The 71,214-nt window shown below is 34.4% G+C and overlaps 6 protein-coding genes, 1 long non-coding RNA gene and 1 pseudogene across 17 annotated transcripts; 7 read left to right on the top strand and 1 right to left on the bottom strand.

Moving 5' to 3' along the window:
* The first annotated feature begins 20,249 nt into the window (after positions 1–20,249).
* On the top strand, positions 20,250–25,419 carry LOC111909339 (ubiquitin carboxyl-terminal hydrolase 8). Of its 2 annotated transcripts, none has more exons than XM_023905144.3 (13): positions 20,250–20,585; positions 20,713–20,928; positions 21,645–21,774; positions 21,849–21,908; positions 21,997–22,086; positions 22,164–22,508; positions 22,590–22,730; positions 22,801–22,971; positions 23,059–23,316; positions 23,393–23,547; positions 23,641–24,156; positions 24,605–24,884; positions 25,020–25,419. In XM_023905144.3, exons 1-13 carry the CDS (start codon positions 20,332–20,334, stop codon positions 25,122–25,124), a joined length of 2,721 nt encoding a protein of 906 aa, XP_023760912.1. In that variant the 5' UTR covers positions 20,250–20,331; the 3' UTR covers positions 25,125–25,419. The 2 variants fall into 2 exon arrangements, with proteins under 2 accessions (XP_023760912.1, XP_052620578.1); XM_052764618.1 differs by having other exon boundaries at positions 20,341–20,585; positions 20,682–20,928.
* A 920-nt stretch (positions 25,420–26,339) lies between these two features.
* Positions 26,340–27,498, top strand: LOC111909340 (dihydroneopterin aldolase 2). The gene is made up of 3 exons (XM_023905146.3): positions 26,340–26,499; positions 26,895–27,114; positions 27,190–27,498. Exons 2-3 carry the CDS (start codon positions 26,927–26,929, stop codon positions 27,392–27,394), a joined length of 393 nt encoding a protein of 130 aa, XP_023760914.1. The 5' UTR covers positions 26,340–26,499; positions 26,895–26,926; the 3' UTR covers positions 27,395–27,498.
* A 15,796-nt stretch (positions 27,499–43,294) lies between these two features.
* LOC111909324 (probable microtubule-binding protein TANGLED) lies at positions 43,295–45,428 on the top strand (annotated as a pseudogene).
* A 5,420-nt stretch (positions 45,429–50,848) lies between these two features.
* Positions 50,849–54,233, top strand: LOC111909341 (uncharacterized). 8 transcript variants are annotated; one of them, XM_023905148.3, is made up of 10 exons: positions 50,849–51,039; positions 51,653–51,857; positions 51,931–52,040; positions 52,136–52,244; positions 52,320–52,359; positions 52,519–52,608; positions 52,708–52,807; positions 52,891–53,030; positions 53,110–53,212; positions 53,299–54,233. In XM_023905148.3, the coding sequence occupies exons 2-10, from the start codon at positions 51,719–51,721 to the stop codon at positions 54,019–54,021; spliced, it is 1,554 nt and encodes a 517-aa protein (XP_023760916.1). In that variant the 5' UTR covers positions 50,849–51,039; positions 51,653–51,718; the 3' UTR covers positions 54,022–54,233. The 8 variants fall into 8 exon arrangements, with proteins under 8 accessions (XP_023760916.1, XP_023760915.1, XP_023760919.1 ...); XM_023905147.3 differs by having other exon boundaries at positions 51,648–51,857; XM_023905151.3 differs by lacking the exon at positions 50,849–51,039 and adding an exon at positions 51,058–51,201 and having other exon boundaries at positions 51,648–51,857.
* Positions 54,234–56,142: 1,909 nt separating this feature from the next.
* On the bottom strand, positions 56,143–58,817 carry LOC128126696 (uncharacterized). 2 transcript variants are annotated; one of them, XR_008224740.1, is made up of 2 exons: positions 58,680–58,817; positions 56,143–56,476 (listed from the first exon to the last, which is right to left on the bottom strand). It is a non-coding gene; the product is annotated as an uncharacterized LOC128126696 (long non-coding RNA). The 2 variants fall into 2 exon arrangements; XR_008224739.1 differs by lacking the exon at positions 58,680–58,817 and adding an exon at positions 56,620–56,758.
* Positions 56,167–58,000, top strand: LOC111909343 (iron-sulfur cluster co-chaperone protein HscB homolog). The gene is made up of 6 exons (XM_023905154.2): positions 56,167–56,516; positions 56,695–56,791; positions 56,861–56,950; positions 57,027–57,092; positions 57,179–57,247; positions 57,573–58,000. Exons 1-6 carry the CDS (start codon positions 56,167–56,169, stop codon positions 57,708–57,710), a joined length of 810 nt encoding a protein of 269 aa, XP_023760922.1. The 3' UTR covers positions 57,711–58,000.
* On the top strand, positions 58,088–59,281 carry LOC111909344 (fra a 1-associated protein). Its single transcript, XM_023905156.3, has 2 exons — positions 58,088–58,440; positions 58,700–59,281. Exons 1-2 carry the CDS (start codon positions 58,238–58,240, stop codon positions 59,115–59,117), a joined length of 621 nt encoding a protein of 206 aa, XP_023760924.1. The 5' UTR covers positions 58,088–58,237; the 3' UTR covers positions 59,118–59,281.
* Positions 59,282–63,063: 3,782 nt separating this feature from the next.
* On the top strand, positions 63,064–66,214 carry LOC111909345 (calcium-dependent protein kinase 26). Of its 2 annotated transcripts, XM_023905157.3 has the most exons (7): positions 63,066–64,417; positions 64,506–64,649; positions 64,737–64,889; positions 64,972–65,087; positions 65,184–65,351; positions 65,620–65,844; positions 65,924–66,214. In XM_023905157.3, exons 1-7 carry the CDS (start codon positions 63,556–63,558, stop codon positions 66,044–66,046), a joined length of 1,791 nt encoding a protein of 596 aa, XP_023760925.2. In that variant the 5' UTR covers positions 63,066–63,555; the 3' UTR covers positions 66,047–66,214. The 2 variants fall into 2 exon arrangements, with proteins under 2 accessions (XP_052620576.1, XP_023760925.2); XM_052764616.1 differs by having other exon boundaries at positions 63,064–64,417; positions 64,506–64,889.
* Positions 66,215–71,214: the final 5,000 nt, after the last annotated feature.

Genomic DNA, 71,214 nt, shown 5'->3' with positions numbered 1-71,214 from the left:
AATCTCCGATAGTACCCTGCTAACCCCAGAAAACTCCAAATCTCAGATGAAGATTTCGGAACCTCCCACACTATCACGGCCTCTACCTTGGCCGGATCCACCGAAATCCCGTCCTGGTAGACAAGGTGCCCAAGAAACTGCACCTCGTGCAACCAGAACTCACACTTGGAGAACTTAGCATATAAGCTCTCCCTCCTCAGGGTTTCCAACACCTCTCATAGATGCCCCTCGTGCTCCTCCTGCGTCTTGGAATAAACCAAGATGTCATCAATGAAAGCTATCACAGAGCAGTCCAGCATCGATCTGCACACGCAGTTCATGAGGTCCATGAACGCGGCAGGAGCATTGGTGAGCCCAAACGGCATCACCACGAACTCATAATGGCCATAGCGCATCCGAAACGCGGTCTTCTGTACATCCTCCTCTCTGACCCTCATCTGATGGTACCCCGAACGTAGATCAATCTTGGAGAACCAAAATGCTCCTTAAAGCTGGTTGAAGAGGTCATCAATCCTCGAGAGTGGGTAACAGTTCTTCAACGTCACCTTATTCAGCTCCCGGTAATCTATACACATCCGGTGCGACCCGTCCTTCTTTTTCACAAACATAATAGGGGCTCCCCAGGGAGAACTACTCTGTCTAATGAATCCCTTGTCTAACAGCTCCTACAGCTATGTAGACAACTCCTGCATCTCGGGAGGAGCCAACTGATATGGTACCTTGGCTATCGGATCCGCACCAGGGACTAAGTCGATCCTGAACTCCACCTGTCACTCCGTAGGTATCCCAGGCAACTCCTCGGGGAATACATCCGCAAACTCTCGAACCACGGGCACTTCGCCCACTGTCGCCTTACCCGCCTCCCGGGTGTCCATGACATAAGCGACGTATCCTGTGCAACCCTGCTGAAGGTAACACCTCACCCTCGCCGTCAAGCATAAGGCTGGCCCTCGCTGTGGTCTCTCACCCTGAATCACCAACTCTCCCCCACTCGGGGCTCTGACTCGCACTAGCTGTTGCGCTCAGTCTATCACTGCCCCATTGGGGCTCAGCCAATCCATACCAATAATGACCTTGTTTCCCTGCAACGGAATGGGAACAAGGTCAACCAGATACTGCTCCTCAAACAATCTCAATACACAATCCCGGAAGACCTCTGATGCTCGCACCGACCGGTCGTCCGCAATCTCAACCTCTAGAGGGCAATCCAACATGCCCGAGGACTCAGGAAACTTCTTGTTAAGCGCAAGAGAAACAAATGATCGGGTAGCCCCCGAATCAAACAACACCTGAACTAGGATACCGTTCATATGGAACAATCCTAAACAAGGCACATACATGTAACATATCAAAATTACAGCAACATAACATAAAATCATAGATAAGAAATTATACCCGTCACCACATCGGGTGTGGCGCGTGCCTCCTCTGTAGTCAGCTGAAAGGCCCGACTCCTCACCACTAGAGCCTCTGACTTGGCCTGCCGGCCATCTGTGATCCGTAGGGTCGCTGGGGTTGGTGCCTTCACCGGCGCTGATGCTGCTGTCAACTGAGGGCAATTGGCCCTCTTGTGGCCCCTATGGTTGCAGTGGAAACACAACAACTCAGATGTCTGAACAACCGAAGCAGGGGCAGTACAATCCCTACTAAAGTGTCCCGTCTTGCCACACTTGTAGCAACCCGACGATCCCAATCTACATGCTCCCTCGTGCGACCTGCTGCATTTCCTGCAGCGGCCCGGTCCTCCTTGGCCTTTCGGCCTACCATCTGATCCCTTATGCTTCTTCCCCGAAGCCCCAGCCACTTGCCCCTCCTCACACTTCCTTTTACGGACATGCTCCAAATCAATCTCCCTCTCCCTTTCCCTGACAATCATGGACTCCAAAGTAGGGCAAGCTGAAAAGCTAACATGCTCCCGGATGTCAGCCTGTAGCATGTCATGGTAGCAGGTCCTCCTCATATTCTCATCACCTGCATACTGGGGCATTAACAACTCCCTCTCCCGAAACTTGGTGGTGATCTCCACCACAGTCTCCGTCGTCTGCCTCATATATAAAAACTCCCTGGCCAGCTGCTGAAGCTCGACAGCCGACGCAAACTCTGCCCTGAACCTGGTCACAAAGTTCGACCAGGTCATAGCCTCAACAACCGAGGCTCCCAACGAGTCACCGACGAACTCCCACCAATCTCTATCTCAACCTCGTAATCACCCTGTTGCATATCTTACCTTCGACCCCTCAGGGCAGAAGCTAGTCAACTGCGCAGACTCAATGTCTGCAATCCATCGTCTGGCAGCAATGGGGTCCTTCGCCCCATGGAAATCTGGTGCACCACTGCCCTTGAAGTCCTTAAAGGACAGTGTGCGGGATCCTGACTGGCCTGACGCCATATCACTCCTGAACGCCCTGAGGCGATCCTCCATCAGCTCGACTATCCCTTCCTTGATCGACCCGAAGATGATAGGGGTTGACTCAAGGATGCCTATATTGATCTCTGACGCGATGAACTCACGTAGGCCCTCATCAACTGGCTCGGACCCTGAACCCGAACCCGAACCCGAACCCAATCCCTCTACTGAATTGCCAACTGCTGGCCTTGGATGTAGTACCACCATTCTGCAATACACCATAATAATCATCAGCGATACTAACACACTAGAGGGATCACATCTACCACGAGTTCCTTGGTTTTTCCTTAGCCTTCCTTGACTCGAGTACAGATCTTCTGCTTTCAGTAGTACGGGCCCATACTACCTTCCACATCTATCCGTACTTTCCTCAAGGATTGCTTTGACTCCACCAAGTCCCTTCATCACTACTGCTCACTGCTATCCTCATCCTAGGCTTGCCTAGGGAACTCCCGACCCTACCCTAATCAGTCCTCAGCTGCCAAAGGTCTCTGTGTGATGGTGCTTCGCCATCACCTGAATACAATCACATGCAACGAGGCTCAGATAATCCTTCGAGTAAGGGACTCACCCTACCATGGTTAGGACTCAAACAAGAGCTACGAAATAGAGTCAAACCCCTCACTCTGAGATTATCCGACCCTGATCGTATGTGACCTAATGTATCCACCTGATAGCTAACCCCCATCACCCGAAGTCCCTCAAAGCACAAAGCAAGCAATATTCAGACGAAGAGGGAACGATATCAACAATCACGTCCTCAAAGCAGGAACTATACTAGCATACAATGCTAAGCGCACACTATCAGGTATAACCTATACAGGTTACTCTACTGCTGTCTACTCAATACTAGCATGCAATTTTCATAAGCAAGAACACATATAGCAGGCACATAAGGCATCATTCCTAGATCCTTATTCCTATACTAGCATGTTGTTCTATTGAAACTGATAAACATAACACATATGGGTACTTTGGGGAATACTTACTTGAGCTCGGCCGGTCGCGCACATCACACACATCGTACTTTTCCCAAAACTCTTTAGTTTACCTTTTTGGAAAAATAATTTTCTTAGAAAATTCTTTTATTCCCTCGATTTGAGTCCAGACACTTCCGAGGGTGTGTCCGAATCCCTTAAACCAGGGTTCTGATACCAACTTGTAACATCCCAAAAATACAGGTCAAAAATTTCATTTTTAAGTAGGTCAATTCATAAAAACTTTGATATAAAAGTTTCATAATAATGCTTCATGTCTGAAAACCAGCCACATCATAATAATATGTCAGAGTACATCCCAGAAAATCCATAATGCGGAAAAACAAGAGTGTGTGTGTGTGATATGCCGCTACCGCACCAGCTCCTTCCCTCTAGCTGAAGAAGTACCTGAAACCAAAACTGTAAACTGTAAGCACGAAGCTTAGTGAGTTCCCCCATAGTACCACATACCATACAATCATATATGAACAGCTAGGAGATATGGGCCTCGCCCACACTCATGGAGATACGGGCCTCGCCCACACTCCGCTAGCTGGGAGATACGGGCATCGCCCACACTCTGCTATCTGGGAGATATGGGCCTCGCCCACACTCCACTATCTGAGAGATACGGGCCTCGCCCACACTCCGCTATCTGAGAGATACGGGCCTCGCCCACACTCAACTACTATAACATACAAGTATCACACAGACAACGAGTATAAACAATTCTATCATACTAGCATATATCATAATCAAACTCGGCTATTAGATACAGGCACTGCCCACACTCCGATACTAACATATCGTCTATACGGGCCGACCTTGGTGCCTTAGACCCGTTCCTACTTGAAAGGAAACTCACCTCGAAAAGTAGCTGCTGAAAGTCTGCTTGCTAGACGTCTGACTGCTGCACCGGTAATCCTCCGACTATAAATCCATAAACATAGATTAGTCACTCATAAATACCCTTAGGTCAAATGACTGACCTACCCCTGGTCCAAGGTCAAATCCTTGGTCAAAGTCAACTTCCAGTTGACTGGACTCGCCGAGTCACGGCACAAACTCGCCGAGTCCCTCTCCTACTATCCCAGTACTAACTCATCAAGTCCCTCTTCCCACTCACTGAGTCACCCTTAACTCACTTCTTGGGACGGTTAGACTGACTCGCGATCTGACTCGCCGAGTCCCACGAGCAGATCTCCTACTCGCTTCCAAATCCTCACCAGAGCATCCATCTTGAGGGTTTGGGTTTCTGGGACTATTGCTACACGTTAAATTGCTAACTCCGCGTGCAACTACGAAGGGTTGGACCTTCTACACTTAAACCCTTCTTAGCTCAGTAACAGTTCATATGACTCGCCGAGTTTGAAGAACAACTCGTCGAGTTCCAGGCAATCTTCATAGGACTCGCCGAGTCGTTCATCCAACTCGTCGAGTCTAAGACCATCTTCATAGAACTTGTCGAGTCCACTTTGGAACTCGCCGAGTCCTTTTAACTCTCCTCCATACATACCAAATCTGAGACATGCAACAATTCCAAACCATGGATCTAAGCTCCTAGGGCATGCTTATCATGTAAAGTTGCAAACTTTACGTGCATGCATGGCCCTATGAGCTCCAAAAGGCAATTCCAAGCTCTTTATGAGGTCATACACTCAATAGGGACCTCAATCACTTCAACCACAAATACTTTACACTTCGAAGATGTCCATAAGGTCCAGATCTGAAGTCCTTTCAGAACATAGAGCATAAACACATGGAGTTTGAGGTTTTAGGGCTTGAAAACCACCAATTAGGGACAAAAAGGGGATCTAATGAACTAGTGATCAAGGTAGGAACTTTTATACCTGAATAGAAGCTTCTCACAGTGTGGATTTCAGATCTACTTCCCCTCCTTGCACTCTTCAACCTCCTCCTTCTTCTTCTAAGCTCCAAACTTCCTTCACAAAGCCAAAAATCACTCACAAGAACAATATGGGGGCTAGGGTTTCGCTCTACAGCTCTCTGGAAGTGTTAGGGACAAGGGAGGCCGAGTTAGAGTGTTTAAACAGGGTGCAAACCCTCGAATTAGGGTTTTTGCCCAAACGGGGTCTACTCGCCGAGTCCGGGACCCGACTCGCCGAGTTCACTGATTAAGTCCCGTGTCTGTTCTCGCTTCTACTCGGCGAGTTGGACCTTCAACTCGCCGAGTCCAAGCCCAAAATGCAAGGTATACAACAAGAGGATACGTACCAAGAACCAGGTGCTATACCTATGTTACGCATTTGGTTAGCACCAGGTTAAAAATGGAGGCGAGAGTCCCCTTGCATTTTTATTTCTAGTAAGGTCTTGGAGATTAGAGGTGTGGGCTGAAAACAAGATAGTATTGTCTAGGTTTCTAGAGGTTGATAATCCTTTTGTTCTTAGTTACTACTATCATGGGAGGTGAGATGATGGTTAGGTTCCTTCGGGTCATTGGGATGATGGTGTGATAACTATAGGCCCATTAAAGTGTTGGTCATGAACCAGACAGACCAGGTTGGGATGATAACAAGGATGGTGTGTTGCCATGAACTGAAGGAATGATAATTGGAAATCTACACGTTTTGAAATGATGGTTACATGTCTATAGACTCATAATGGTTGGTTATGAGCTTAAATTGGTATATGTATAAATGCATGTTTAGACTAGTTAGTATGATTGTACGATGACTAATTGATGAGAGTACGATGGTGTATGTTTGGTGCAAGGTACTATACCTCTGATGCAGAGAGGAATGATGTAAGAGTGTGAGTTGGATGCATCGATAGGATATTGCTAGCCAGTGAGTATGATATGCTTTGTTCATGTAGTTGAAAGTGTTGGTTCATCAGGAAGACAACTAGAGTGCTAGAGCTGTACAGTTGTGTGTCGGAACCATTACCCCTGATGAGATGTTGAGGAGGCATCGCTCAATATGTTTTTTCATTTCGAAGTAGAATAGTTCATTGCAAAAAGGTTACTCGGTTTCGTGTATGAAGAAGTAAGAATGATCGTTTCCTTTGGAGAGTCGGTATTGGAAAGTTCGAGCCATAAATTTTAGATTTATGGGAGTTTTTCAAGGATTTTGGTTTGTTGCTAGACATGGTTTAGGATGTCAATGGCGAGATACCTTACTATCCCGATGAAGTGAGTGTAGATGTTGATGCTCTTAGTTAGAAGTCGGATAATGAGCCACCTTGGGGGTGTTGTCTTTGAATGAAAACGTTTACTCCTTTTTTGGAGGTATTGGAAATGGTACATGAAGTGGCGTTAGTTTCTAGATGAGAAATCCAAATGCGAGAGGGTTTCGAGAGAGATTCCAGTTGTGGATAAGGATAGTCAGGGTTATTTGGCATATTATGGCCAGGTCTGGGTGCCTATAATGGAGGTAACAAGAAGTCACTGCATTAGAAAGGTCGTAGCTAGGCATGGGGTGATATGTTTTTGTTGTCTCTGGCAGGGACATCCGTTTCGTGTCTCGGCTTTAGGAAAGGTTTAGGAGGAAATGGGTACTTAGTGAAATTTAGCATGATTTCCAATCGCGTATTGGCATGTCGTCATTTGTTCTGTTGTGTGGCAAGAATAATTGGACACCTATGTGTTGGGAAGGGATTGGTCATCGAGTGTCGGGGAGCACAGACATCGTACTTATGACAAACGGGTTGAGTCAGATGTCTTGGAAGCGGTTGATAAACACGCTGAGTCGACAGGAGGGCTACGCTGACAGGAGACATCCGGATTTGGAATTCCAGTCAGGAGATTATAACATGTTGCTAGTTTCATATCGGTAAGAGGTGATGAGGTATCGTAGGAAAAGAGCTTAGGGCCTCGGTGCATAGGTCCATACAAGATCATTGTTCGAGTGAGGAAAGTGGTGTATCATCTGGAACTGGAAGATGAGTAGGGATTAACCTACAAAACTTTCCATATTTCGCAGCTTTGGAAGTGTTAGGGGATGAGACGGGGTTGGGCCCACTCGAAGACATTAAGATAGGCAAACGACTCAATTATTTTGAGAAGACGATTACAATCATTTAGAGAAATATAAAGACCTTGTGCAACAAGGTGATCAACATAGTAAAACTCCATTAGCAACACCATAAGGGTTCTGAATGGACTCAGGAGCTAGAGTAAAGATGTGGGCGCATTATCTAGAGTTTTTTTTTTCCATTGACAGAGACTTCGGGGACGAAGTATGATTCAAGTGGGGGAGAGTTGTAACACCCTAATTTCCAATTAATTTAAATAGTTATAATCACGGGTCAAAAATAACAATTTGGTGTTATAAATTCAAATCTTTGAATTCCAATAAAAAGTTTTATATTTCAAGACCAAGTTTGAGGGTGCATGAAATGAAATTATAATTAATTGAATGTCAAAGAGATGATAGTTGGAGTTATGAAGAACCGGACCGAGACTTGAGGACTTAAGTCATAATACTGCAAAGAGGGGCAATAGAGTTATTGTTTCAAACCTAGGGACATAAGGGGAAATGTTATGGGTTGAATTAGGGTCCTTAGGGCCGAATTTGGTCAGCCACTTAAGTTAAGAACCCTTAAACACAACTTAACCCTAATATCCATTTTGCTTGGAATTCCCGTTTTTGAAGACCTTTCAGTAGTGTTCGGACGACCCCCTGAGATTGAACCGTTGGATCATCAAGAAATTTGGATTGAAGCTTCCCAAGACATATATTGAATCTTTGACCGTTGTAATTTTAATTGCAATGTCTTGAGCTCGAGTTACAGGTCGTCGATCGTGACAGAAATTTTAGGATTGTTGTCAAAATCGTTTTAGGTGCAAGGCTTGTATGGAGCTTTCAATCTCAACAAACTAGGTATGATTTTTTTACCATTGAATGGAAAAGTCTTATAATTCCTAGGGATGATGTTCTACAGACCTGGAAGATGTTAATCGAACTTGAGACTTAATGGGTTGAGTGGATTGAATCATAACCCGAGTTTTATCTTTCTGAAAAATAGACCAGTTTGTCCATATCTTTGAGAGACCATATCTAGATCATGAGAAAACCTTTTTAGTCAAAATCAAATCCGTTTGTTTCGTTTTTGAGTTATCTACAATTCATTAGTTTTGACCAAAGTCCAGAAATGCCACTAACTAGGGTGAAATCGACCGTTTACCCAGATTGGTCCGTAATGAACTGTTTCGCGAGGCAGTTTCGTGAAAATCACCAAAAATTGTAGAACAATCGTACAGAGGTGTGCAAATACTACTTTTAAAGCCAAGGACCTGAAGCTCATTCATATAGAACAATTTTGAAAAATAAGGTGTTTAAAGGGGGTAAAATAGGTCCCGAACAGACCATAACTTTAATGTATAAATCTGAAAAAAAATAACCCATGAGTCATTATACTTTTGAGATATCAAAAGACCATAATTTAACTCTATTTGCTATTATTAGGAAGCTTGAAGGTTGACCTGGTGTAAAGGGTGTCTCGAGCTACTTTGGAGAGTGTTTTGCTATTGGACGTGAGTTCCTCACTTCATAACCTTAGAGTATTATATGCCTACTGCTATGTCGGGTAAGACTAGGAACTATATGGTTGATAGTTAGAGTAATACTTGTTGCATTAGTTATGTTTGATGTACTTATTTGTTATGTGGAATATATAGCATGATATGTTTGGGCTCGACGGCTGAATACCTAGTCGATATGTTGGGGCTCGACGGCTAGATACCGAGCCGACTGACCGAAGGCCATTGTGCCAAGTCAGGGGGGGCGAAGGCGGAAACGCCAACTCCGTGGACTCGACGGCTGAATACCGAGTCTTTATATGGGTGTTGTTTGGAATTTGTTCCTAAATAGACACGGGATATTTGATATTAATGTTTATATACTATATGGATGCTTGCATATTTGTTGATGGCATGGAATGGAGGAGTAGGGTGTAATACTTCTATTGTTATGTTGTGTTGGAATTCACTAAGCTTCGTGCTTACCATTTCCTTTATAAAATGATTATTACAGGTACATATGGTATGGATGAGGCTTTAACTTGACTGTACACTGACGCGATTGAAGATTGGGTCCTTGTCACAGATTCTTGATATGGGATTTTAAGAATATTAATTTTCCGCTGTTGTTTTGAAGTTTAAATGGATTACTATTGTTGGAAGTATGTTTTGATTTTGAAATGTTATTTGAATAATTGAAACTTAACAGTTTTGGTTAATTAATAGATTTAAAGGTTTTTATTATAAATATAAATATTTTCAAAAGTTCAAATTTATTGTAATTTTTTGGACGTTACAAGTTGGTATCAGAGCACAGCTTGAGCGAATCAGACATATCTCAGTGTATTTGAACTCAAGTTTGCAGCTTGGAAATATTTTCTTTAAAAAGTTTGTGAAAAGAAAAAGGAAAATTTTGGTGACAAGGATCGAGGACGCTCCGTGTACAGTCAGTTGAAGCCAAAGGAAAAGGCTTTAATTGTTTGATGTGAATTATTGCTTTCTAGAACATAAGATGTATGTGTACTAGATAGCCTATTACTTTAGGGTTTAGATCCATCCATGCATGAGTATATGTCCATTTAATGATAGTAGAGTGCTATATTTTAAAATTGGGTCCTTATGGGGCATGCAAAGCCACCAAGTCAGTGATTTTATGGTTCTAGACGTTTATTAGGACTTGGATATGTGGTTTGGACATCTGATCTTAATCATTAAGTGCATAATGTGGATTTTAGCTTAATGGGTGAGTACGTTGGGCGTACAAATCTGCACGCACCACGTACAATCCATTTCGCATGTGCGCTTAGCGTACAATTGAGTATGCCCCACGTAGTCGGTCAGATGGGTTTTGTGTTTTGGGCTTCAAGGTTGGGCTGTTCTTTTGGGCTTGGGTGCTTAGGTCTTTGTTGGGCCAACTAGGAACAAATGTTTTGGACTATGAGATTAGGTGGGCTTAAAGGTAAGGCCCATGTAAGGGTTTGGGCCCAATTTGGAAAATTAGGCCAAGTATGGGCCTTGAGTGGTATAGTGGGATTTGGGCCGTTTGGACTTTAGGTTTGGGCCTAAGTATTGGTCTAAACTAGGTCAGGGGTAAAATGGTCATTTTACCCTACGTATGGATTGATGGATATGGTTTGGAACCCAAATGTTAATTGGGTGTTATTTTGAATTGATAGCTCGGGGATTCATCAGGACAGCAACCAAGGATTTTTAGTGAGATTCAACAGTCAAGGTGAGTTTCCTCACTGGGTTAAGCGGGTCTAAGGCACCAATGTCAACCCTTGTTATTTATGTTAGGATGCTAGGAGTCTCCATGACCCATGCATGTGATAAGTGTTGCAATGTATATTAGGCGGGGCTCGATGTCGGGCGAGGCCTGATGACGGTATCATATGGTATTGTTTATGATTTTTGCATGTGTTAGTATGATTATGTGATATATGTCTATCTCTATATCGAGCAAGGCTCGAAGTTGGGCGGGGCCCGCAGCCGAGTGGGACTCGATACCAGGGGGGGGGATGGAGGGCGGGCCCCAGTATGTGATTTATTATGTGTGGTATGGAGTACTTTGGGGAACTCACTAAGCTTTGCGATTATGATTTTCAGTTTACGTTTCAGGTACTTCTGGTTCCAAGGGGAAGGGCTCGAGATGACTGCATCGCACACACCACATGGATTCTGCTTTTGAGATATTAATTTGATTGATTTGATGTTTGATACACTTATTTTCATTTGATTTGTATGGATAATGTTTTTGGAATACTATTTTAATTAAATCAAAAATGAAAATTTTGAATCATATTTTTGGGACATTACAATCGTAATTTTATAAATAGAAGTAAAATATGATATTTTAATATTGTAGTTTAGTTAATTTATGATTAGAATTTAGTTTTTACATTAATTTAACATTATTAACCAATTTATAATAAATATTATAAAGAAATTAAAAAGTCATAGAGGTTTCAAATGCATGTGTTGCAAGTAAAGATGTCTCTTTTATAAATTTACTAGGCGAATGTCCATGTGTTGCGCAGTGAAATAATTATGTAGTTTAATATGGTTATATATATTATGGTAAAAGAAATAGTTAACATTCTTTTTAAGCATACTGTTAATTGAGAAGTTAGGATTTTAAACCAAATAAGATGCTAACATAATGCAATTAACAAAATTATTACATTATATTTGATATGGTTTAATCTATTATGAATAGGTTGTACATAAAGGTTGTATACGATTAAATAGTATGTATATTTTTTGATTTACAAATAATTTATACTAATAAATAATGCAAAATTATTGTTAGTTTAAAATTATAAATGTAATGTTTATGTAGACATTAGTATCTAATGTAATTATTCAATAATTGATTAAATATGGGTTCTCATTTGTGGCAGTATGTGTTTAGTTTCTTAAGTAAAACCCACATGTGTTGAATCATATTTTTTAAAAATTATTGAAAAGAGTTAGAGAACTTACTTATTGCCTATAATGTTTGGTTTAAGACATCTAATTTCGCATTTTTTTCATTGTAGATTTTGTAGAACTTGTGAATTTCCGCCATTAAATCTTTATGCTCGATTTTCTCATTCATTTTTAAAGGTTTAAAATATTTTTTCATTCTTGGAGTTTCAGATTCTTCAAGAATTGTGGGTAGACTTCATGTTCTTGCATTCTTTAGTAAGATTGGAACAAATACAGTTCTGGAAACCTATCTGAAATGCAAAGGTTTTGATATTCTATCTTGAGACTTTAACTCCGAAAGAAAAATATTGTCTTGACCGACCGATGATCGGACAACCTGGATTCATATCTAGGGTATAATGTCTACTTTAGTTCGTCCCCAGTCCATATTACCCTATAACACCTGCCATATATTCATAACATGTTTAGAGTATTTGAAATTGTACAAACTAAAGGAGTGAAAGTTATGAAATGAATGTATAAAGAGATTTAATTACCATGCAACAAGAGCAACCTAAAGTAGTGGAAGGTATGAAATGAATGACATAAAAGATTTAATTACCATGCAGGAGCAGGTTTGTTTCATCATTCTTGCCAAAGTTTCATTTGGGAACATATTTATAAATACATGGGAGCAAAATCAATTGTTCATTCATGTCATGCTCTAAATTCACCATCTATAGTTCCATTCATAACTTCAAATTTTCAATTATATAAAGTGTGTGATGTGTTATTAATTACTTTGAAGATGAAAATGTGTGGGGATTTCAAATGCATGAGGTGCTTGAAAATTTGTGTGGGTGTTTCAAATACATGTGATGCTTGGAAAAATGAAATCTTCACAGATATATGTTTCTTAAATATAATAATAACATTGTTGTTAAATTTGATATAATAATTCATATGCTAAGTTGATATAATATATTGATTATTTTGTATTATATGATAATATATAAAAATATTAAAACTGCATAATCTCAATCGTTTTAAAATTTATTTGCTTAACGTTTTAATTTCTTTCATTGTAATTATTTAGAACATTAAACATTGTTTTTTTGTTTTTAAAGGTAACAATATAATCATTTATATAAAGTTATTTTTAACTATTTTATGGTAAGTTATATTAAGCTATTTATTTGAAAACTTTTAATGATTATAAAAATATATTTAGAAAATATTTTAGTTAAATTGAGATTACAATTTAGTTTTTGCATTTAGCCCTATAATTTATCACTTTTAACGTTCACAAAATATTCTTTGAGTTTTTTTAAGCGGAACTGGAATTTATATTTAAATTGAACATGTAAATTTATATTTAAATTAGCAATTTAAGTATTTTATCCCAAATATTCAAAAGTTGTAGCTTTAACTGATAATGGTTAAATACAACAACATATTAAATCTAATATATTAAGTATAATATGTTAAAAGTTAAAAAAGAAATCACTTTATAAGTAGAAGTAAAAATATTATTTTAATATTGAAATTTAGTTTATATATGATTACACTTTAGGTTTGATACTTATTTAACCTTATTAACAAACTTATAGTTATTATTAGAAAGAAATTGAAAAATCATAGGAGTTTCAAATGAATGTGGTGAAAGGAAAAATATATGAGAGTTGTTTCAAATTGATGTGGTGAAAGGAAAAATGATTCCTTTATAATATAGTATGACATGATTGATTATTTTGAATTATAATATATTGATATAATATATTGATTATTTTGAATTATATGATAATATATACATCTAATATAACAGCATAATCTCAATCGTTTGAATGACTTCTACCCGCGAGTTACACATGAATAATATTAAATATAATATATGGTTTAATGTTATTAATAGTTGTTGTTATTGTTAATTAATTTTTTAAAATTTATTTACTTAATGTTTTAATTTTTATCATTATGGTTATTTAAAACATCAAGCATTGTTTTTTGATTTTAAAAGTAACAATATAATCATTTATATAGAGTTATTTTTAACTATTGTTATTGTAAGTTATTTTAAGCTACTTATTTGAAAACTTTTAAACGATTATAAAAATATATTTAAGAAATATTTTAGTTAAATTGAGATTACAATTTAGTTTTTGCATTTATCACTACAATTTATCATTTTTAATTATTTACAAATTATTCTTTGGTTTTTTAAGTAGAACTGAAATTTATATTTAAGTTGACATTTTAATGTTATATTTAAAATAACAATTTAAGTATTTTGTCCAAACTGTTAAAAAGTTGTAGCTTTGAACTGATAATAGTTTACACACAACAACCTATTAAATCTATTAAATTTAATATAATATGTTAAAAGTTAAAGACATAATTTTATATGTAGAAGTAAAAATATTATTTTAAAATTGAAATTTAGTATATTTATGATTACAATTTAGGTTTGATATTTATTTAACATTATTAACCAACTTATAATCATTATTAGAAAAACACTACAATTAATCACTTTTAACTATTTACAAAATATTTTTTGGGTTGTTTAAGTTAAACTAAAATTTATATTTAAGTTGAACATGTAATGTTATATTAATAATTTATGTATTTTATACAAATTGTTCCAAAATTGTATCTTTAAAATGATAATGGTTTACATCCAACAATTTATTAAAACTAATAAATTAAGTATAATATGTTAAAAGTTAAAAAACATCACTTAATAAGTAGAAGTAAATATATTATTTTGATATTAAAATTTAGTTTATATATGATTACACTTTAGGTTTGATATTTATTTAACCTTATTAACCAACTTATAATTATTATTATAAAGAGATTGAAAAGTCATGGGAGTTTCAAATGAATGTGGTGAAATGAAAAATGCATGAGAGTTTCAAATGAATGTGGTGAAAGGAAAAATGCTTCATTTATAATATAGTACTAGGCGAATGTTCGTGCGTTGCGCAGAAACACTTATATAGTTGAAGTTTTTACAAATATATGTTTTTTTCAAATATAGCAATAACGTTGTTGTTAAATTTGATATAATAATTCATATATACTAAATTGATATAATATATTGATTATTTTGAATTATATGATAATATATACATCTTTAGAAAATATAATCATTTATATAGAGTTATTTTTAACTATTGTTATTGTAATTTATTTTAAACTGCTTATTTGAAAACTTTTAACGATTATAAAAATATATTTAAAAAATATTTTAGTCAAGCTGAGATTACAATTTAGATTTTGCATTTATCACTACAATTTATCACTTTTAACTATTTACAAAATATTATTTGGTATTTTAAGTGGAACTAAAATTTATATTTAAGTTGACATTGTAATGTTATATTTAAATTAATAATTTAAGTATTTTATACAAATCTTTCCAATATTATATCTTTAAAATGATAATGGTTTACATCCAATACCATATTAAAACTAATAAATTAAGTATAATATGTTAAAGTTAAAAAAACATAACTTTATAAGTAAAAGTAAAGATATTATTTTAAAATTGAAATTTAGTATATTTATGATTACACTCTAGGTTTGATATTTATTTAACCTTATTAACCAACTTATAATAATTATTAGAAAGACACTACAATTAATCACTGTTAACTATTTACAAAATATTCTTTGGGTTGTTTAAGTTAAACTAAAATTTATATTTAAGTTAACCTTGTAATGTTATATTCAAATTAATAATTTAAATATTTTATACAAATTGTTCCAAATTTATGTCTTTAAAATGATAATGGTTTACACCCAACAATATATTAAAACTAATAAATTAAGTATAATATGTTAAAAGTTAACAAAACATGACTTTATAAGTAGAAGTAAGATATTTTTTTAATATTGAAATTTAGTTTATATATGATTACACTTTATGTTTGATATTTATTTAACCTTATTAACCAACTTATAATTATTATTGGAAAAAAAAATTGAAAAGTCATGAGAGTTTCAAATGAATGTGGTGAAAGGAAAAATGCATGGGAATTTCAAATGAATGTGGTGAAAGGAAGAATGCTTCTTTTATAATATAGTATGATATGATATGATATGATATAATAATATGATATGATATCATGATATGATCATAATAATTATTGTTAGAAAGATTTTGAAAAGTCATAAAGGTTTTAAATGCACGTGGTGTAAGTAAAAATGCCTCTTTTTTAAGCATACCATGCGAATACCCGAGCATTGCGCAGAATACAACAATATATTTGAAATATTTATAAATATATGTTTTTTAAATATATCAATGACATTATTGGTAGCTCTTATATAATAAATCTTATAATAAGTTGGTATAAACATTGTTTGTTTTGAATTATATGATAATGTAGACATATTTTAATTATCTCAATGACTTTTACCTGCATGTTACTCATGAATAAAATTAAATATAATATTTGGTTTAATGATATTTATAGTTGTTGTTATGATTAATTAATTTTAAAATTTTTTGTTTGCCTAAGATTTTAATTTATATCATTATAATTATTTAAAACATCAAATATTGTTTTTGCTTTTAAAGGTAGTAATATAAATTTTGTATATAATGTTACTTTAACTATTGTTGTTGTAAGTTATTTAAAATAACGTATTACAAAACTCTAATTTATTTTAATTTGGTTTCAGAAATTTAAATTTTTAAAAATTTATTTGATGAATATTGTTAGTTTCATTGATTATAATTATTTAAAACAATAAACACTATTTTTATTTTTAAAGAAAACATTATAATTTTTTATATAATATTACTTTTAACTATTATTATTATAAGTTATTTTAAGCTGTTTATTAAAAATTCTTAATGATTATAAAAATAGTTTAATGGTTTTTTTGTTAATTTAGGATTACAGTTTAGGTTTAACACTATAGTATATAACTTTTAGCTATTTATAAAATAGTCTTTTGATTTTTTTCAAAAGTTTAATAGAAATTTTGATTTAAGTTAAACGTTAAACATTATATTGAAATTAATAATTTAACTATTTTGCATAAAATCATAAATTATACAAAAGTTGTGATTTTAAAATGACAATTGCTCACATACGAAAAACATATTTAAACTAATAAGTTAAGTATAATATGTTAAAAAGTTAAAGTCATAATTTTATAAATAGAAGTAAAATATGATATTTTAATATCGTAGTTTAGTTAATTTATGATTAGAATTTAGTTTTATATTAATTTAACACTATTAACCAATTTACAATAATTATTAGAAAGAAACTGAAAAATCATGGAGGTTTCAAATGCATGCGGTGGAAGTAAAAATGCATTATATATATATATATATATATATATATATATATATATATATATATATATATATATATATATATATATATATATATATAGATAGATAGATAGATAGATAGATAAATAGATACAAGAGTATACCCACACGTTACGCAAAACTAATATAACGTGATATGATACTCAGTTTGCATCTAAAAAGAATCTTACATAGAAAATATTATATACACATAACTTTTAATTATTACTTATTTGAAGCAATACAAAAAAAATAATCATATACAACACATTTAATTCAATATTAACCACATCACATTGTAATATGTATCTGATCTAATTTAAACAATTTACACTAACGGTTCATCTTTAAACAATTTGTTTTATTTAAATATGACCAATCAAATTAATTCTAATATTTTATTAAATTTGTATAAAGTAATACATTTTGCGAGTTAATTCTAATATTTTATTAATTCTAATTTAAACAATTTACACTAACGGTTCATCTTTAAACAATTTGTTTTATTTAAATATGACCAATCAAATTAATTCTAATATTTTATTAAATTTGTATAAAGTAATACATTTTGCGAGTTATATTTTATTAGAGGTTAATGAACTTAGATTCACATGCACATAATAATATATTTTAAATGTATAAATAATTTATGTCAAAACATACACTTTAATAAAATAAAAACATATTTCAAATCATACAATATATTTTGGTAATTTGATATAATATATCATCTTACATTAATATTTATTTATAAATCATTTTATTTGACCCACAATTATACTTTATCATAAATTGATGGTCAAATCAATATTAATGACTTGATCTTACGAATACATACAAAAAGTTGGAATTAAATTTGATAAATAGTCAAAGTGTTATTTATATAAGAAATAAATTACATAAAACAAAGAATCATTTGTGTAAGAAATAAATTACATAAAACAAATAATCATTTACAAAAGAAATAAACTACATAAAACAAAGAATCATTTACATGAGAAATAAATTACATAAAACAAATAATCATTTACATAAGAAATAAATATAACATTTTTAAAAATTTATTTAATGAATATTGTTATTTTTCTTTTATTGTAATTATTTAAAACAATAACTATTGTTTTTTAAAGATAACATTACAATTTTTTTTATATAATATTACCTTTAACTATTTTTTTGTAAGTTATTTTTAAGCTACTTATTTGAAAATCCTTAATGATTATAAAAAATAGTTTCATGTTTTTTTTATTTATTAATTTTGGATTACAATTTAGGTTTAACACTATAATTTATAAATTTTAACTATTTATAAAATAGTCTCTCGATTGTTTTCAAGTGTAACCGAAATTTTGATTTAAGTTAACCGTTTAATATTAAATTGAAATTAATAATTTAACTGTTTTGCATAAAATCATAAATCATAGCAAAGTTGTGACTTAAAAATGACAATATTTTTTATACGACAACATATTTTAACTAATAAGTTAACTATAATATGTTAAAAAGTTAAAGTCATAATTTTATAAATAGAAGTAAAATATGATATTTTAATATTGTAGTTTAGTTAATTTATGATTAGAATTTTGTTTTGGCATTAATTTAAAATTATTAACCAATTTATAATAATTATTGGAAATAAATTGAAAAGTGATAGAGGTTTCAAATGCACGTGGTGTAAGTAAAAATGTCTCTTTTATACATTTATATATATATATATATATATATATATATATATATATATATATATATATATATATATATATATATATATATATATATATATATATATATATATATATATATAGAAGATTCATTTGATTTTAACGTTGATATAAATAGTTGTATTTATTTTTAGTTTATTTGTTTGTACAAATAAATGATTATCAATGATGGAAAGAATATATCACTTTATTCAGTAACCTTTTTAACTCGAAGTTTCTTTTTATAGCTACATGCGAAAAATACTTTTCATGCATCAATCAATATCAAATATAAAAGTTATTTAACACAACTCATTAGCAGTTTTAGACTCACCTTATGCATATGTTTAGTCCCCTGAGAACACGACAATGTACTATCCTCAAGTGAAAAATATCTAACATGTTTATTGGATTTAACTATATATTTCATCGGAAAATTCTGAAGTCAAGGATTTTTTTTTTTTTTTTTAAAATAACAAAAGTTGTGATTCTTTTACTAATCATGTTGTCAAAGTTTACTCATTGGTTTGTTACTACTATTGGATGATGCCCTATATTTTGTATCATATTATACATTTTCATGGAAAATGTCTTTAACATTGTAGCCAAACGTGATATGTTAATGCCAAGTTACCATAATTAATAATGTCGAAATTCAAACAAAATCATAAATATATAAATCAATTTTCATCATCTTAAGCAGTTCAAGGTTAACCACTTGGGTTGTAGTGACTTTGTAAGGTATATGGAAGATATAGTGAATAATATATTGACTCGTGTTCAAATCCTTTCACTACTTAGCACATGTGGTCATGAAGGTTCTTTTGGAGTGATTCTAAAACATAAAACATAGCCTCATGTTTGCAACAGATAATTAATCAGTGCAAGAAACCCCGAAATCCTTGTTAAGGAAGTTTCATTTCTAGAAAAAAGAACACTTCAAAGTTATGTAAACCTAGTCCACATTGAATATATATTACCTTGTAATACGAGGCGATGTAAATTATACCGCTACATATCTACTATGTTATTTTTAACATTTATAATAAAACCATCAGCAGATACCTGTTAAATTTGTTTAAACTTATAAGCCAAATAACGTTGGTTTGAACTATTCACACGACTTCATCAAATTATAATACAATACAACAATTAAAAAACACAAATCATTATCGTTCTAAGAAATTTAATCGCACAAATCACAACATGTTATGCTAATTTATATGACATGTTTTTTAAATAATCTAATATAAATATTCATCATAGATCATATTATGTAACATTTTATTGTATTTATGTTATGTATAAAGTTATTTGTTAACGAAACTTTTTATAAAAAAAAGTTAGTGGATGCAAGTAGAAAAAATAGTTTATGAGGGTGGCAACGTGTAAATTTTGATGAACAGAGAGAGACAGTGTTGTAGTCAAAGACTGAAAATCAATTGCACTTTGCCCATATCAATCATCATCATCATCAAAAGGACAACATAAAGTCTCAAATCTTCTGCTGCTGCGATCCCCTCCCCTTCATGACCCATCGCTTCAAGAATCGACTCGCTCAACTATTTGCTTTCTCTCTCCTCACTAATTTTCTCTCTCTAAAAATCCTCCCAACCTTCCGCCAAATCCTAACAAAAACCCTAGATTTTCTCAGGATGGATTCACTTTTTTTCTCCGCTGATGGCGGCGATGACGACTCGATGTTCGGAAGCAGCAGCACCGTCCGTTCAATCCAGAGTCTGTCCGACCTCGATGATGAGCGGCTTTATCTCGTTGATCACATGTGAGTTTGATTGTGGCCCAATTGGTGTTTGATTTGGCAATGGAGTTGTTTTCTTAGTTCAATTTTGTCCTGAGATAAGCGTTGGTTTTTAAATAGGTATATGTGGATTGGTTCGTTGGATTTTCAGGTGGTGGAATGAGACGCGGGAGTCATTGTTTAGGGAAATCGATGGCGTTTTGTACGCCACAAGTTCTTGCTTTTCTGATGATTTTGAATCGGAGATTATTCTGGACATGAGAAGAAGTGAAAGCGATAGCGATGGTTGCAAGGGAGAAGAACAAGGGGTTTCGGGGCGTGAATATGCGTTGGTCTCGGAGTGGATGTTCTATCGAGCTCTTAAATGGTTAGGGTTTTTTTTATTCAATGAATTGCTCTTCCGTTTACCTGTGTGCATGAATTTATTAGCTTTCTGACATGACTGTGATTCTTATAGAAGATTAGCTGTTGTTAGATTTGCATTATTATTAGCAAATAGTTGCTATTTCCAATTTCAATTCGCTCTTATATGTAAATATAAGCAAACTTGGATCATTAGAATTCTGGTTTACATTAATAACGCATATGGTTCTTAAGTTGCAGCAATCTATGTCAGCTGTCACAACACTCATATCAAGGTTGGTGATTGAAGCTTATGAGCTGTAGCTCTTAAATAGTTATGGCATTTTAGTACTTGATATCATATGGTATTATCTGTTCAATTTGGTTGTACTTTGTAGTACTTTTATATTCGGTGTTCATGGATAGATGAGCGAATAGGAAGTGGAAGATGTTAGCAAACAAAAACCAAGTGCAACTTTTAATTTGAAAAAAAGGATAAAACATAATTGATGTCTACCACTATGCTAGTGCTTTAAAGATCTTTCCTACCGATAATGATAACCACCAATATTAACTAATGATAAGTAGTTTTAGCACTTCTCTTTACGTCATTGCACAAAATAGAAAGATACTTGTTTGTACTCAACACTCTTCTATTCAAGTTTTGTTATATTTAGAAAGATATGCAACTTCTTTGATGATTGGTAACACTTCCTTTCAATACCATGCTCTTTCTTTCAGGCATTATGATATGAAGAGTGTTGGGAACTTTGTAGCAGTAGAAGATAACAAGGCCGACTTATTTCCTTTACAAATCAGTCTTTCGATTTCTGGAACAACAAATTCATTGGTTGTAAAGATTAGCCAAAAGGTAATATAACTATTTTCTTGCTCTTGTGAATATGACTATTTGTATTGTGTCTTCTAATCTGTGTTTTCATTTAGGGCAATGGGATTGGAGCTTTTGATAAATCTTGCCAAATATTCAATGTCAAGTCTGGCTTGGTGAGTGACTTTTGACTTTTTTTTTCTTTGACCTTTGACCTTTTTCAGGTCTTGTGGATGTTATTAAATGATTCCATATGTTTTGCAGGTGAAGATTTGGGATTTTTCAGGGCAAATAACCAAGTTTTTTTTACAAGGCAGAATTCTATCTGATAAATCTGAACTAATGAATGCAGAGGTAGTTACTTTTACCGAATACCCTTTTATGAGCTTCCTATTAAAATTACTAAACCACCCTTATTTACTGCAATGCAGATTTTCTTGGAGTTACAAGTTTATGGCTTATCTTGTGATATAATGCAAACAGAAAACGATATGTCAGTTGAAGACCCGAATACTGAAGATATTTCTTCCAGTAGTTCATTGAAGTTGAATGGCCACTCTGAAAAAGTCAACTCATATGTCAGGGTTGACCATCCATTAATTACTAGTAACTTAAGTCAAACTTATAGTTTAGGTTTGACCGGATTGTACAATCTTGGAAACACGTGTTTTATGAACAGTGCTATCCAATGCTTAGGCCATACTTCACATCTTGTTGATTATTTCCTTGGAGACTTCAGAAAAGATCTCAACTTTGAAAACCCACTCGGCGTAAATGTATGTATAGTTTGCATTTAATAAGTTTTCAGTTCTTGAAACGTGAAATTACTAAAATACCCTTACACACATTTTGACCAGGGGAAGCTTGCTCTAGCATTTGGAGACTTGCTAAGACAGCTATGGACACCAGGCGCTACTGCTGTGGCCCCAAGGGCATTTAAGTCAAGACTCGCCGGTTTTGCCCCTCAATTCAGTGGCTACAATCAGCATGATTCCCAGGTTGGCCATCCGTAACTTTTATAATCACGAAAATACCCTTATTGATATAATAATAAATTTTTGGATACAGGAGTTTCTTGCTTTTCTACTGGATGGACTCCATGAAGATTTAAACCGCGTTAAAATCAAGCCTTATAATGAGATAAAGGACGTGGATGGAATTTCAGACAAAGAAGTAGCAGATGAACACTGGAGGAATCATTTAGCTCGAAATGATTCCATAATAGTTGACATGTGCCAGGTCAGCTTTTGAATATATTATTTTCCATAACATATTATTATGTTTGAAAGAAGCAAAAATATAATACTATTTCCATATTTTCAACAGGGGCAGTATCGGTCAACTTTAATATGTCCTCTTTGCAAGAAACATTCAGTGACATTTGATCCATTCATATATCTATCTCTACCCTTACCTTCAACATCAATGAGAACCATGACATTGACAGTGTTAAGCACTGATGGAACAACTTTACCAATTCCAGTTACTGTAAATGTTCCTAAATATGGAAAGTTTAAAGATCTTATTCAAGCATTAAGCATCGCGTGTTCTTTAAGAGATGATGAAACTTTGCTTGTTGCTGAGGTATCTACATGTACAAACACATAAGATTAAAGCTCTTAATATAATATAAAGATTAATTCTTTGAAATGTTTTGCAGATATACAACAACTGCATTATTCGTTTCTTGGAGCTGGATACACGTAATGACTCATTAGAGCTGGTTAGGGATCGTGATTGTTTTGTTGCTTATAGGTTACTTAAAGAGGAAGATTCGTTACCTTTGGTTGTCTTTACTCATTGGCGCTATGAAGAGTAAGTTTTTTTTTTTTTTTTTTTTTTAATTATTTGAGATAAAATGACAATAATGCCCTAGTTTAAATCTTTATTTGGTATACATTTATTTAGGTCATATGTTGAAGGGTTGCCAGTTTTGAGAAAGTTTGGGATCCCATTTGTAGCAAGGGTACCTGAATCCACTAACGGTTCAGATATCCACAACAAATTCCTTAAATTACTCCACCCACTTGTAATGCCCGAGGAGTTTTCTTTAGATTATCCCGAAAATACCCCTGATCAACAAGACACTACTGGAATGGATGTTGATGAAAAGGTAGATGATGATGATGATGATTCAAAGAGTGAGGGGTTTCTATTCTATCTGCAACAGCAAGGGCATTATTCAGAGGGGCCCACAATTATAATGGATGAACAACCGTTGTTAATCCCGGAAACGCGTATAATTTCCGTTCGTGTCTCGTGGCCTGATGAAATGTTGAAACGATACGATACTTCCATTTTAAGTAATTTACCGGAAACAGGTGGGATTGCGTTAATTACCAAAACGCCCCCGGAATCCGTCTCGTTGTATAAATGTCTTGAAGCCTTCTTGAAGGAAGAGCCATTAGGACCCGAAGACATGTGGTAGGTTACGTCGTCTTACTAATCTGTTTACAAGTAGAGTAAAATTACATAAATGGTCCCTGTGGTTAGCCAAACGTTACGGATTTGGTCCTCGTCATGAAAAATGTAACCTTTCTTGGTTCCTGAAATCAAGTTTCGTAACACACCTCGGTCTTATGCCGGACACCTTTTACTTGTTTCTGTTAAACCGAAAGGGTATTTTTGTCAAATCTGTAAGGGATTTGACAAAAATACCCTCAGGACTGGGTTTAACAGAAACGTGTAAAGGGCGTCCGACGTAAGAACGAGATGTGTTATGGTACTTGATTTTAGGGACCAAAAAAGGTTAAATTTTTCATGAGGACCGAATACGTAACGTTTGGTTAATCACAGGGACCGTTTATGTAATTTAATGATAATAGTTATGGTAAGATGAATATATGTAAAATTGGTTTTAATAAATTTTCAGGTACTGTCCGAAGTGCAAGGAGCATAGACAAGCTAGCAAGAAGTTGGATTTATGGAGATTGCCTGAAATTGTGATAATTCATTTAAAAAGATTTTCGTACAATCGGTTTTTGAAGGACAAATTGGAGACTTTTGTTGACTTCCCAATTGATGATTTTGATGTGTCGAGTTATACAGTGGAAAAAGATGAAGATAACCAATCGTGTTTTCGTTACAAGTTGTATGCAGTGAGCAATCATTATGGTGGAATGGGTGGTGGTCACTACACTGCTTTTGCAAAGGTAATTTTTTTTTTGGTTTAATTTTAAAACAAGTTTATATAAAAAAAGAGAGTATATTACATTTTTGTTCCCTGAGGGACCAAAAGTGTAATTAAGTTGTTTAATTATTTTGTTGGTGTGGTTGTGGTGATGCAGTGTGGAGAGGAGTGGTATGAGTTTAATGACAGCCAGGTGTACCCGATTAGTGAAGACCAAATCAAGACATCTGCAGCTTATGTTCTTTTTTACAAGAGAGTTTAGGAAGTTATTGTGGGCCCAATCCCAGTGTAGATTTCTGGCCAATTAATTACATACAAAGAGAGAAAGAGAGAGATATAGATTAATTTTTATTTTATTTTTTTCATTAAAATGAGGGTGGTGGTGTGATTGCTAGTACTTGTACATGGTACTTAGATTAGACTTTTAAAAGTTTTTGGAGTTAGGCCACCACAATTTGTTTGGAGTCTAACAAGCTTTTTTGCTTGCTTTTTGACTGATGTTTTTTTTTTTTTTATTCTTATAGAAATTGCAACCTTTTGGTTTGGTTTGACTTTTATTTTGTCGACCTTTATGATGGCAGATCACTTTGAATTGCCGATGGCTATAATTGTTGATTAATTAATATTTTTTTTATTATTTTTTAAATTTGTTTATGAAGTTTTGATCTTATTAGAAATTACAGCGTATTTTTTGGATTCATTTGAAAAGAAGTGCTCAATAGACCCTGTTATGAGAAGAGGAGAGTATTTATGTTTTTCACACAATCGAGAAATCAATAGTTAAGTCTTGCTCCCGCTTTATGGGTGAGAAAAATGTTGTATGAATCAAAACGTTGGTCACTTAACATTGATGAAAGTTTTTATAAACGAGGATGTTGTAGTGGACATGTGATTATATGATATAACATTGATGTGGTTAAGACATGTCTATATGAGACTACTAATGACTGCAGTTAGGTTAAGACTTAAGACAGTCATTGTCCATGGTATTGGTAGCATAAAGTTAAAAAAAATGATCAACCTTGTCTAATAAACAAAACCAAAAAATACTAGACATTTATTTTCTAACAAGTCTGTTTGACACGTGTCATTTTTCTATGCTTTCTTCAATTTCCGATTTTGATTTAAAATTAAAAAATACTAAATCCTATTCTAATAGCATAACATTTTGAAAATTACTGGAGAGTAATTTTTAAAAATACTAAAAACTCTCTTGGATTGTAATGTATCATAATAATATGTATTATTCAATTTAATTTATTTACCTGATCCTTTATTTAATTTTCATATTATATACATGACATTTTTTTTACTATTTTTTTTTCTATATAAATTTTTTAAACATACAGATCATGGTTATCATGGGTTATAACCTCCTTATTTATATTTTTATACCAATTGAACAACTAAACGTTAAATTAAACGGTCTAAAAATAATGAAAAAGAAAACAAAAAACAAAAACCAGATCATAGTCATAATAATAAAAAACAAATACACAGGGACCATTATGTAGTTTAACCCTTTGTTTCCTTGTTCAGTTGTTTTCCCAGCCGCATAATTAAATCGCCGTCCTCATCCATCTTCTCCGTGAACGGAATCTTCCATCGCCGCCGTCCATCTTCCCTGAGCAAGCCAGGTAATAACTCGCACAAATCTCCCTCTTTCTCCTATGAATTCGCTGCTCGACTGTCGACAGTTGACCTCCATATTTGTATTTGGTTCTCAATGTTTTGAACCGACATCGAACTAGTCAGATAAACCATGTGTAGATCTAGAAATCGAATACGGAAACAAAAAAACTACTCTACCATTCACTATGTGTGTTTTCTTTATAAAGATGTTGCATACTTGCATTGCATATAAGGTGTTTGATAAAATTCCTGACTGAACCCTTCACAATTTTAAAGTGGTAGTGTACAACATCTGCCTAATCTTACATTTTTTTTCTTCCAAAAAGTCATGATCTTTCCCATTAATTACCCAAGTATATATATCATGTTATTAATCTTTTTGCTGTTTTATTGTTTTAAGATCCAGTTATACCCAAAAAAAGATCGAGAAAAATGACATCAACTGAGGGAGACAAATTGTTACTAAGGGGTTTAATGTTTCATGGGTATCATGGTGTTCATCAAGAGGAAAAGAAACTCGGGCAGAAGTTCATAATAGATATAGACGCTTGGATGGATCTTCGGGCACCCGGGCAGTCTGACAACATGTCTGATACAGTCAGTTATACAGACATCTATAGGTATAGCTATATACATTACATAAACATCTTTAATTTATTTCCAAATTTGAAAATATAATTTATTTGTGTTTGAAGGATTGCAAAACATATTGTGGAAGGTCCTTCTCAGAACCTTCTAGAATCAGTGGCACAACTGATTGCAACAACAACCTTAAACAATCTTTCTCGGATTACGGCTGTTCGTGTGGTGGTTAAAAAGCCGCATGTTGCTGTTCCTGGTCCTCTTGATTATTTAGGTGTTGAGATTATGAGATATAGAACCATTGATATGCCTCTTTAAGAATTAAGACTCCTTTTTAATCTTCCTATTATGAACATAAACTTTGATGTTCTTTTTTTTGTTTATGTAATATCAGAATGAAATAAATGTTTTTTTTTTTTTTTTGTATTCTGTATGTTATGATTTGTGTACCTTTTTTTTTATTATTTGATTTAATCAAGTTTTGCATTACAATGTCATGTCATGTTAGCAAATTTATTGTTGGGCCTTTTGAAATTTAATGGCTTCTGACATCATACGGAAATTCCTACTTCTTCAGACGAAAAATAACTTTTTCTTCCAAAATATGCATTAATTTCACATGTGCCTATTATGGCCTTTCGAACTGTCTTTCGGACTTTCCTATGTAGGGTTTTTTTTTTTTTTTTTTTTTTTTTTTTTTTTTTTTTTTTTTTAAATCTCTCAACCTAAAACTTCATTTTAACAGTAGAAATATATGTTTTGATGTGAAAATCATCTTTGAAAACTCCTATTACAAAAAAACTTAAAAAAATGTTTTATTGGGAATAAGTCATGGTTTTTCCTATATGAATAATTTCATGGTGAACAGTAATTTTGCAGGATATAAATCTATGTTTTTTTTTTCTTTCTCGAAACGACATCATTTTGGGTTTTTTTGCAGCTTAAAAACTTACAAAATAATACTCTTACTCATTTTTTTTTTTTTTTTTAATATTTTGCTTTCGAAACAACCTTGTTGTAGATATTTTGCAGTTTTAATCTGGGAAATTTATGATTATTTGGGAAAAGCGTAAAGTTATGTTTAACACACTACTACTAACCTTTTTTTTTTTTTTTTTTTTAAATTTTGTATTTGTTAAAGCTAAAAAGTAGTTTATAATCAGGATATCTTTAAAAAAAGCCTACTTGGACTAACATTTCGAAACAATATTATAAATTCTTTTAGAATTCTTCCAAATGTATTCTTTATTAAATAAAAAAATTTAATCAATATAACTAATATAATTCATCATAAACAATCACAAGCTTCTGTCTTTATACAATAATAGTATCATTTTAAATATTAGTATTTATTGAAGCTACCTGAATGATCCATTATTTCATTTTTCAAAAATAATATTATTTACGTAAGCTATCAGCTATGTGATTGACCCTACAATTTCATCGTATATTTAATATGCAAACTTTCGTTTGAATAAGGGTAAAGTACAATGTCAAAGAGTTAAATGGTAAGAAAACACTAGCATTTTTTTTAACTGTTTAGATATTTATTATTAATTCTTTTTTACTACTATGTACTATAGAATAATTAGACGATCATTTAAAATCTAGTTATAATAACATTCAAGAGTCACACCATGAGATATGAGATGCATTAAATTAATAATAATATTGTGAGTATAATACAAGATGCATGAAATTTCACTGAAACATAAATTATTTTAATTTAATGAAATATATTATGTATTTGTCTTATAATATTGAATTATTTTTCTATTTGCTCTTTTATGTCATTTTACTCCGTTAGTTTTTATCAAATATTATTTTTCATCAGCTAAGATGTAGCTTTTAAACATAACCTAAGAATTGCCTTAATCTTGAAAAATTATTATTATTATTATTATTTTGCTTAGATTTGTCTTTTTCTGATAAAAAATATAGTTAATCCTTCAAAGTCGGTAATTCTTTTTTATTTGTTTGCATACCTAGTTAACTAATTAACTATTTTTCATTGATGAATCCACGTTAAAATTTTCAATTTAGATTAGCTAGTAAATTGTAGTACATTAGTTTAGATAATTTATTTTAGATAGAGTTTATTTGTGGATTTAATAGTAATCGCCCATATAGAGGAACAAGAAAAGTAACTGATAAAGGTATTGCGTATAAGGAAAATAATACGAATACCACATGATTTACATGAACAAACATTATGCGGTGTCGCATACGACATTTCCTATATTTGGTTGAACAAGTGATCTCGTAAATAAATAAATAATAATAATAAGAATTCAATTCTTAAATTCACCCATTCATAACAATATTTAATTATATGTTGGCTGTCAATATCAAAATGGCCCATCGCTTACCCATGTTAGTTACAACACATTGAAATTAAAATAATACGAATTCAATTCTTATATTGTGGTATTCTTACCAAGTACATTGATAGGAAAACGACAATAATTATATTTTTATTAGATGTTGTTTGTTAGACCATTTAATAAGATGAAGATTTGTGTTGGAATTGTTAGACCTTTTAATAAGATGAAGATTTGTGTTGGAATTGTTGGGGGTAAAGGGTGGAATATAGGATGATTTTTGGAATATAGGATGATTTTTGGAATCAAGAGGTTTCCGGATTACTTGAAAGACTTTTCAAATATGAATTTCTGAAATGATATTTTAAGAGAAAATGACATATTAACCCTGCGATGTTTTGTACATTTGTCAATTCGTTCCCTTAAGTATTTTTTGTGATTTCTAGATCATTAATGTTGTTTTTGTCGGATAAATTTAGTTATTTTGGACAAAATGAAGGGGTAACCTTTGCCATTGATTTTGAAAAGTCAAAAAATTCATCCTCTCCTTCTTCTCTCTCTCAATCTGATTCAAGAATTAAAACTATAGGGAAGAATCAAAATTTTGATCTCAAGCACCGAGTAAAGGAAGGGTTAGTACTGGTTTCCCTTTTGGGTCAAATCTTACACACCCTGATTGAGACAGTATTAGAAGAACACACACTAGCACTTCGATGGAGGGACTCGTTTCATTGCAGGATGGCTCATGATCCCCCCCCCCCCCCCCCCCCCAATCTATAACAACTAGCTCCACCTTGCAGGTTTGTTACACACTTGAATCTAAAGAAAAAAAAGAAAAACAGAAACAGAACAAAACAAAAACTTGTACCGAACAAAGCATCCCAGGGTAACAATATCACTCAAAGACACACTCATAGATATCAAGGTAATACTACCACCTGCTTCTAAAATGCACATGTACGTTTAAACTGAACAAACCATAATAATAATCTAAACATAAAATCCATAATTAAATGATAAAGTAAACAAAAAAGCGCAAATAATCGAAATCACAGTCAAAACATAATGTATGACATCATTATCAAGACCGACTGAACTTTGACGCTGTCAACGGCGTTGTTCGCATTGCTAATTGGGAGGCGGCCGTGGGGTCATTTGACGGAGTAGGAACGACAGTGGGAGATGACGTCGGAGGAGTAGTAATTGCCAACTATAAAGATACAAAGTGACGTCGAATCAAGAACTGTGCTAGCAACATGCAAAGTGGAAAATCCATAATCAAGTATGGCGGAGTCTCCATCCGTCTCAACGGTCAGATCGTACTTTCGAATGTCGTTTGTCGCAAGTGTGCTAATCGGATCCTTTATTGTCTTCAATGAGCCTTTTGAAGTATAAGTAGCGAGAGCGGGGTATTGTAACAGTGCAACAAAATCTGCATTCGACTTTTTTTTTAATTAATTAAAAGCCACAACTGGTAATGGTAGGTTAGAGGGACCAAATAAACAGGTCACTAACAATTTTGTTCCCTCATAAAGGATATAAATAACTTAAGGGAATGAATGGGTAAATGTGCAATACATAGTAAGCATAATATGTCATTTTCTAATATTTTAATTCTATGTTTGGGTAACATCAATTCCATATTAAGGGGGTGATCCATCAAGGAACAATTTCAGATTAAAGCAGTGATAGGATATCACGAACTAGAAATTTATAGAAATTGGATGTAACATCCATAAAATTTAAACTTTTCAAAGCAACCCTTTATCTATAGAAGTGTTTACAAAAATCATTGTTTCCAAAATATTGTTTAAAACCAGAATCGTTCTCAACATAGTTTTCAGAGTATCCCAGAAATTATAAATCAAAAAACACGAGAATGTGTACGTTCACGCCTTCACCCTGACAAGATCCGCTGATGTACCTGAAACCATAAACCAAAACTGTAAGCACGAAGCTTAATGAGTTCCCCCAAAGTAACAACACGCAATCAAATAGTGTACATAATATAACAACATGTACTAGGTCCACAACTAAAAGACTGGATTACCCTTGAGCCCACAGTATGAGTCTGACTTGCCTAACGGGCGCACAATTCATATCATGCTTATAGACCAGAAACCTTAAACACCCTTTATAGACCAGCTTCGTGAATGAGGCCTACTAACGGTAAGACTGACATTTTTCTTTTCTATATATATATATATATATATATATATATATATATATATATATATATATATATATATATATATAATTTTAATCTTACAATATATAAATGTGTATTTTAAACTTTTAAAATACTAGGGTTCTAGAATTTAAGATTTCAAAATTAAACTAATTGATTAAATTTTAAATTCCAAAACCAAGGGGGGGGGGGTATTTTTAAAACTTTAAAAAAAATACCAGGTTAAAATTTGTAATAATTAAATTAATCATTAATTATCCAAAATTAAACCAAATCATTAAAATTGATAAGGATATACAATTACCTTTAATAAAAATTCAATTTTAGGCAGAAAAACGAATTAAGGTAATTATCCTAATCAAGCCACGATTATCAAAATCAAAAAATCAAGGATCTGACTGGCCAACTCGACGAGTCTGTGCAATGCACTCGTTGAGTTGGACCGACTCGTCGAGTTCCGCATATGAACGATTCACAATTGCATCAAGTTCAACTGAAAAACATCATAGACTCTGATGCCACTGATGAGTTATGAGCATAACTACAAATCATATGTGTTCATGCAACCCTAATGCTTTGGATCTAGGTTTTCACTAGTTGGACATGCAAACTTGAATATCAAAGAGGAAACCCTAAGAAGCTAGTATATAATTCGTAATCTATACAAAATAGGGTTTAGATGAGTACCTTACTTGTTATAATAACAAGAAAACCTTGTTGAACTTGAACTCTTGAAAGCAAGTGCCTCAAATGTGACACCTTTAACGGTTTACAAACACTCTTTGCTAAAGGATGAGAGGAGAGAGAAGGGAATGCTCTTAGAAATTAGGCTCTGCTAGGTTTCTTTCAATGGTGTCTGAAATTCCAAAGCTAATCATCTTTATATACTGCAGGTTGCTTAGCCTCAAAGCTAGGGTTTTCAGGTGGAAACCCTAATTTCCTACTTAAGGCCTAAGCAACCAATGGACTCTTCTTCTAGAAGGCCTTGGACGAAAACTTATAGGGCTACCCTATAATTTTCTTCTACTCCTATCTAAGGAGTCTAAGATCCCAGGTTCACAACTATCAATGATTTGCAAAACAGCCCCTGTACTTTTAATTAATTCATTTAATCAAAAAATTAATTCTAAATTAATTTCTGGTTAAATATTAATTAAATAACATGATTTCTAATTAATATATTATTTTCATAACATATTAATAAATCATTTATAGCAATTTATTATTCCAAATAATAAATTCAACTTCTCTCCAAAAGTCATCATGTCAAGATGCAAGAGTGAAGACAACCCAAAAGGACTTGTGCTTCTATCAATTCAAGTATATACCAATTATATTTATGGGCTTAGACACCTAATCTAACAAAAACATCCCACGCTTTTTCACGGGGAAATATTTTGTAAGCCTCAAATACTCGCTTTGTGCATCTTTAAGGCATTGACCGTGGATCACCTGCTAGCCAGACTGTTTAGCTTACGGTTGTAGATGTTGTCGAAATCGTTACATTTCTTATTAAGATCTTTCCATTTTGAATTCACTTGGTGTCGTGTCCGTTATGAACCTCCTAATTGTACATTGGGATAATGTCACTGTAGCACAATGAACTTTTGTGATTTGTCTGACTTGACCAATTATGTTTTTTTCTTGCGCATTAGGTCATCTAATTTTTACTGTATATGTCAATTAGGTCATTATCGTTAGTTTTTAACCATTCCTCCGTTAATTAGTTTTCTAAATTACATGAATGGCCCCTATGGTTTAAATTTCTTTCGTAATTGGTCCTTATTAGCCATGTTTTAAATCACATGACTAAAACTACCACAATTCTGAAACTCTAGGGACCAAAGTGCAGCATTGTCATCGTCTTCCCTTGTGACAACCCAAAAAAACAATTTTCGTTAGTTTTAACGTCGAAATTAAGTACGTCAAAAATTAGCCAAATTTATCCCAAAATATTTTTGACCAGATTTAAACCCGTTGGAATATTTTAAATAAAATTCATCAAGAGAACTAAAATTAAGGAGGTATAATTTTAAAATTTCCGTGTTTAACGGTAGTCGTGAAAAACCCCGTTCGCGGTTGGTGTTGGGTGAACCCCCAACCAGGCCATAAACTCCACCCTATATAAGGGTTGAGTAGGTTTCATCCCCACCTTAGACACTTTCTCTCTCTACAAATCGGGTTTTGGTCAAAAATCGCCCCTTCGAGCTTCAAATCGGTAAGTTAACCTTCCTAGCTTGTTGTTTATCTCATCTAGCTTGCAAATTTGTGGCTTAAACATCCAAAAACCCCAATAACAAGAGTTTACGGTCTTGGGAGCATCCCAAAACCGTAAACACCTTGGAAGAGGGTTTTGGTGCCCAAAAACCCTTCCAAACCACTTCTAATGCTTAGCAATGACTTAGAGGCTTGCATGAAAGGACTTAGAACACCATAATCGTATCAAATGGGGATTAAACATGAGTTTACGGTCTAAGAACATTCTTGGACCGTAAACCCATCTTCAAGGACCTTAAACACCTTTTTGGGTGTTAAACTACCCCTTAAACACCTCCAAAAGCTTCTATGAGCTTCCTTGAGTGCATAGAACCTTATATTCCTTCTTGAGATGCACCAAAACATACACAGGTGAGTCACACTTGAGTTTACGGCCCAAGAAGGTTCTTGGACCGTAAACACCCTTTCTTAGACCATAAACACCCCCAAAGGGTGTTAAAGTGCCCTTAACACTTTGTATGGCTTAGAATTGGACCTAGAACTTTGTATGCTTAACCTACAACCACCAAAACACATGATTCATGGAATAACATGAGTTTACTGTCGTAAACTCATGTGTTTAACGTAGTAAACTCCCCAAGAACATCTTCATAGACCGTAAACACCTTTCCAAGGTGTTTAAGTGCCTTTAACACCTTCCTATGCTCATATAAGTGACTAGAACCTTGCGTGCATGAGTTAGAACCACCAAACAACAAAAGAAATGGACAAACATGAGTTTATGACCATAAACTCATGTGTTTACGGCTGTAAACTCCTCAAGGAGTGGTCAATGAACCGTAAACTCCCTATTGTGTCCATTTTGAGCCCCAATCACTTCCTTAGCCCTTGATTCGACTCTAGCATGAATCTATGAGTGAGATAAGACCTTGAAGCATCAAAGAAAACACCACCCATGAGTTTATGGCCGCAAACTCATGTGGATATGGTCTTAGGGCCGTAAACTCTATAAAGAGTTTACTCTTTAAGAGTAAACTCCTTATCTAGGCCATACACTCCCCTATTTGCAACCCAATAGCCTCCTAGCACTTAACCAAAGTGTTTTCCGCACATTAGGATGCATTTACGTGCTTAATTAGTATTATAATTACTAATTGTATGTAAACATATGTCATCATATGTTAATAGGTCACTAAGTGTGTTCAAGTCTTCACTTGACACCGAGCACCCGACCGACACCTCCGCCCGATCCACTTACAACAGGTGAGTTCATACCCCTGAATTAACCTTTTAAATGTTTTTACATGCTTTTATGGGGGGGGGGGGGGGAATACAAGTTAAAACATGTTAGTTATCATATCAATTATATGTGATTGATAACCCGCATGCAAAAGGATTTATCACACTTTCAACTGTTTTACCAAGTATAATGCTATAGATGGTTTTTCCAAAACGTCTTTGCTTGTTAAATCTTTTCTCAAATTATTTCTCGTGCTGTATGTTTTACTTCTACACCAGTTACAACAGTGTTTTAAACAAAGGTTTTCTTTACTTATTTTGTGTTATCAAAGTATAAAATGTGTTTATAAATGGTTTTCAAAGCTTGTTTTACATAACGATATCAAGTCGTAAATTCTTATTTTAAAGATTTTCCAAAAGGTTTTACCAAAGTTTTCTTCTATACTTCTATACTTCTGTTTCGTTAAATGCATGTTTGTACTTGTATAGTTATATAAATAATGTTTAAAAGACTTAGGAAGACTAGTTCGCCCTATTTCCTTTTCCTCGTTGGGATGTGGTCTGGTGGGTATCGGATATCCATCCGAAGGTCGTTTAAACATTAATTATATATCATGTATACACGTATAGACATAAAGGTTTACATCGGCCAGTTCATTTCCCTTGGGTAGCAAGGGCTTCCTTCCATTCATCATTCATAGATCAGAGACACTAGTAACTATTATAGGAATAGTTAGGAGGTTCTATTCACTCTTTCTAGTACGAGAATTCCACAGGAGTCGGTTCATACGCGAGTCTATATCATTTCTCCAGCGCCTCTAATAGAATTCAGATTACGAGATGCATCTTCAAGACACGGATCTCCCCGTCGTCGAGTTGGTAACCAGATTCTCCTGTAGGGAGAGCGGACATTATGTGTATAGATCTATATGGGACTAACACTCCCGCACCCTGACTGCTAGCTACACTCCATGGCCTACCAAGCCAAGGGGTGACAAATGTCATATTTATTCCGACACTTGCAGGGCGTCAAGTACTCTAGTGTCAATCAGTATGGTTACGAGTATCTCCATGTTTACCTTATAATTCATGGCCTTAAGGTAACGAGAATTAACATTGTATTCTTGAAACAACACTCTTAGGATTACTCTTTGTTTTAGACCTTGCTAGTTGTATCTTTCATTTGATACTGTCTGGGGTCTGTGTTTCTTTGTTTTAGACCTTGCTAGTTGTATCTTTCATTTGATACTGTCTGGGGTCTGTGTTTCTTTGTTTTAGACCTTGCTAGTTGTATCTTTTATTTGATACTGTCTGGGTCTGTGTTTCTTTGTTTTAGACCTTGCTAGTTGTATCATACATTTGATACTGTCTGGGGTCTGTGTTTCCTTTAGTTAGACTGAGTCAGGCGTATCATTCATTCGATACTCTCCTGGAGTCTATGATTTCTTTTTCCTTAGTCAGCAGTATTTTCTGCTGAGGCATATGTTATTTTCCCCTAGTATTTTTACTAGTGATATTCTCCTACTTTCTTTAAAGTCAAATACTGTATTTTGGGTAATGATAGTATTTCAGGGAAAATTTCTCTTTAAAACATAACACTGTCGAGTCTTGGTAGAAGACTGCTTTTAATTAGAAAATATAGGATTTTCTGGAAAGGACGCTAATACACCGTAGATTCTAAACTACTACTTTTTATAAAGTTATTTTGAATAAAAAGTTTACTTACACAAATGACACTAAATACTTATGAACTCACCAACATTTATAAAAATGCTGATAATCGCTTTCAAAATAACTTGTATTCTCAGGTCAGCGATAGACAGGTACATCCCAGGAGCTTTTGGCGAAGTCAGCCTAGTACCGAGCTGCAACTATATTAGTTTCTGTATTACTTTGGTGTCTCTATTAAATGTAACTTATGTAAAACTATTACTATTAATGCAATGGTTGTTGTATTTTGATTACTATTCTGCATATGTTGTGATACTTGACATGACGTCATCCACCCTAGAACGTTTCCGCCGTTCCGGTTTTGGGGTGTGACAGTTTGGTATCATAGCCAAGTTTTATAGTGAACTAAGTATATCAATTCATAAAAGATATACAGCCTATAAATACATAGGGATAAAATACTCTGACCAAGAATTATACTTTAAAATATAACCATATTTTACCAAAGTATAAGAGCATCCAGAATCTAAACACTCGAACAAAGTATCACAAGAAGAACAAGAATAAAAGTCTTCAGATGTTGAGCATTACCGTCAAACCTGGGCAGTTATGTAATCGTAAGCTGGAATAAATGTAACCTGATCAACTACATTTATTCGAGATGCGATGAACGTGTGCTTGGGAGTGATAGTGGTGTTGCAACGAGTCTGAAGCTTACCAACTAGGAATGCTAGAGCCAAACACAAAGTTTAAAAATACTATGGGAGTATTTTGGAATACTAAAAGACTCACATTAATCCCAGAATCATATTCAGAAGTTAAGAAGCAAACAAGAAATTAAAATACCAGAGGGGTATTTTAGGATCCATAGATAACCTTGTGTGAAGAACTAAAAAGATCCTTATTGATATACCTACAATTACAGAGGGTATACTCCCAAGGTTATATATAATAAGGATCCCATAGACTAAAAATGTGTGGTTTCTCTCTACTTCCTTTTCCTCGTTAGGATGTGGATATAGAGTAGTATCACATATTCGAAGGCCTATCGGATCTAAGCTATATATGATTTGTGTACCCTATGTAATTGTAGCAGGACTCGATATGGATCACCCAGTGAAATGTTAATAATCTCTTAGGATTCTTTAGACATTTCCATTCTCGCACGAACCCTGTAGAAAACCCTATCCACTTTAGTATTTGACAGAAGAGTTGGTTCAGACCCAGAAGAGGTTCATTGAGAAGATTTCCAGTTTGGAAATAAATGAACTAGATCGAGACTATTGAAACCACCAAGTGCTTATACCTTTTTAGGGACACCGGTGAGAAATTCGCCTAAACTTCCGAGATTCCCAGTCATCCATCATAAAGTGATGACACCCAGAGTCAGAATCAGAAGTAAGACGGAGTAGAAATTCAATATGTCTATTGGAGAAGAGAACCCTAGGTAACTACCCGAAGGAAACCAACGCCGGTCCCAGTCAAAGATACGAGGTAGACAAAGGGAGCCAGTACATGGAACCCGAGAAGTGTCTTTTCCTCGTGTTCATCACGCTAATACACCCATAAAATTATACAATTTAGTGAGTTAGTGATTACACTACTCACACTATGTGTTAGGTAAATCGCCTTTTCCCGTTACAAGTAATACGATTAGAGCGGATCCCCACACCTCTATTGAGAGTGTTTAGCCATAAGTCTTCATGAGCCTTTCTTCCCGCGGTCTTCATTCCGAACTGTTCTCAGATCTTTCCAAGCCGAAGAGTGAACCTTTCCCAGTATAAAGGTAACTTAGTAGGAACGACTCCCATCTTATGGCTTTTCCGATACTCATACTCTTACTTTGAATACCCGGACTACATCATAGGGATGTAGGTCGACACTCAGACAACTAATATCCGAGGCGTGGGAAAAATTTATGCCTAATATAGTAAGGATAGATACGTCTAAGGGTTAACCATCGTCTCTCACCAGCTGTGTTCCTTTCCGTGTAGGAAAACTATGCCTCCGAAGAAGCGTAACCAATCCACTGGCAAGAAACCGACTCTCCTACTCGATGAAGCTACGTTCCAAGCTGCAGTCTAGGAAGCCGTAGCAGCTGTCATGGCTCAACTGAATGTTAATAACGCCAATGTTAGCAAGAGCCCTATCGGGAATCCCGATCCTAGTAATGGACAGCAGCAACCAACACCTGCATACCCAGCCACCCAAGAGCCTCAACCAAATCCACTGAAGAGAAAGTTCAAGATCGAGGAGGGAAGTACCTCGGCTCAAGGACCTTCCGAAGGGCAACGAGCTGAGACAGTCAATACCCCTACCAACCCTTCCATCCCGACACCTACAAGACCATACCTAGGAAACCAGTGAATGGCGACAGTCACGAACATGCAAAGTTGTAAAACAGAGAGAAGGAAATGAAAACGTCAAGCTTGAAAGGAGCGCCAACGACTCCACAGACTTGTCGTGCAACAGCAGCAAGAGGAAACCCCCACCCCTTCAGCGCCAGCACAACCCATTTCACAAGTCCCTGGCATCGGGACCAACCATACACACAAAGGTGGTGATAAAGTCGGACTCGTTAAAGGGAAATTTTCAAAGTGGAGGAACGAGGAGGGCACCCGTGTCCACGTAACTTTGACTAAGCACCTCACTCCCACCACCAATACCAGTACGAACCAGTCATGTCATCAGTGCGGTGAGATGGGACACCTCAAAAGGGATTTTCCAATAATAAAGAACTCCGACGCAGACGGGAAGATACTGAGGATCACTGCTGTAGGAGAAACGACAGGGGCACAGGAAGAGTCTAACTCTAACGCTTAGGGAGAAACATCAAGGAACCCGGTAGATTTTGGTACGTCTCTCAATCCTAAATAACTAACCGCAAACATTAAAATGCTAATTCTAAATATGAATACTTCCCCGTTAAGGCGAAAGTCGCAGCACGGTTATAAAATTTAAAATTTCATCAGGTAAAACTATAATGGCTAGATATATACGTTACGACCATGTATAATTGAGATGGATAGACCTAGAGTGAGTGAATGCCGCCTCATTTCCTGTTCCTCGTTTGGTTGTGGATTTAGGGCGGAGTCGCTCAGTCAACAGTTCTCCCCACCTTAATTATACATGACTAGTATATGTTAGGCGATTATAGAAAGGCCTCGTGAGAATCCATTCATGAAAGGTACCCTATTCAGAAACACTCAGGACCCTCTACAGTTCCACGTCGACTCTATCGGTCCAAGTATCCGTGACAGTGATACACGGGACGAAACCCGAGACGCCAAGAACTGGTGTGCCCGTTCAGCACATGACCCTATCAATCCTCATTCTATATCATGTTGAAGTATGCCAACTTTGACGCCTATATCAATCATGGTTCGACTTCGTGCAACCATGTGTAAATCCTTAGTGCTGTGTAAAAAGAACTTTCACCGTAGCCATTTCGGCAAATAAAGGTTCTTCCGAACCTAAACAAAATAAAAATAATAAAACCTAATGCGATCCGTCAGTCGTCCCTCTTATTTCAAACCTTCCGAAGTACCCAGGAGAAGGGTACCGTGCGCTGTTAACTCACCCTTCTTAGACAGATAGAAACCGAAGCGAAAGACACTGCAGGTATCCCAGAAGATGATAACCACCCGAAGCATACTCCGTAGATCCCCCAGAAAGACCCTTCGCACCTCGCAATCAGGTTCGTGAAATCAAGAGGATAGAACTCATGGGACTGACTACTATAACTGAGTATATGCATAAGGGTGGTATATAATTGAGATAAAAAAGATTTAATATGTGTGCTTCCTCCCTACTCCCTGTTCCTCGTTGGGTTGTGGGTTTGGGGTGGAGTCGCACAACTGAACATCCTGCCGACCTCAATTATATACGACTTGCATACACCAAGTAGTAGTGGTTAAGACGAGTATGAGCTCTACCACGAACCTCATAGAAAAACCCTTCATCCTATCCCATAGAATAGGAACTAGAGTCAAGAGAACCACTGCGGGTTGAGCTACTATAATGACCACAAATCCGAAATTTTTTGTCATCGCGGTTAAGCCAACATACTAGCTAACACCCTCAGTTGGTAAAGAAATATGAGTCATAAGAGTAAAGGTGTAACATCCCGAGTTCAGGAGTGCAAGTTCAGGGTTCAAAGTGTAGATGTGAAAGGGCAACTCGGCGAGGGTGGACTCGGCGATTAGGGTCGCGATTCTGGTCGCGTGTTTAGTGGCCAACTCGGCGAGTCGGTGGCTGGACTCGGCGAGTTGGTGCTGAGTGGAGAAAACCCTAATTCGGGGGTTGAGCCCTATATAAAGAACATGATGTCCTCTCCCCAAGCCTCTTTGCCTTCCCCTTGAGTTCCAGAAGCCCTAGATTCGTGTGAGCTTTCCTTGTGAGAGATTGGAGCCTTTGTGGAGGGAATCTTGGGGGAGAAATCGAAGAGCAAGAAGTTTAGAGCAAGGGGATTTGTAAAGACTCAGCTTATTCTTCAGTTGGAGCTTTCATTTGAGGTAATAATCTGCTGATTGAGCTTTTGTGCATCTAGATCTATCATTTGTGGGGTTTTTGGGGCATAAATGAGGTCCATATCAAGTTTGGTGTAAGATCTGAGGTTTCTACCTCAGATCTAGGTTGTTGTTAATCCAGAAAGCCATAAAGTCTATGCTCAAGAGTTGTGGGTGAAGTCCTTTTGTCCCAAACCCTAGCCCTAGAGTGTAAAATGCTTAGATCTACTTGGATTCACGTAAAGTTTGCCACTTTACGTGATGGATGGGTTGTAGAAGGGTAAATCTATGGTTTGGATCATCTGCATGGCCTGGAAAGCTTCTATGTGGATTAAGATCTAGGGGTACTCGGCGAGTCACAAAGGTGTACTCGGCGAGTTGCTTGAAGATGGGCAAGAACTCGGCGAGTTGGTTGAAGATGGCCTTGGACTCGGCGAGTCTGTTCTTGGACTCGGCGAGTCTGGTCGTGAGGTTCTAACCTTCTTCTGGTTGAGCCATGAATCAGCGAGTCAAGGGAGGACTCGGTGAGTTGAGTGCAAGGGGACTCAGAGTTGTGAGACTCGGCGAGTCTCGGGGTGACTCGGCAAGTTGAGTCGCGGATTGGGGAAGTTCTGAGCATGGGGACTCGACGAGTCATCGGGTTGACTCGATGAGTAGAGTCAGTCAGGAGGTTGACTTTGACTTTGACTTTGACCAAGGGTTGACCAGTTGACTTCCAGGGACATTTTGGTAATTGTTGGCATTTATTTTGAGTTCAGTGTTGGTGTTGGCTAGTGGTGGAGATCGTGTCAGTGGTCGGAGCATCTTGGTCTTATCTTTCAGTCGGCAGTTGCGAGGTGAGTTATCCTCACTATATCAACAGGGTCTAAGGCACCAAGGCCGACCCTTTATCGGATTATGATTCGGGTATCGTTGTTATGTTATTGCTTTGCTATGTTTGCATCCTGGTAGTTAGGATGGTATTATGTTAGAGACCTGGTTAAGGTCGGTATCCTGGTATATAGGATGATGCTATACTAGTGACCGGTTAGGTCGGTATCCTGGTTAGGATGATGTTATGTTATGTGATCTGCTAGATTGGCTTGATTGAATGTGAATTGTTATATGATTGAATGTTTATGTGCACATGGTTGGTGGACTGGGGTTGGGTTGAGGCGGGTCCTGCTTTGTGTTGTAGGCCAACATACCCAGGGCGGACCGGTTGTCCTGAAGGCCCATCGAGCGGTCCGGATAGGCTGTAGGACCCAAGAGGGCGGGCCAGACGTGCCGAGGCTCGGAGAGTGGACCAGGCCGACTGAAGGCCCAGTGCGGGCGGACCAGTCGTACTATAGACTCAGAGAGTGGACCAGGTGGATTGAAGGCCCGGTGCGGGTGGACCAATCACACTGTGGACTCGATATGTATGGCTAGACTCGAAGGGTGGACCAAGTGGACTGAAGGCCGGTGCGGCGGACCAGTCACACAGTAGACCCGAAGTGCATGGCTGTTCTGTGTTCTGTTACGATATGGCATGTTGTGTGTGTATGGTATATGTGTATATGTGGTTGGTATTTTGGGGGTATCTCACTAAGCTTTCGGGCTTACAGTTGTGGTTTAATGTTTTTTTCAGGTTCTTCAGGAGACCGTGGCAAGGCAAAGGCATGATTGTACCGCTACTCATGATTTTGTTTTATGATGTGGTTCTAGGAAGACTCTGATAATAATTATATTGAAAACCTTTTTATAATAACTTAATGAATCTGGTTTGTTTTCGAAAAGTTTAAATTGGTTGAAATTTTTAGAGCGTTACACAAGGACATTGACTACGACCATCCAGTCACGCCTAATCCCACGAATTAACCATCTCAGCGGATATCCCGGAAATCCAGAAGCTACGATAGGTTAAACTCTGAGAAGAGTGGATGAGGAGATTAAAGTTCCGAGTGACGAAACCCTATACTCACTAGATTTGATCTAGATCGAGAAAACTCGGTACCACCGGAAGAGTAGTTGCAGAAGATGCTCGCACTACTCAGACACTTCGTCCACCCCGTTACCAATGAGCAGTGCCTAGGACACTCCGCCTCCCCCTCACATGGAAGAAGTCACTGTCGCCCTGTAGACGATAGACCGCATTCTCCGAAGTGAACACTAGAATGCCAAGAACCACAGGATAACCTCTGCAGCCAAAAATACTTGATTTGAGTGCGAAAGTAGGTTGTGTTAAGCCTTATAACCCATATCCCGAAGAGATTATAGACTTGACACCAGTCTAGGTGTTAGTCGATGGGTTATACAAGAGCACCCGCTTTCTGCAACTGGAATAAACCGTCGCCTTAGAAAATAGGGCATGTCTTAGAGATTCTTGGAACACCTATTAGGCCAGTGAATCTCTAAGACATGCCCTATTCTCTAAGGCGACGGTTTATTCCAGTTGCTAACGAGAATTAACACTGGTTTCTTGAAACAACACTCTTAGGATTACTCTTTGTTTTAGACCTTGCTAGCTGTATCTTTCATTTGATACTGTCTGGGTTTGTGTTTCTTTATTTTAGACCTTGCTAGCTGTATCTTTCATTTGATACTGTTTGTGGTCTGTGTTTCTTTGTTTTAGACCTTGCTAGCTGTATCTTTCATTTGATACTGTCTGGGGTCTGTGTTTCTTTGTTTTAGACCTTGCTAGCCGTATCATACATTTGATACCGTCTGGGGTCTGTGTTTCCTTTAGTTAGACTGAGCCAGGCATATCATTCATTTGATACTCTCCTGGAGTCTATGATTTCTTTTGCCTTAGTCAACAATATTTTCTGTTGAGGCATATGTTATTTTCCCCTAGTATTTTTACTAGTGATATTCTCCTACTTTCTTTAAAGTCAAATACCATATTTAGGGTAATGATAGTATTTCAGGGAAAATTTCTCTTTAAAACATAACACTGTCGAGTCTTGGTAGAAGACTGCTTTTAATTAGAAAATATAGGATTTTCTGGAAAGGACGCTAATACACCGTAGATTCTAAACTACTACTTTTTATAAAGTTATTTTGAATAAAAAGTTTACTTACACAAATGACACTAAATACTTATGAACTCACCAACATTTATAAAAATGCTGATAATCGCTTTCAAAATAACTTGTATTCTCAGGTCAGCGATAGACAGATACATCGCAGGAGCTTTTGGCGAAGTCAGCCTAGTACCGAGCTGCAACTATATTAGTTTCTGTATTACTTTGATGTATCTATTAAATGTAACTTATGTAAAACTATTACTATTAATGCAATGGTTGTTGTACTTTGATTACTATACTGCATATGTTGTGATACTTGACATGACGTCATCCACCCCAGAACGTTTCCGCCGTTTCGGTTTTGGGGTGTGACATCCCTAAATTCTTTCGTATCCCAACTTACCCGACGCTCCTTCAAAATCGATCAAATATGTTGAATATAATAAATTCATTATTATTCATAATTTTTTGGTATTAAGTTAGTTTTGATACTTAAAAGCCTAATAAAATGTCTTTCAATTTCCTAGAGAAATCGTGACGGCTGTTGAAACGAAAGCCAAAAAGATTACCACTGGGGCCGGCAGCGATCCGAAAACTCCGGTGATTGATTCTAGATGGAATTCGAGGTTAAGCCCAGAAACCACCGAGCTCGGGTCATAGAGAAAGTGAGAGAAACAGATAATCCGATCAAATCTACATTCTCCTTTACTTGAAAGAGCAAAATCACAAATTAATTTCAAAGTCTCCGGTTCACCACCCAAAGAAGAAATCGAGAATGAAAAGGGTCAGTTTCCGGCGAATAGGGTGTCACCGAAGAACAGACCTTAGGCTAGAAAAACTGTGATCTTCCCGGACCCCCTTTTCCATTCAACAACTGCTTCACAAAACCAACAATTTTGCAGAACAAGGTCGTCAGTGATTACAAGAACCCGTCAGACCACCCCTCACAAGTTTCTAATCAAGACGCCGCCGCCTCCTGTCGCCGTGGCTAAGTTTCAAGTAAAGATTCGCAATCCACCACTTTTTGTATCTCCGACCAGACCCAAAACGGCCATCACAAAGAAGAAGACGATGTCACCGCCTAAGAACGTCTCCATGTCAGCAAAGCTGCGGAGGTCGTTTTCACCGTCGAGGTTGGCGACTATATTGGCTTCGCCGTTGATGCTTAGGAACCCACCGATTTGCGTATCTCCAACCAGATCCAGGGTGGCTACCATGTAAAAGATTTTTGTTTGGTTTTCAGATTTTTATAATCATAAAATAACAATAATCTGCAATTTGTTCCCATAATGACACTGTTACACTTTGGTCCTTAGAGTTTCAGGATTGTGGTAGTTTTAGTCGTCTGATTTAAAACATGGCTGATTACGATCAAATACGAAAGAAATTTAAACCATAGGGGTCATTCGTGTAATTTAGAAAACTAGTTAACGGATGAATGGTTAAAAACTAACGATAATGACCTAATTGATATGTATAGTAAAAGTTAGATGAACTAATGCGCAAGAAAAAAACATAATTGGTCAAGTCGGACAAATCACAAAAGTTCATTGTGCTACCGTGACATTATCCCTTGTACATTAAAATGTTCTAGAACTCACTCCCAAAATGCCTTTGACCTTTGTTGATTTTGCATGCCTTATCTCAAGAAAACATCGACATACGTCTTTGTCAAAGCCACATCTTCCTTTTCCAACCATTTATTTGACTTTTGGCATTTTGTATAATCGTGTGTTTTCGACAATGAGTTTGGGCTCCTAGCTTTCTTGATGATTTCTATCGGGAGTGGGTTTGTGACTAGATTCTTCAGACTCTGTGTTTTGAGTATTATGAAACTGGGAGACCTCGGGAGGAGAACATTGGAATTAAGTTTTCAGAACAGTTTGAGAAAACTTCATGTATTGATTATAACCAAAATGTTCTTGTAGAAGACGAAATTGGAGATGCGTGGAATAGAATTGTAGAGACGTGGAATGGAATTGGAGATAAAATAGAATTGAGTGTGGTTTGTTTTAAAGGTTGATATGTATAGTTATGTAGGTAAAAGTTAATTTTTTTTCTCTTTGATTGGTCAATGGAGAGAGAGAGAAAGAGAGAGAGAGAGAGAGAGAGAGAGAGAGAGAGAGAGATTACGGGTTCAACAACCCGCCAAATGAAGAATTGAGGGTACATCTCCAGCCAAAGAACTGTTGCCGTAGGCTGGAGGGAGTGGTGCCACTGAAACGACACTCCCTCCCTCGCCACGTAAGCGCCACGTCACTTTTTACCACTTAAGTGTGGTTTCTTGCCACACCAAGGGTGTGGTGCCACAGTTTTAATTTTATTTTTTCTTTTTTTTTTTTTTTTTGTTTTTTTTGTTAACTATTTTAATTTAATAAAACTTATTTTTTAATAAAAAAAAACATAATTTTAAAAATATAATATTTCATTAATTAAAAATACAAATACCATACATTACTTAATTTAAAAAAAACCTAAAAATTTAGAAAAACAAAGTAGAAACAAAAAACCAACAACTTAAAAAAAAACACACAAGAAACCATTAAAAACTTGAAAAAAAAAACTAGAAATTAGTCACGATTCATGTAACGGTTTTTCACTTCCTCCTTCATCGCCAAAACCATTTCAAGCTCGACCCCGGTCATATTCGAGGTGTCCATTGCTAGTATTCACATGTCGCTCTCCCTTTGTTTCCGAAGTTCTCTTTCAGAAGCAATTTTCAAAATCTTGTCCATTCTCTCTTTTATATCCTTCATGTCGGTTCCCATTTCTTTCAAATCATCTGAATCCGACGTTTTGCCTTTGCCTTTGCTTTTTGATTTGTCTCTTCCCAATGGTCGGGAAGGTGGTGAAACTGGAACAGGTTCATCTTCGTTCAGATCAAATTGAACACGAACATCTGATGTAGTGTGGTCGGACTCAGATGTTCTGCTGCGTTTTGACCCATTGTCGATATGTTGGTCAGATGTTTTGCTACTCAACCATTTCCTGTTATCTTTCAAAAAATTCCAAACTTCAAGAAATTTGAAAGCCTTCAGATTTTCTTTTTGATACACTTTCAACGCTTTCTTCAAAATGACGTCATCGCTTTCTTCACTTTTTCATTGACGTTTCATGTTGTTCCACAAGTCATTAAACAACATGACTTCCTTGTTCATCTTCCCCCATTTGGAGTACACTTGATGTTTTGAACGGTATTCTCCACGGTTCATTCCTTTATGGAACCTGTGTAAAACGCGAATCCAAAAGCGGTCATGCTTTTGGTCTTTTCCAACCGTCGCATCTTCTGAAATATCGATCCAAGATTGTGCCAACACTAACGCTTCCAAAGGTTCCCAACATCTAGCCTCCGCATTCTCTTTTCTTTTAGTCGCTGCTCGAGTGGGCTGAGTTTCTGTAACGAATTCCGGTTCAGAATCAGAAACAACCGTTTCTGGTTGTGTTTGTGTTTGTTGAACAAACTCGGGTTGGGACAAAAAAACAATTGGATTAAAATCCGGGTCGGGTTGTGGTAGTGGTGATGTTTGTGGATGTGGTTGCCCTGGTCGTTGTGGAAAAGAAGGAAACATACCGCCATAGTGGTAATACGGAGGTGAGAAAATCGGTTGATCAAATGAAGGTATTGGGGTGTTGGTGTTTCTGACTGGTGTTTTTTCTTTGCTAAGTCTTTTGGAAGAAGACATTTTTTCAAAGAAAATTGGATGAAATGATTGTATTTATATGTGTTTAAAGGTTGTGTAAATGTAAAAGTGATAACATATGTATATATAGATGGAGTAAAAGGTTTAAAAAAAAAAATTAAATTGAACGAATCTTTGAACGGTCAAAAGAAAAAGGAATAGCCAATCAGCAAACGTGGTCTTCAAAGGCCGCAGTGCGGTCTCGACCGTCCCAAACCGCACCGTGGGGCGGTGTTCCTGTCCCACGTAGCGTAACCGCGGTTCCAAACCGCATACCACACCGAGAAGCCTTAGCTATATCGCCACCTATCTTTTGGAAGCCGCAATGGATACATACACCAACCTTATGGTTTCAAACATGTGTCATGGCCCCACAATTTGCACTTGATGTCATTGTAATAAGAAACTTAGCTTTTAGTTCATATGCATTTATATATAGTTATAATTTATATAAAAAACTTGATGATTGTAGAAAATATATATGCATATCTAAAATTATAAATTATACAAAAAATCACCATTCTAATTCGTGTATTAAAAATGTTATGACTCATCTTAGTCTCGTGTTTTGACATTGTTCTCGTGTCATACCTCACTTTATTTAAAATCTTAAAAAATAATCACATATTTTAATTTATTTTATTTGGCAATATAAATATTTTTATATTAGAAAGTACATTGAAAGTTGCAAGTTAGATTCAATCTTTAAGGATAATTGTTTACTTCTCATATATTTGTCCCAAACCCGTGGAGTTGATCCGATTACGAAATTCACACCAAATTAAATGTGTTTTTTTTTTTTTTTTTTTTTTTTTTTTTTTTTTTTTTTAACAATTAAAAAATTATTAACAAATATACCCAACCTGATAATAACATATACCAAATAAAGGAATATAATATATTTCTACTTGATCTTCAAATAAGTAACAAATATTATGATCAAAACATTGGGTCATGCTTGATTGCTTTGCATTTGACGTTTCATATCCAATTCGAGTGTATGTAATTTGAACACATCATCAATGCAAAATTGGTGGTGCTAGAATTATGAAAGCAACTTATAACATTCAATTTACTGGGCCATGTTGTTAGAAAAGATGATAATTAGTTGGTTCTCGCCTTCTTAAATCGATTCGAGTGGGATGATTAATCTATTTCAGGTTACAATTTAAAAAAAAAAGTAATTATTTTGATATTTTACTAGATAGTTAGGGAAAAACTTCGGGATAACCCTCTATGGCTGGTTTAACAGATTTAGCCGGTATTCCGGCTTTTTCCATTAATTCGTCAAAATATTGAGATTTTTTCGTTAATTCAGCTAAAACTTTGGAATAACCGTTTTATCAATATATAAAAACAGTTTGTTTTTTAAATGAGTGTATTTTTCCATTTTTTTTATATAATGTTATGTATTCAGTTTTAAAGTCACGAAATTTATAAAAAAATATTTATACAATCCAAAAAACTAACAAACTTCATAAAAAGCTTTACCGAATATAGAGTGCTCCACGATTGCAAGATGAAATTCATACAAAAATATTGTATATGTTCTTTTGATTTCAACATTGGTTTAAGTAATGAGATAACCACAAAACATACATAATAACACTAATTAGGTATACTTAAATCTATGGGATAACATTTTTGGTTAATACTCATTTTCTTTTTTATTTTATTGGTTGTTTAAAACCTTAATCCATCCGCCTTTTTTCTCATTCTGTTTCTTTCTATCTATTGCAAAATTGGTAAGGATACGATAAGGGATACATACACACACCCTTCAAATAGATCTTTGTCTTTCCTTTTTATGTGCATACACACATAAATGTTTCTGATCTCGAACGTGTGTGTGCGTGTGTGAAATGAGGTATCAACGTTCAAACGAATCTGTGTTTTGTGGTCTATCCAAGGTAAGACTAGCTGCTACCAAGATGTTGCTATTCTCCTTGACAAATGAGTTTAAAATATAGACCTTAGAAGTATGTCGTTTTGTGGTAGATTAAAACACTAAATAATTTGAAAGAGTACAACTTGGAGATGTGGATAAGAAAAAGTGAAAAACATAAAGGAATAGTAGTTTGAGACGTGGATGAGTGAAATTCACAATAAGTTTAAGGGTAATTGATCAATTAACGAAAAAGCCCCAAAATTTTGATCAATTAACGAAAAAACCTAGAATACTAGCTAAATCTGCAAAACCGGCCACGGAGGGTTATTCCAAAGTTTTAGCCGGTATTCTGTCATTTTTTATAAACAAAATTTAATTTGAGATTAAATCGTAAATTCGCTGAAAATAATGAGACTTTATTGGAGATTTCGCAGATAGTTATAACAACATAAAATATCTATTTTTTTTTTTCTAAAAATAAGATAACCAACAATATAATATAGACAATCATATCTCTAAACACAATCATATTTTTACCTAAAAGGTAAAAGATAACTTAAAAGAAATAGTTGATACAATAAAACAGACATATTCACAAACTTTATTTTTATTTTTAGTTAGCATAGATAAATGGTAACATTTTTTCATTTATATATTAAAAATTAAAAATGTCAAATCATTAAAAAAAACAAATTGCCACTTTTTTATAAATTCTACAAAACGAATTAAAAAGAGGTCTTATTCGATCTTAATTCTTACACGCATTAAGCTTTTATTTTAGAAAATAAATTCATAATTCATAAGCTATTTTATATAACTTTTATGAAAACTAATTTTTTTTTTTGACATCTTTTAAAAGTTTATAACTAATTTTATGGAAATAAAAACTATGTTTCAGCTGTTGGTTACCATCTACTAAATAGTTGCCTAGCTGTCAAAAATGCCAATAATCTCTTCCCATACTTATATTTTTCCTAAAAGTAAACATTTTTAACAATATTTTAAATTCAAAATAAATTTAAATAATAACTATTTTAATTATTAACACCAAAAATATATATAACAACTAGGAAGCATTGAAGAAATCCATCCCACATAGTTTACAGCTGCAAGGCTGCGATTATTCTGAGTCAACTCATCATCGTCCCAAGCTTCCGAAGTTGACAAGAACACGTAGTACCTTTATTAATAGTATTCACACAATTACAACCAATACAACGGTGCTTTGGGTCCCTCCGATGATTTCAAGAAAACCCCACGTTAGGTATCCTTCTTGATCATCTGAAATTGTTTGATCTTGTCTCCTTTTCATCCTCCCAAATCATTTACTTTTTTCTTGAGATTTTCAATTTTGTTGGGTTCATAAACATAAACCCCCTCTAATTCTACTCCAAATAACTTCATGTTTATCTGAAAGTCCGAAACTGTAAGTTCGTTTCGTCGTTCACATCTCACTTCTGTATCAGAATACAATCACAAGTTTCGAATTTTCGAAGACGTGTTTTAATGGTTTTGTGAGTTGTGGATTGATCGAGATTTCAGATTATGGGTATTGTTTTATTTCGAATTTCCTAAAAGGGTAAATGAGATTGTTCTTCAGCTTTATTTGGGTTTACAGTGAATTCCCCTATTTTTGTTTGGCCAGAATCGGCAGTTCGCCAGATTTTTCCTAAAAATGTTGATCGAATCCATTAATTCTCGACTAATTTGCTATTTTGAGCATTACCCTTTTCACGATCGAGTTGAATTTGCAATATTTCGCATATGAGTGTCCATAAAACGATCAAATTTTACTCATTTTGGTTATTCTTGTTTCCTTTATGACTGTTTTTCTGTTAATTTCTGATGATAAATTTGTAATTTTTCATGAAGGGAAGGCTAGATTATATATGAAAATCATCATCATATCATACTTCTGATTATTGCTGTTGTGAGATACGAAAATGGAGGGAAAAGAAAACATAACTGAGTACAGAGATAAACTGGACAAAACACTCAAGTCCGATGATCTTTGCAACGTGGAATTTCTCAAAAAGCTTGTTGAGAATCAACTATCGAAATCATCACAACATGAAGATCAAGGTTTGTATAGTTAGTTTTGACTTTATTTCAGCTGTATATATGTATATTGATTGAAATATTTTGTATAAAACAGAATATAGTGATAATTTAGTTCAAAAAAGAACCAAAGAAGTGGCCAATTTCATTGGTATGCTTAGAAGCACTTCAGGAAGTGTCGATGAAGTATCACATAATGGTTGGAAAGTACGTTTTTTTTTTTTAAACATTTTTCTTGATTCTTTTCATCTTTTATGTCAAATTTGTTTGTTTATTTGTTAACATTTCATCTTTGTCGACAGATAAAACACGATAATCAAGATTGCCGTGTTATGTATAGAGAGGGGCCCACAGGGACTCCCTTTCATTCATTACTAGCAGAAGGATACGTAGATGGGCCTCTAGATGTTTGTAAGTTTGATCAAAAAAGATTTGACATATTTGCCCTCATGAAATATCTCTCTTAACATATATATTTGAATGTAGGCATGTGCATATCATGTGAGGCAAGCCTCTACCCAAAATGGTGAGAAAGTTTTCAACTTTTGAAACATTTCAAGCGAATCATCTTTCTTTTAAATGTTTCAAGAACGAATGATTTGAGACAAAATGTGACTAAAATGATTGTTGTTTTTTTCAATTATATGTCGAAAACTTTTCAAGAATTTAAATATTTTTTTTTCAGGTGGCCTCAATTTAATATCCCGACTTTTAAGGTTACATCTTCGGAAATTGTGAAGAAGATTAGAATGGGTGAACAAATATCTTTAGTGAGGTTTGTTAAATTACATAAAGTTTTAATTTTTTTAAAACTTTGTATAAGATCTTTATTCATGGATTTTGATATTTAAATTTATACATATGTGGAAGAAAGGATGAAGCTTTCATGGCCATTATCAACAAGAGAGGCTTTAGTTCATTATGTTACAATTGATTACTTCCAAGATGGCCTCATTATAGTGCTCCTGAACTCGGTAATTCCTTATATATATGTGAATTTTCGCCCTTTTCGAATCAACTATGAATTATTTGCGAAATGACTAAAATACCCTTTCAGATTTCTGAGACAGAGATCATTGATATAGACACTCATGGGTTTACTAAAGATGGTATACCGGATGTTGAAAATGTTACTAGGATAGATATTGTAGGAGGTGTTGCTATACAAAAAGTGAGCACAAATAGAAGCTATTTTCGGTAAAGATTTGTTTTTTTTTTTTCTTTAAATTGTGAATTCAATTAAGAAAAATGTTTATATAAGTTTTAATTTTTGTAGGACGATTGCAAACATGGATATAAAACTTGATTTTGTTCCTCCAACAATTATCAACTTTGTTTCAAGACAACTTATAGGTAGCGGATTTAAGCTCTATAAAAAGGTGTAGTTTCTTTCAAGAAACTTTACAACAAATAAACAAACAAATTTGACAAATCAAATTCATGCTAATTGTATTTTCAACAACAGGAAGTTGCTTCTGTGTGCAAAGGTGATGAAGATTTTAGCATGGCTTTAAAAGATCCATGTTATCATCGAATTCGTGAAGCACTTTATTTAGAAAACAATGAACAAAATGAGGTTTCAAAACAAGAAGACATTAAGATTGTTCATGAGATTTTAGAACAACAAAGAGATGAAGATATCAAAGAATTGAAAACTCAAAACCCCGTTTGTGAAATCGAGGAGATTGAAGAAAGTGAAAAACCACATGAAGATAGTAATAATAATGGGAAAGAAGTAAATGAGGATTCAAACAAAAAGATTATTGTTGGAAGAAAACAAGTTATTATAAGTCCAGAAGTGAATCAAGCTTTAGGAACATTGGAAAAAGTTATTTCTATCTTTAGAGAAATTGGATTCAATCCAAGATCCATGTCTTTATCCCGTTTTGCTAACAATTTGTTTGCTGATCTTGAAGACAAAAAGTCAAACGATTCTAAACGTTTTGTAACACAAGTCAACGAGTCAACGTTAAAATCCTCACAAGAATCAAGAAATGGTTTTGATGATGATGAAGATACACCGAGTTCTTTTTCTTTTGTTATAAATGAGGCGATAACTTCAACATTAGCAGAAAAAGATGCCATTAATGGAGAGGTGAAGAACATTGATGAAAGTGGTATTTCACAGAAAAAGATGAAGAAACAAAGATTTTGCTGCATCAGCTTCACTTCTGGAGGTGTTGGTTGATAGATTGTTATTTGAATCTATACGGGTTTTATATACGTATAACATATTCATACATGATACATTTGTCTAGTGTTTTTATAAATAAAACTATGGTAGGAACGAGAATTTCTTTTCGAAAAGTTGTAACTATAGATTATTGTTGTTTTTTTATATGTTGTATTGTTTAGATATAAAAATATGAAAGATTATGAGGAAAAGTGGTTGTTTTTGTACTTTGTATTGATGAAAGGGGTAATGTGCTCTGAATAGTGGTTGTAATGAGTCGATCTGGGTTGGGTTCGGGTTCAACCTATTTATTAATTGGGTTGAAAATTTCAATCTAACCCAACTTGTTTATTTAAATGAATTAATATTTCCAACCCAATCCAACCAAACTTTTCAGATAAATGGGTTGTCATCGGGTTGACCCGTTTATATAGTTCTTAATCCAACCTATTAAATACATTGGTTAAACTTGGGTTGATCAATTTAAAATAAAAATAAATAAATTAATTAATTAAAGATTACACCGTTTAAATTAGTTATAGATTTAAATAAAATTTCAAAAGTATAACAAAAGCACAATCTCAATTCATATATACAAAGAAATTGTTCAAATAAGATTAAAGATATATAATTTCTAAGTAATTTTCTAGAGTAACTAGTGTTTTCGATGTCAAGAAAAAAGATAGGAATTAGGATTCCATTTTTTTAAAAACATAAATAATAATACAAACATTGTAATTTATAAAATAATACTTAGATTAATACATGATAATATTTAAATAATTATTAAATTAAATATAAATTAAAGTTAAATGGGTTGGTGAGTTAAAAACGGGTTGATAATTTTTACCCGACCCAACCTATTTAATTAAATAGGTTAAACGAGTTGACCCATTTAACTTAAATGAGTTGAAAATCTCAATCTAACCTGCTAATTTTGGGTTGGATTCAAATTAGATTGTTGGGTTGGATCGATTTTTGCCGGTTCTAACTATGAAGTTTATAAAAGACAAACATTTGAATAGTGACAAGATTGGTCCCTTACAAAGGATTTACAGTTTGTAAAAGTTTTTTATTTTTTTGTTTGATAAGTGTATCACTTTTATACTTTCACGGTGTTTATTTATTATTATTATTATTATTATTATTATTATTATTATTATTATTATTATGTTATGGATTTCATTTCTAAACTTGTTACGGGTTTTTAACATTAAAAGAATGGAAGAGAGAAATAAAACAAGGATAAAACGGTCTTTTATAGATTTAATAACTGAATCACTAAGTCTTACCGGTAAAAATGTGTGAATCATTCTGACCACTTATTGTTACGTTGTGTAGCACACGAACAACAATTGACACTTTGTAACTTTTTGTTTTTCAGAAGAATTCTGATTTAAAAAGTGTTGCACATATGCTGCGTGGCACAGTCTGCAGAGGTTAAAAAACAAACAATTTTTTTATTACATGCTGTAGTCGTTTGATCCCCTCTTCTATTATAGAGGGTTGCAAGAGGTGATCTGCAGACTTTACACTTCGTTTCGAAAAAACTAACATCACCTAAATGATTATTTAAAGACCAGAAAATAAAAATCAAACTTATGTAGCACATAATAGAAAGTGATATATTTATAGAAAGAAAGAAAAAAAAAAGACAAAACTACAAAAATGGTTCTTGTGGTTTTTTATTTTATGTGATTACGGTTCAAACGTTTGAAAAGTTGCAGATTTGGTTCTTTTCAACAAGTTTTGTTGTGGTTTTGATCCCTCATCCGTTAAGATCCTTAAAAAGGTAAAATGGTCTTTTCAGATTTATTGGATTGATCATTAAGTCTTAAGGGCCACAGACAAAAAGGTGACCAAATAACGACTTAAAGATGAAAAAGACAAACTAAAACTCCTGTGCAACATGTATAGAAAGTTATATAGTATAGGGACGAAACTAAAAAAAGTGACCAAATATCTCTATATAATAAAAACATTAAAAAAAAGAAAAGAAAAAGAGACCATGCTTTTGGTCCTTGTACCGTATGCTTATGGAATTGTACCAACAGCTTTAAGGCTTGTACCATTTACGGCTTAAACTTTAAAGGCATCAAAAACACCACAAACTCGACATGGGTTTTGCTTCATCAGGGTTTTAGATCGATCTCTCTCAAAATGTTGAGAAACCAACTCAGAACGCCATTGACAACCTTCATTCGGAAAACCATACCTCAATCCATTTCTCTCCAATCACTAGAAGAAACCATAAAAAATCAACCAAATTTCTCTACTCCCAGTCCCTGTACCTTCAATACTAACGCACAAACAAGGGTTTCAAGGAATCCCCAAATTCACCTCATATGGAGCTCCGAATTTCGTGGAAAAAGTTCCGGTTTTTGTTCATCAGCATCTTCCACCACGTGCTGCTGGAATTGTAAGAGTCAGGGGCCGTTTCTGATTTGTCAATCTTGTGGGAGCATTCAACCTGTCGATCATTCAGTTGATTACTTCAACATTTTTGGGCTGTAAGCGTTTAAAATGCCCTAATACGCGTTTCTCTGATCAAAATTTTGATAAACAAACTTGGAATTTATTTGAATTGTTTATATATGATTCCTGAGTAATCACCTGTTCGAAGTTCATCGGATTTTCGCAATTTTCTTAGGGTTTTAGACTCCATTAATTAATATCTTCATATGACAGAGATCGGAAGTTCGACATTGAAGTTGGAAGCTTGGAAGGGAAGTATAAAGACTGGCAGAAAAAGCTTCACCCCGATTTAGTTCACACAAAATCCGAGGTCTGTGAGTAACTCATTGCTTGAATTCGAACCATTGTTATTATATCACTTCACACATTCGTTATGTAGGAAGAAAGAGAGTATGCAGCTGAACAATCTGCTAGGGTTATCGATGCTTATACTACACTTCGTAAACCATTATCACGAGCAATTTACATAGTAAGTAAAGGATTGATTCTAATTTACAGTTTCACACAAATTAACTGGTTTTGAATCTTCTTTTTTACCTTCACAGATGAGGCTTGAGGGTGTTGAAGTAGATGAAGAACAAACTGTTTCAGAACCAGAATTGTTGGGTGAGGTAAATTTGAGATTTTTGGTTTTTTGAATTTTGTTGTTCCCATTTTCATTATGGGACCCACAATTGAATTCATGTGCTACTCCCAGATCATGGAAATTAGGGAAGCCGTGGAAGATGCCAATGATTCTCAAGCCCTAAACCAGATCCAATCCCAGGTAATAATGTTTGGTTTGGTAAAAAGTTACTGATAAGCTAGATGACAAATGTATAATGATATAAAATGACATTTTCATATATATATATATATATATATATATATATATATATATATATATATATATATATATATATATATATATATATATATATATATATATATATATATATATATATAATTAAAAAGTAACACATAAGGATATATTTGGAGAACTTGTGGTAAAAGCTGTATTGGTTATCAATAAGTTATGTCAAATAATTTTTTAAAAAGCTAGCTTTTCAGCTACTTTAACTAGCTTTTTATTCGATTTGTATTTCTTGTAGATGGATGAAAAATTGAGCCATTGGTATGATTTTTTTGCAAATGCTTTTCAAAGTAAAGAGTATGATGATGCTATAAAATCAATCCAAAGAATGACATACTACCAACGGGTGAAGGAAGAGACTGTTAAGAAGCTCTAGATTCATGTTTTTGCCTTTCAAATGGGCTTCAAGATATCAAGAAAAACAAAAGAAAATTAAAGTGAGTAAAGAGGATGCTGGATGCATGCTTAAGTTTTTTTTTCCCTTTCATGTCCACAAACATGGCTTACGATAAATTTACTATTGAGGGTATTTTGGTCTTTTCAACCATTCAAAGAGCAAAGTGAATTAATTCGACAATCATTGTATTTGGTTTGTTCTGTATTTTGTAAGAATTTAAGAACAATTGATTTTGAATAAATTATAGAAATGGATCAACCTTTACATTATTTTCATATTTTGTAAGAAAAAAACTATAAAACTTGGATGTATGATTTTGAAAAAAATATGAGGGCAGTAGCTCAATAAAAGAAACTTAAAGGGTTGTGAAGTTAAACCTCAAAACTTTAGGGGCTGATTTGCAATTTATAAGAAAATATTCTTTGGCGAAAAGAAAGCGCCTGGTTGGTTTCTGTTGATATAAACCGACGTTTCTGGATTGTGCGAGAAGCAAAAGAGAAGGAAACATGGGTTGGGTATGGAAGGACGACGACGATGATCAGAACTCCGGTGAAATCACCGAATTCAAAGATTTGAACCCTAGATCTGATGCTGGGTCCTCGACGAGGAAGATTATCTCTTCCCAGTGCAGAACGGAGGAGGTAGAGCCTGGTAAATTCATCAGAAAATGCGAGAAAACCGAGCAACTTCTCAGAGACTCCGTTGGAAGGTAATTCCTTTTAATTATAGTTTCACTTCCGTTTTCCGATATCATTGTTCTTGATGAATATGATTTTTAGCCATCATCTGTTTGATTTGTGATTTTGGTAGTTAGGGTTTTATTCGTACACGTTCTGCTGTTAATCTAGCTATAATCTGTTTTAAGCTATACAATCACCGAGAAATTGAAGGCGTGGAAAGATTGAATTTAGGACAATCACACTATAGTTTTGAGTTTTGATATGATACCTTTTCCATTATCTGTTCAGACGATCTGAAGTGGTGCAATCTAACAAGGAATACACAGAAGAAGATGTGACTGAACAGATGACAAAAGGATCTTTTTTCCCCATTCAGTCATCACAACAACCTGCTACACCATTTGATTTCCCTGGGTTACGCACTGATATAGAAGCAATTGAACGAAGTCTGTTTGGGAACATGAATCGTTTCTTCGAGGCTGCTGAAGGGCTTTTTGGTCTTTTCGGGGGTTCTCCTCAGCTACACCAAGGAGAAGGAGATTCAAAATCCATTTTTGGGTCTACTTCTCCTCCTTCTAGTCTGTATGATGGGTATTCCAAATCTTCAGAATCGACTGTACCCATTCAGTCTCACCCTCCTAAAGCTGTTAAGCCCAACACAGGTGATGGAGATGTTGATCTTTCGGGTTTGGCAAGAGATGTTTGAATGATATGGTATGATAAAATCTTGATGGTTGAGTAAGGTTTTTGATCAAACTTTATAAAAACATTCATAAGCTAGTATAGCTATGATCTCGTTTTTATGTCTCTTTCTGCTGTTGATGTTTGTTGGACGCGTTTTAAATGATATATAGATTTGTGGTTTTTTAATTGTTTTATGTGGAAATCAAAAGTCAAAAGTCAAAAGTCAAAAGTCAAGGGTATAGTGATGAATTATGATTATGATCCACTTTGTGTGGACTCACCTAATTGTTACATCTATCGATTAGGCAGTATGGCATGATTGGAATGGAATCATCTTTAGTAAAACAATGTTTTTCTCAAGTAATATGTGATGATCACAAAGTTGTTTGAATCCTCAAAACTTTCACTTTGAAGGTTTTCTCCAATCATCATTTTGTTGTTTTACATCAAGATCAAATTGTTTAACACATCTGATTTGTATTGGTTTTATATCTAGTGGGTTTGGAAAGACAAATAATTCAAATTATCCCAAAATGTAGAGGAATGTGGAGTTTTCGATTGATCCTCATTGCTACATGAGAAAGCAAGCAAACAACATATAAAGATTTATCTGTAGTCGAACTACAATACAGCATATATGAATTACAAACAAACAATATATCAATTAAGAAAATGTTAACTAAAAATGATTATATTAATTAAAAAACATAAATTCATAACTTTTCTCTCAACATGAATATTTTTCAGGTAATAATATAAATTAAAAAAGAGACTACAATTGTTAGTGGCAAATGATGTGCTTATGATCTAAATAACATATATAATGAATTTCAATTTAAAATATCGCTTGTCAACCTATAAAATTGAGTAACCATATCAAGAAAATCAGAAACCTCATAACATGGATAACTATAATCGTAATAATATCCATCATCGAAAAAATCTCCTTCAAAGGGAATGCTACCATCGTGATAAAAACTTGCATAAAATGATCGACTTATAAACTCAAACCAATTTGGAGGACTTTGAACGAAAGAAGTTGAAAAGAGCCCTTGAACAATGTTTAGATCGACTTATAAACTCAAACCAATTTGGTGGACATGTTACTCTTTCTAAAAAACTAATATACTGAAAACCTCTATGAAAAACCTGTGAAATGTTGTTTTTCCGGATGCTCAATATATATTGAAAAGAGCCCTTGAAACTCTATCCTTATTTTTTCCAATAAATTGACACGTTAAGTACATTTAATACATTAGATGAGAATCTCGCAACCTTGTGAGGCGTTTGCGAGCAATTTATTTTCAATAGATTAACTTCATGGATATAACCAACTATCAATGTAATCTTTAATAATGTTGAATTAGAGAACGAACTATTGCCTCAACACATGAAATAAACCGACTCCACATAAGAGGCTTGTTATTTGCTAAATAATGAACATAAACTAGGAAATATATATTTTCTACTAACAAAATATAGTAAAATTATGGATATTCTAAGCATACTCAATGAAAAGAAAGTCATGGCCGCCCTTTGCCTGCTTTTATATTGGTGGCCTTCTTTTGTAGCAAAGGATGCCTTAATCCTTAATCATTTTTATTTGCCTTATCTTGCAACATTACAATGGAAAAACATTATTGTACTCTTCCTTAATGCTACTTTGCAACATTAAGGAAATTTCATTTTCGTTCTTGTTCGAAATGATTATAATTTGCATGTTTTCCTTCTTATATGTTAGTCTTCATCATAAATACATAGCGTAATGACGAGAGGGGGAGGAGGAACACCATCAACCAAAAAACAAATTATGCATTGATGTACGGAAACACAATCGAAATGAGATCATATATAATGAATATGTTAGAGCATGTGACTGAACCATATGAAAACTTCGAATACCGAAATGGGTGAAAAACGACACCGCATACCGAACCGAACTAAAATTACTGGTAATGATATCAGAATGTGACTAGTTATTCTAACACCGGTACCAACAGTATCAAATTCCAAATTTCGTAATTTTAGAGTACCAGTACCATTCCATATGTTTAAATGCGGTACTGGTACTATACCAATACAAGATCAAAATTTGGTGGTACTAACTACTCATCCCTAATAATGAATGATTAACAATTCAAAATGCCAGTAATCACATTACATATATTATACATGAATCACATTACAAATATTATACATGTACCTACGTATATAAATCTCAAAACCCTTAAATAGGTCTATACATGTAGCCTCGCAACTTTTTAGAGATTATACATTATGATCACATGTCTGCATGATTGAACTCTACGCATGGAACGAGCAAAACATTAATACTCACAATGAAAAAAAAAACACTTTGTGAATCAATTTCGAGCTTATTTGTTGGAAACATTGAATCTATCATAAATATTCTCCACGAAGAAAAAATCGAACTCTTGAAAGTTTATCGGTGGTGCTTTATGTCAAAAGAAACTTGCCTTTGAGCTCGCTCTCATATCTTATTGTGGTTATTTTGTTAAACTCCTAAATAATGTGACTTTGTGGCGATATATTTCCATTTTATATAACCATTTTAGTGAATAACTCTTCAACTATTCTAGGTAATTGAGATTATTTACATGGGGCCAAAGGGGGTTTGAAATAATTCAATACCCGTTAGATAATAACTTATGATGTATTTAGTTGATAGTCATGGAATTTGGTTGTTAGTCAAGTCATTGATAAACAAAATTGAAATGAATACAAGGTTAGGAAGTTAAGAATATGAATCAATTGGTGTTTAATTTAACATTCAGAATCCATTGTGATACATACAAGAATTAAGCTGTCTCCGGCAAAGGCGGCCGGCCGCCGGTCGACTTAATTAGACATCCTATCCATATGTTTATTATTTGTCCAAATTAAGGTTTTTATATATAATATATATATAATCATTAGTTGTTGGATTATTTCTAGGTAAATGGAAGGAGGGTAATTTTGTCTTGATGTTATTTGTTTTTTATTATTATTTTATTTAATTCGATAGCAGCCGTTTGTCAAACACCCAAGTCGTGCAAGTGCTCCTCCACTATAAATTATATTACTATATATACTTATTTTTTAAATAAAGATAAATATGACTTTATAAAGTGGCTGTTCTTTGATTCGAAAGAACTTTATTAAAACAGAAAGTGCTCGATCGGTATGAGATTGCATTTCAATCTTCTGTTGGTATCTTAATGATTGATTTGTGAATATAATAATATACTTCATAATATAATGTAAAAATTGGCAATTATCTTAATTAGTGATAAAAATTAGTAACTTAATATCATCCGAAATTAGATTCCAAATGGTTAGAATTAATTATCCATCAATTGATGATTCTTACGATATTCATTTTTCATCCAAAAAAACAACTAAGCAAGATCTTTAATCTAGTCAAACAACTAGTAACTACTCAGCCGTCTTACACAACAACATATTCAAAAAATTAGAACATGCAAAAAAGATCTATTTTTGCTTTTTTATATCTTTAAACTTTATATGACATATAATTTTTTATATGACATTTAACTTTTTAATTTGTTGTTTCCGTGTTTGATATGTCTTTTAATGAGTATTGTAAAATGTAAAAGTTAGGTCTTACTCGGTCAAATTCAAACTAGTGATTTCACAATTAGAAAGCCTATGATTCATTCTTATAATCTATTATGAGAAATTAAATATCTTTCTATTTATCTTTTTATTTTTATTATAACCCTCTTAAAATATTATCAATTTTATCTAAATATGATAAGTCTCACTTTATTTTATTCTTTCTATTTCTATTATAAATGTCTTAAAATATTATCAATTTTATCTAAATATGATCGTATGTCACCTTATTTTATGGGTAAGAAGATAATTAAAAAAGATATTTGATCATTAATTGAAAAGAAAAATGTATTAATATGATATGAAGATATGTATAATCATGTGTGTGCCTATTGCCTAACGCGTTTGAAAAGATCCCAACTGAAAAACCCGTCACTTTCCATCATTTCCCTCGTCAATTTCTGCGACCTCCACGCTTCTCACTCGCTCTCCGCCGTCCTCCTATATATAAACACGTAAATGACTCGTCCACGAGACACATTCAAACTTCCCCTTTTTTCCAAGGCTACTACTTGTCTAAAGAGACCTAGTAAACCCATTGTAAGTTGCAGATTTTCGATCATATTCATACCCACTACTCTTTCATCATTTCTTTCAAATTCCCACCTCCCAATTTCGATTTTTATTGAAAAATTACACGTCTTTGAACCTTTTATGGGTACTTCGGTTTGATTTGTACAAGAGCTTTCTCTGATTCGGGTGATTTGCAGTTGCACACCAACTGTTTGTTTAAATGTCTACACACCGATTCCTTTAGTGAAAAGGGAAGTAGCTCATATTATCGACTATTTGTTGTTGTGTAGAAGGATTATATTGAATTTTAGATGGGAAATGTATGTGTATCTTGTTACTCAAAGGATGGATTTTTCCAATCAATATCACATCCATACTGGTGGTCTCGATCACCAGAGATGATCTACTACAAAAACGAACAGCTTAGCAAAGATCCTCCATCAATACACCAAGATCCAAAACCTCCTACCCCTACTCAAAACACACCTCCAAAACTAGTGATCATAGCCAAAAACGACACCAAACCACCTCCACCTCCACCCATAGTTTCATATCAAGAAATCAAAATAGACATAAAACAATCCCAAAAGGAAAAAGCTTCATCAAATTCAAACGCCAAAAAGCAAAACAATGTGAAGAGAATGTTGAGTGCAGGTTTACAAGCTGACAAGGTATTGAAAACAAAAACTGGGCATCTGAAAGAGTACTACAACTTAGGTCAAAAGCTAGGACATGGTCAATTTGGTACGACTTTTCTCTGCATAGAGAAAACCACAGGAAAAGAATTCGCATGCAAATCAATCGCGAAAAGAAAGTTGTTAACCGATGATGATGTGGAAGATGTCAGGAGGGAAATTGAAATCATGCATCATTTATCTGGAAACCCTAATGTGGTTTCAATTCAAGGGGCTTATGAAGATTCAGTTGCAGTTCATTTGGTTATGGAACTTTGTGCTGGAGGCGAATTGTTTGATAGAATTACCAAAAAAGGACATTATTCAGAAAGAAAAGCAGCTGATCTTGCTAGAACTATTGTATCTGTGATTGAAGCTTGTCATTCTTTAGGTGTTATGCATCGTGATCTTAAACCTGAAAACTTTCTTTTTGTTGATGAACATGAAGATTCTCCTCTTAAAACCATAGATTTTGGATTATCGGTTTTCTTTAAACCAGGTACTTTTTTTAATCATACATATCCTTTTCTTGAATATTGTATGTTTCTTGAATGTTTATGTTAATGTATTTTTGAATTATTGTATAGGTGAAACTTTTGTAGATGTGGTTGGAAGCCCTTACTATGTTGCCCCTGAAATTTTGCTTAAAAATTATGGTCCTGAAGCAGATATATGGAGTGCTGGTGTGATTCTTTACATTCTTCTTTGTGGGGTCCCACCTTTTTGGGGAGGTAAGTCTAAAAGACTAAAAGACTATAATAAGTTAATAACTCATCGAATACTGAATTCATGTTCGTTTTTTTTTTTTTTCATGACAGAATCTGAAAATGAGATATTTGAAGAGGTTTTGAGGGGTAAACTCGACTTTTCCTCAGATCCATGGCCTAGTATCTCTGAAAGTGCTAAAGATTTGGTTAGAAAAATGCTCATTAAAGACCCCAAAAGACGAATAACAGCTCATGGTGTTCTTTGTAAGTCTTGGTTGTTATAAAATTTTCATATAAAAGAAATTAGTATTCTTTAGGCTTCTTATTGAACATTATTTACGATTAGGCCATCCATGGATCAGTGAAGATGGTGTTGCACCAGATAAGCCTCTTGATTCTGCTGTTTTGAGTCGTTTAACTCAGTTTTCTGCCATGAATAAGCTCAAGAAAATGGCTCTTAGGGTAAGATTTTCAAGATTGTTAAAAAAAGCCGATAAATTTATAATCCCACTATAAAAATGTAATCTTTTTTTCCAACCCATTTTATGTTTTCTACAGGTTATTGCTTCAAAACTCTCGGAAGAAGAAATTGCAGGATTAAAACAAATGTTTAAGATAATAGATACAGACAACAGTGGTTATATTACTTTTGAAGAACTTAAAGCTGGACTCAAACGTTTTGGTTCTAATCTTACAGAGTCTGAGATTTATGATCTAATGCAATCTGTAAGTATTACTAATTCATCTTTTGGGCAAATTACTGAAAAACCATTATATTTTGGACATTTTTGCATGATGATATATTTGGTAAAAATGGTTAATCTGGAAAAAAGTTTGAAACTTTACGTGTTTGTTTGGAAAAAAGATGAAGTATTAGTGGTTAAACTGCAAAATGGTTAAAGTATAATGATTTTTTTTTTTGTAGTTTATCATAATCTTTTTGCCTTTCTTTGTTGCATTTCTTGAATTTTGATTGATTATAATGAAAATGCAGGCGGATATTGACAATAGTGGTACTATTGACTATGAAGAATTTGTAGCTGCAACATTGCATATGAACAAAGTCGATAGAGAAGATCATTTATTTTCTGCTTTTTCATATTTTGATAAAGATGGAAGTGGTTATATCACCCTTGATGAACTACAACAAGCATGTAAAGAATTTGGAGTAGATGATGTTCATTTAGAAGAAATCATCAAAGAAGCTGACCAAAATAATGTAAGATTTTCTCTATCCATTTATCCAAAAACTAATAATATTTACATGAATCAAAATTCATTTTGTTGTTAATTTGTAGGATGGGCGTATAGATTACAATGAGTTTGTTGCAATGATGCATAATGGAAGTGATATTATGAGGGTGAAGCCAATGAAGGATGATTTTAATATGATGTTAAGGGAGCCGGTTGCGGTTTGTTAATATGAATATTTATATTTATTTGATTTTGTAATTAAATGTAAAAAATGGCATCTGACTTTTGAATGCTTCAATAGTCTATGAGGTGTTGCATTTTGACTTATAGAATGTACTATTGTTCTTGTATACACGTGAAATGAAAAGATAAAACAAAGAGAAAGAGTTGACTGACTATGTTGTTGTGGGTCTTAATGTATTGTGGATCGGGCTGTGATCGACGAAAACTATGTATGTACAAAGTTTTATGATTCGTTAGATGATATTATAAGTATTTGATTCTTAGTGAAAATATTGTGATTTTTTTCGTAGGATGATTATTTTTTTACTATTTCAGAACGTTATTAATTATTATGTTTTATTATGTTATTATACATTTAACCCTTTTCGTATAAGTCTATGGATCTATGCAACATGTGAAGCTCATTCCATGTGGAAACGATAAATCGTCTGGTCTAGATGGTTTTACCTTTGGATTTATGAAAAACACATTGAGGCCTACTAAAGGAAGATATCAATGACTTCGTTACTTTTTCGGTTTCCTAAAGGATACAATAGGTTTTTTGTTGTTTAGATTATGATGTTTCAAGTCCCTTTTTTTTTGTCGATGATTATAGGCTCATTAGCTTAATTGGTTGCTTGGATTTTATGGGTTTTGGAGAAAGATTGCAGAGTTGGATTCAAGCTTTTTTAAACTCGGCAAAAGCTTCCGTGTTAATGAATGAGAGTCCTACTCTGGAACTCCGTATCAAGAGTGGTCTTAGGCATAGGGATCCACTCTCTCTTTTCTTGTTCATTATTGCAATGGAAGGGCTCCATGTCGCACTTGAAGATGCAAAAGTTGTGGGGCTTCTGAGTGGAGTCGCAGTGGGCCCGAGTAATCTTCTTTTGTCACATCTTTTTTATGTAGATGATGTTTTGTTTTTTGGAGAATGGTCTACGATAAATATTGAATATATGGTAATGACACTTAATTGTTTTTACCTTGTGTCGGGTTTAAAGATGAATCTTCACAAATCTAATTTTGTATGGTGTGGGGGTCCGGTATGGTCAAGTGGTAGGGATGGGAGGGTTGTCGGTTGTGCTCCGGGAAAACTTCCATTTAAATACTTGGGTCTTTCTGTGGCTAAGAATATGGCTCTTATTTAGAGTTAGAAGGGCATTATAGATCGTTTTAAAAAGGAACTTTCTTCTTGGAAAGTGAGACTAGTATCTATAGATGGTCGTGCTATGCTTTTGTCATATGTCATTGTTTCGTTGGGTATTTACTTCATATCTTTGTTTTTGATGTCAGTTTAAGTTAAAAAGGAGTTTGTATCTCTTAGAGCTCAATTTTTTGGGGTATGGAAAACGGGGCTCAGAAAATACATTGGGTGGCACGGGACTTAGTCATTGCTCCAAAGGACCACAGATTGGTAGTTTAGATTGTTTCAATCTCTTTTACAAAAATGGAGATGGTGATTCCTTAGAGAACCAAATGCGTTATGGGTAAAAGTTATTAAAGCGTTATACGGGAGTTGCTCTTTTCATTATTTGGATTGTCATAACTGAGGGGGTGGGGTGTGGAGCAGTATTTTAAAGTCGTGTTATGCATGAGAAAGGAGTGATCCCTTTTTCCAATTCTTTTCATAAAGTGGGAGATGGTTCAACTACTTACTTTTGGAGAGATATATGGTATGGAGGTGTTCCTTCGGCCTTGTGGTTTCAAATGCTTTTTCAAGTGGATAGAAACCCAAATTGCTTTGTTAAGGATCGTTGTTAGGATTGTCAATGGGTTTGGGGGTGGTCTTGCGAGCTGAATCAAGGTGTTAAGACTTCTCTCAATTTTTGGGGCTTCGGTCTCTTGTAGAAGGGACCCAATTGGGAACGAGTCAAGATAGGTGGTGGTGGGATTTGGAAGATGATGACAACTTTATTGTCAAGAGCACTAGATGGTATGTTGAGCTATTAATGCTACCGGACGTAGAGAGTGATATGATTTGGAATGTTTACCTTCCTAGGCTAGGAAGGTAAATATTTTTACATGGCGTCTTCTCATAGATCGACTTCCTCTTAGGATGAATCTTGTTAATCGCGGGGTGGATGTTCAGTTGGTTCTTTGTTCGTCTTGTCATCTTCAGACGAAAAATATTCAACATTTGTTCGGGCAGTGTGAGATATCAGCACGTACTTGGGATGTTGTGGCTCGGTGGTTGGATGTGCGCTTGCTTGTTCATTTGTATTAATCGGATGGGAATTTCTAAAATGAAGAGAATTGTACTTCAAGTCAGGCCCGTCCCAGAGGGTGGGCGATAGGGGCGACCGTCTAGGGCCCATCTTTCAAAAGGGCCCAAATTTTTTATGGAAATGGTTATATTTAGAAGATAACACAAGTAATTTTCTTTCAATTATTGAGTTATTATAAAAAACTTGATGACATTTATGTATTTTAGGGGCCCATTTTTTTCTCTCGTCCTGGGCCCAAAATATGTTTGGAATGGCCCTGCTTCAAGTGGTTATTCAGACAACATGGTGGGTTCTTTGGAAGTTTTGGAATGATTTAGCTTCTGGAAACACTTCATGTCATAAGGAGTTCATTATTGATTCGATTTTAGATTATTCGTTTTGTGGTTTTGTAACAGAAATAGAAAATCATGTATGTCTTGGACCGGGTGGGTAAAAACCCTTTACTTCTTTTGTAATGTTCTTTTTCTTCTAGCTCATTACTAGTTTTTTGAATAAATTTAAGCCATTAAAAAAAGGTTAATCGGTTGTCAATACAAGATTGTGCCAAAGATTCTTGCTATTAGACTTAGTCAGGTTCTTTCGTTGATATGTACAAAAGAAACTTCTTATCTTCCTACAAAAAAAAAGTTTCTTACCGGATCTATATCCTATATATATATATATATATATATATATATATATATATATATATATATATATATATATATATATATATATATATATATATATATATATATATATTGACATTCAATGGATATGAACTTTAATGACCATTATAACTATTAAATATATATTCCATTGAACTCTATTGAGTTCAATTTAATGTAGAGTTGTGTAGTAAGTAAAATGATGATTTGTTAAATGTCAATCCATTAAACTCTAATAAGTTTAATGCATTGTGGATGCTCTAAGAAGCAACGAATTTTTGATGGTATGTTGGTTGTTAATGAGGTTGTTGATAGGGAGAAAAATAGTAGAAAATGTGTTATGCTTTTCACGGTTGATTTTGAAAAAGCTTACAATATGGTAACTTGGGAAGATTTGTTAAAAAACATGGAAGCTATGGGAAAGATAAAGAGGCTGGATCAAGGCTCATTCAAAATCATATATGGTGTCCATTTTGTTCAACGGTTCTCCTACAAAGAATTCTTTATCAAGCATGACCTTAGACAATGCGATTTTCTTTCTCCTTTTTTTATTTCTTGTTGTAATAAAAAGTTTTCACATAGCGATAAAATAGGTTTGTCTTAAAAAAGTTCAAATGGATTGTTGGTTTGCAAGAGATAGAGTTGTCCCATCGTTTTATGCAGATGATGCTTTGGTTAAGAGTGATTGGTCAATCAAGAATGCTCGAAACATTATTCGTTTTTAGGCCTCTTATACTTTGTTTCAGGTCTTGGTATTAACCTTTCAAAAAGTTGTTTATTGGAGTTAATGTTACAAACGAAGAGGTTAATGGCATTGCTAATGTTTTGATTTATAAGGCAAATAAACTCTCTTTTATTTATTTGGGAATTCAGTAATTCCGTAAATATTCGAAATTAAATGTCGATCGATTCTTTATCTTACAGAGGCCATTTAGCACTTTTATATCGAACCTTGGATTGGAAGTCTTGGTGTTTATTATTTTTCTCTTTTCCAATTGCTATGTTGATTTTTGAAATCACTAGAAAGTGCTCGTAGTAAAGGGGATCATGTCTTAAATTCAATGTTCAACTTTATTAAACCATGTGGACAAAATGACCCACAAGGCCATGTCCCTTCATCTTTATGAATGATATAGCTGTATCACTTATATGGTGACAAACCGAATAGATCATAGATGGCATGATCATATCACTCACAAAGGAAAACATGATACGATTGTGCCAACAAAATATAACAAAATCTTAGAAACATGGAAAAAGTAAAAAGATCGAATATAATAATACTCAATTTGAGTAATATTAAATAAGAAAGAAGGTATCTCGATTTCTTTTGTTCTATTTTTGAGCTTGATGATATGGTTTATGGTTTGCAATGGCTTTGGCTTTCCTAAACAAACGAATTCATAGAGGGTTAATGACTTAATAGGGTAACAAGCTATTTTATGTGTGCATATTTGGTCATTTTACTTTTTGCATGGACTATTATCCCATAACATTTATTTTTGAAGTACACCATTATTATCGGTTATTGCAGGTAAACCAGTTTGTTGGTTTGAGTTGCATTTTCGGTGACAATTCTATGAATTTTCAGCGAGTCTAACTTTGTCCCTGATTTTTACTCTCGAAAACCGGATCTAAAATGAACCCAAACAAAATCGAACACATGTTTTGCATCAAGAACATTTGTTTTCCATAAATCATTTGAAGGGGAAAACATGCATCTCGTGTGTATTTGAAGGGAAAACCCAAAAAAAATGTTAATGCAACTTGTATTCAATTGAGGGGAAAGAAATCTATAACTTGTGAAACCGATGATAAACACAAAATATATAGAATACAAATCAAGATACCAAAATGGTTACGAGTCCTTATGAAGACTCCTAATCTTGCAAATGGTTCTCGAAATCGAATCATTTTCGAATGCTATTGGATGGTCACATTAGAATTTAGAAATCTAGAAATGGAAACAAACAAAGGTGCTAGGTTAAGGAAACGTCGATGGAGATGCCAAATAAGCATTAACCTATAATATTCGATTAAATAAATAAAAACTAATTAAAATCATATAAAACAAATTCAAAAAATATTAAAAACATACAAATTTTATTCATAGACTAATTAAAAGCATGCAAAACTATTTTGTATAAGTTTTTATGTATGAAGTACAAGTGTACAACTAAAAAGGATATAAAAGAGAGTAATTTTTCAAACATTAGATAGTCTGCATGTTGCTTTAATTGGTGGTACGAGGGTACCTTCGTAGGAGGGCACGATGTCGGTGGTAACGCCACTTACCCGCAC

The sequence above is a fragment of the Lactuca sativa genome, chromosome 6 (genome assembly GCF_002870075.4).
Source record: "Lactuca sativa cultivar Salinas chromosome 6, Lsat_Salinas_v11, whole genome shotgun sequence".
NCBI classification, from domain to species: Eukaryota; Viridiplantae; Streptophyta; class Magnoliopsida; order Asterales; family Asteraceae; genus Lactuca; species Lactuca sativa.
Note: the sequence above shows the minus strand (reverse complement) of the source record. Positions and strands in the feature narration are given on the sequence as shown.

Excerpts from the sequence above, each read along its gene's own strand:
- LOC111909340 (XM_023905146.3), top strand. The coding sequence starts at position 26,927 with ATGACATCAACTGAGGGAGACAAATTGTTACTAAGGGGTTTAATGTTT. Across the intron at positions 27,115-27,189 it reads AGTTATACAGACATCTATAG|GATTGCAAAACATATTGTGG; the intron begins GTATAGCTATAT and ends TTGTGTTTGAAG.
- LOC111909345 (XM_052764616.1), top strand. The coding sequence starts at position 63,556 with ATGGGAAATGTATGTGTATCTTGTTACTCAAAGGATGGATTTTTCCAA. Across the intron at positions 64,418-64,505 it reads ATCGGTTTTCTTTAAACCAG|GTGAAACTTTTGTAGATGTG; the intron begins GTACTTTTTTTA and ends ATTATTGTATAG. Across the intron at positions 65,088-65,183 it reads TCAAGAAAATGGCTCTTAGG|GTTATTGCTTCAAAACTCTC; the intron begins GTAAGATTTTCA and ends TGTTTTCTACAG.
- LOC111909344 (XM_023905156.3), top strand. The coding sequence starts at position 58,238 with ATGGGTTGGGTATGGAAGGACGACGACGATGATCAGAACTCCGGTGAA. Across the intron at positions 58,441-58,699 it reads CTCAGAGACTCCGTTGGAAG|ACGATCTGAAGTGGTGCAAT; the intron begins GTAATTCCTTTT and ends TTATCTGTTCAG.
- LOC111909341 (XM_023905148.3), top strand. The coding sequence starts at position 51,719 with ATGGAGGGAAAAGAAAACATAACTGAGTACAGAGATAAACTGGACAAA. Across the intron at positions 52,360-52,518 it reads GCAAGCCTCTACCCAAAATG|GTGGCCTCAATTTAATATCC; the intron begins GTGAGAAAGTTT and ends TTTTTTTTTCAG. Across the intron at positions 53,213-53,298 it reads GATTTAAGCTCTATAAAAAG|GAAGTTGCTTCTGTGTGCAA; the intron begins GTGTAGTTTCTT and ends TTTCAACAACAG.
- LOC111909343 (XM_023905154.2), top strand. The coding sequence starts at position 56,167 with ATGTTGAGAAACCAACTCAGAACGCCATTGACAACCTTCATTCGGAAA. Across the intron at positions 56,517-56,694 it reads TACTTCAACATTTTTGGGCT|AGATCGGAAGTTCGACATTG; the intron begins GTAAGCGTTTAA and ends TTCATATGACAG. Across the intron at positions 57,093-57,178 it reads AACCAGAATTGTTGGGTGAG|ATCATGGAAATTAGGGAAGC; the intron begins GTAAATTTGAGA and ends TGCTACTCCCAG.
- LOC111909339 (XM_023905144.3), top strand. The coding sequence starts at position 20,332 with ATGACCCATCGCTTCAAGAATCGACTCGCTCAACTATTTGCTTTCTCT. Across the intron at positions 22,087-22,163 it reads CTGAACTAATGAATGCAGAG|ATTTTCTTGGAGTTACAAGT; the intron begins GTAGTTACTTTT and ends ACTGCAATGCAG. Across the intron at positions 24,157-24,604 it reads TTAGGACCCGAAGACATGTG|GTACTGTCCGAAGTGCAAGG; the intron begins GTAGGTTACGTC and ends ATAAATTTTCAG.